This window comes from Mytilus californianus, unplaced genomic scaffold (genome assembly GCF_021869535.1).
Source record: "Mytilus californianus isolate M0D057914Y unplaced genomic scaffold, xbMytCali1.0.p SCAF_2, whole genome shotgun sequence".
In the NCBI taxonomy this organism is placed as follows: domain Eukaryota; kingdom Metazoa; phylum Mollusca; class Bivalvia; order Mytilida; family Mytilidae; genus Mytilus; species Mytilus californianus.
Window position 1 is genome coordinate 113,499,455 of NW_026262668.1, and position 61,622 is coordinate 113,561,076.

The following is a 61,622-nucleotide window of genomic DNA, read 5'->3' on the forward strand; positions in this document are numbered from 1 at the left end:
AAAGGCGATTCCACGGGGGTAACCCCCACCCCTCTTCTTTTTGAAAACTTGTAAACGGTCAAGATCCCCAACCCGAAACCATATATATTATCATATTAATTGGAAAATGACTAAATATCTGATATTGTTAGCCTTTCCTCAAAAGAAATATGTTTGATTATAACCAATCTGGACTATAAAATCACAAAACCTGTAGGTAACTGCCTTTACAGCGCATTCACGCTTTGTTTCGAAATACATTTTACTTGTGGTCAATATTCACATGCTTGTGCAATAACTAACCTAAAACTCAGAGGTTAATTCAAAATTTTAATTACAAAAGAGGTAGCTATGCACATGGTCAAATAAATTATATTAAAGACACATTATAACTGCCGAATTTGTTATTACTTGCGAATTTCATTTTCAAGTTTTGCATTTAGTCAGCTGACAATATACTTTATGGTCTCAATTATGTACAGACTGGAGTGAGTTTAAGCAATAACTTGTACATTTTTATAAAGAATCTCATAAACATGAATTCAAATTTAAACGTGATAAATTTTTGCACAGACGTTACAATCGAATACTTTCGAATAAGTTTTATTTTGTAGATTCCAGCCATACTTCATTGTGCCTGTGAATGGCATATGGGCTGTCGTAACCAGCAGTGAAGTAATAATTATCTAAATATAAGTTGGGGTTTCCTATATCTTGTGCCAGTTCTTCAACTTTCTCTACGTTGTCTGTGTCAGAAGGTCTACCTGTGAAAGACCTGGAAGTAAAAAAATGATACCGTCACCGTGGATGCATTTTAAACATGCAACTCCCAGGATCTTAAATCTAGATCTATTTTTAAGAGTTTTAACAATACAAAAAACGTTGAATCTGCATCTGGTATTTGCCTTGAAATCTCTAATAAGCTGTCAAATAGGTTTTGTCAGACTCACTCTGTTAAAAATATAACAAAATGATGTTTTTTTACAAAAGTTATCGAAATTCGGGAATACAATTACAGGAGAAATCCATTTGCGCCACTCGTTTTCAAAATATAGTATCATTTGCGCCAATTTATTGATGTAGCTCTTCAACATGAAATAACTTGTAGCTGTTCTTTAAAAACTTGTACGAAATACTTGTCTCTCAAACTTTTGTAGAAACTGCTATACACTGCTCATCTGAATAATCTGTATAGCACTGCAGTCTGGTTGTGCATCACCATCTTATTTCTCCACTTTTCTTTATCAAAGCATGGCGAAACTTCTATAATTACAACTAGCTTCCATCGATTTGATTCTAATTTCCTTATAGTAACAAGCAAAGACTTTTCTCGACTGATGTTATTATTTTCCTGTAGTTAACTCATTTCATAATAAACGTTCACTGTTTTGTTTATAAAATACTTTTAGTTGGTGTACCTCGACACATCTATGCAACTGTATACTCTCGCTTCGTTTATTTTTAAGCTTCAATAGTTATTCCATAAATTAAGGTTTTTAAGCCAACTAAAATTATTTTTGATAAATATGTGTACAAGTAAATCGGCGCAAATGAATTCCAAATATTGGTGCAATTGATACCTTTGAAAAATAATATTTTGCTCAAATGGTTCATTTGAAAAATAACAATTGGCACAAAAGGACTGCTACCACAATTACAGACTTAGTCCTTGTATCACAAGTTTCTTGATATATCAAGACACTCCAATTTTGAAAAATATTTAGATTGTCCTTTACAACCTATAATAACTGATAAACGATATGGCATTCGAATTACAAATCACGTACACGTACACGCATTCTAAAAGCATAAAATTAGTGATAACACATACTAATGGTTTGCAAGTTCTAGTGTACAAGCAGGGAATACATAGTATGTTCTGCTAATATAAGAAAGGATGCCAATTTTTTGTTGTTGGACAAATTGAATTTGTAAAACACAAGGTATTGTAATCTGCCGAGTATGTCATATATTCACGGATGAGGGGTGGGGTTCTCTTCCTACATAAACTAAGGGATACACAGATGTGCCACTGGTGTTGGTCACTTTGATAGGACTGTCAAATATATCAATGGGATGCAATTTCGCAGATGTAATATAACAATGGGTAGATCTTGATATATCAATGGGTCATAAATGTTAACCTTCTTCTATACGATGTCATCAAAAAGTGTGTACTAATAATGTGAATGATCCGATGTGGTTAACACCTAAATAAAATGTCGCAGATTGAATGTCTGATAACAGAAAATATATATATATTTTTACAATATACATTTACAATCTTACAGATGGAAATTATAGGTTTCCATTACATATATATCTTACTTGACATAAAAATTCCTTTCTGGTAAGGTGACTAGATAGGCCTTTGGGTCGGTGGGTGTTGGTGTGTTTGTCTGCATGTTGTGTGGTATCATAAAATGGGTAATAAACGTGGCTTCACATGTTGGACCTTGTCCGTGAATAACTGTCCGGAGGACTGGAGCTGTCATGGGAATCTTCATTGCTGATAAAAATAAAAGGTTAAAAAGAACGTTAGTGTTAAACATTGTTGTGTTGCAAAATGACAAAAAGAATAAGGAAATAAAGCTACACTTGTTACACACTATACTGAACTACCAAGTGAAGTTTCAGTTGAATTGAGACCAGTCATGTAAAGGTGAAATATTTGCATGGCCTGCCTGTCTGAAGACTTTCCCTAAGGTTTCGCCTTAACCATGGGAGTACTATATTGTCAACATAACAGAAAAAATGCAGTATTGACCATATATATTGGAAAATTCACTAAAGCACGCGAAAAGGAACAATTCATACTGCCAGCATCGAGCAACTTAATAACTAAAAAAATGAAAATATTTTTCTTAACTTGAGCTTTTTTTTAAGTCCATTAAATCAAATGTATTTTATGAATAAATTGACAAGTCTATTTTCTTGGCAATTCTTATTTGTCACCTTAATTTCAATTATGAATATTTTTGTGCAATTTATGTAAAAGAATAATATTGTTTCCTGTGTTGTTCGGTAGATTCAAAATGTTTTACTTTAACAATATATTTAAATTTTCAATTTGTCTTTCCGACTCACTCACACATTCAATGTTTTTACTATAACAACTTACAAGTTTAAATTTTCAATTGCAAAAGACAACATTTGATATATACTAACTACTTAATTACCTGCACTATTGTTTCCAGAAATGTAATAAAACAACCTCATGAACATTTCTCTGCTAATATCGTCTGTATATTGCATTGTAGTTACATTTGTTGCAACCCATTTCAATGCTTCGTATTTACGTAAGTCATAATCCTGAAGGAAAAAGAATAAAAAATGAATATGAAGTGAGATAAATAGACCTTAAAAATGCAACACTAGATTCTTTTCATTTCTCATTTTCAAATATGCATTTCTGGTAAAATAAATGTCATACATTACTTCATTGTTTTGAAAAAAATTGCAGTTCGAAAGTTGAATTGATTACGTCATGTCTATTTTCAAATCAAGTAGTGTGCACTGAAACCCTAGGCAACAACATTTCGTGTGTATTTTTGTCTAGTCGTCATCTAATAAACCATCGAGATGACCTCCGTTTAAATAGATAGCGACCATGTGCAAATGGATATACTAGGTCTGTTTGATTTCATATTGTAGGTTTAAAAGTATGTTTATCATAATTTCTATCTGTATAAGAATGACTTTGGGGATCGAATCAGTCAACCAAATGGTCCATCCTTGTTTCACTTTTAATGTTGACATTCTTTTCCTTTTAATAGCTAAACACATGCGTAACTAACCCATCTCCAGATAAGGGGCTAATATTGAAGGTCACATGAATACGGATTCAATGAGGTCGAATTATTCACTTGCAAGTGAATAATTTGTCAGCAATGGTTCTTAACTTATTTTGCCAAAATTGAACAAAACTAACTGCTAAAAGCGATTTATTATTTCACTTTCATTAATGATTTGAACCAAAAAAAAATCATATTTTTTTTTGTATTTCGTAAATTCGTGCGACGTCAACAATCTAGCATGTTCAATTACCTCAGGCAAGTCGGGTATTGATTTTTTTCTAAACAGAAAGGCGTATGGTAAGCTGTCTGTTTGTCTATTTTAATTTTTAGCCTTGACGTTGTCAGTTTATTTGTCTTAGAGTTTGAATGTCCCTTTGGTATCCTTCGCCTCTCTTTTGAAAATTTTCTATTATAGGTCCGTATTTCATTGGCGAGAGTCGTGGCAACCCAAAAGTATTATACCTGTATAAACCCGTTTCATGACGTCACGAGTAACAACTCTTTCACACCTGCGAAATAATACTACAAGTGCCTGTGAAAATTTTAAATCTGGACAATATTTTAATGTATTTTATTGGAACTATAATAGATAAAAGAAATTTTTATTTTGTTGATTTACGTTAGCTCTCCATTCACCCGCAATCTTCACAGAAAGCCCTCCAGAATTGATTGAAGGCCAATATCACGAAAAGGGGGCAAACTAGTTAAAAGTAGAACATGTAAAAAGTCTGATGCATCAACCATTTATATAGCTTCATATGGGAGCCCCTCTAAATCCGTCTCTGAGACCGACTTCACTTATTAGATTCCTACAAAATTATCTTTCGATAGGATTATGGATGCTACTTCATGTAACAATACATCGATCAAACAAAGAAAGTTCAATTGGAGTTTATATTTCAACATTATTTATTTGGTGTATTTACTGTGTTCTGATTGGTTAAAAGTATTACCTTTATTTTCAATGTTGTCAATTTTTATGGCGACACGCCCACTCTGACGTTATGTATTCATACACCAACATGTGTGTACGTTGTTATTGTTAATATAAATAATATAAAAAGCTCTTTGAGCCTTATTCTGATAGAAATTTATTTATAATGAATGACAATAATTTATTTTGAATTTATTGAAGCATAAAATTAATTTTTGACTCTTCACATTTTACATAATCCGCTTCGCGGATTATTCAATGTGAAGAGTCAAAAATTAATTTTATGGTTCAATAAATTCAAAATAAATAATAGTCATTCATTAAATGTTTGTGTGCAAAATGTTGAAAAAGGAAGACTATAACAACAACAACAAAAAATAGATAATCAAGAAAAAAAAGGAAATCAGCAAAATACGTTAACCGATACTTCACCAAAAATCCCCAATCTATATATTATATAATATTTTGCTACCGAATTTTATTTGTAATAATCTTTTCCGCTTCAATTATCTAGAAAAGTTTGAAATTGCCGAAATACACAATATTTCGAAAGTGTTTAGTTATAATTATTAGAAAATTACCTTAAAAGATTGAACCGTGGTAAAAGTTGGACAGTCTAAACCATGACAGAATGTTGGTGTTTGTTGAGAAGGGACTGTCGCCGTGAATACAGAGACCAGTAGAGATGAAAGAATACAATGGAATAACATATTGTATCTGTTGATAACTGAAATATAATCGTGTTAAACAAATAAAAATTCTTACATAAATTTACAAAATTCTCAAGGCCGTTAGTTTTTTCGTTTGAATTGTTTTACATTTGGCATCTCGGTGCCTTTTAGAGCTGACCATGTGGTATTGGTTTTGCTCATTGTTGAAGGCTGCTGTACGATGACCTATAGCTGTTATCTTCTATGTCATTAAGTCTCTGGTGGAGAGTTGTCTAAGGCTGGCAATCATACCACATCCTCTTATTTTTTTTATAGAAGAAGAAGATGTTGATGTTTTATTTCCATTAAATGGGCTCACAAAGAGCATAATACAATATTAAGACATTATTTAGACAACAACAAATATTCGACAGAAAAAAGTGACAAATACTTTTATTATTTGTCATTGGCTTTGTACTAGCTTTTAGAAACTGCAAGTACTCTCAGGTCTGTTGTGGTTTTGCTAGTTGTTTTTTTACTTTCTATCGATCTGATAAGTTAATTAACCTCGCCATGTTATTTATGTGTTTGTCCTAAGTCAGGAGCCTTTAATTGAATGGTTGTTGTGTATTACTGTTTATTATATTTGTTTTTCTTTTATTGTTTTTCTTTTTTCACTATGTGCTGTCCCAAGTTAGGGGTAGGGGTTTGGGCGCCCGCTAACATGTTTAACCCCGCCGCATTCTGTAAGTGCCTGTCCCAAGTCAGGCGCCTGTGGTTCAGTGGTTGTCGTTTATTACTGTATATTTTTTTGTATTTTTGTATAGTAAACTACTGAAAGTTATTAACGCTTTCATTTAGAATATTTGCACAGATGTGCACCTCATTCTTTGTGTCGTGGCATCCGGAAAATGTGTTTCTGAATTAAAAAGGGTGTACGTTTTCTTGTCTGTACCATTCTCCTTAAAGAGTATCAGTTTTCTGTAAGCATTTCAGTCTCCTACAGTGTTTAAACCTACACCCTTTAAACTTTTTAGAATGTTTGCATACCCTTTTTGTGTATAATGAAGACATACGCCCAACTTTGCGTTCACATTTGGCATTTTTTCGGCATATTCTCCAGTGTTAGAAAAAAATCTATTGTTTAACAACCCTCTCATAAGGAGATGGAGGGTACTCTTTTTGTGAAAACAGTTGCCAACTTACAATAGTTAAACATTTTATACATTTTTTATATGTTAAAACTGTGGACCCTCTGTGTGTTCACATTGGAAGAAGTTTTTTTTTATGTATTTAGAATACTAGTATACCGGTATCTCTTTCGAAACTGTTGTTTTCCTATACGTTTACTTAATTTGTAGAGATCAGTAGATGTCGCCTTACATATATATTCAAACGGAAGCTCCCTAAAACATCAAATACGAGTGTCATTACTATCTATTTCAACCAACAAGTTTTGCATAAGGCCACTTGAGTCCTTGGCCCACGTTTTTATCATTAAGTCGCGGCCCGGATTGGAGGTTATTCTCTATACCTTTTAATATTAAATAAAAATCTTACCTTGTGTTCGTTAATTTCTCCACAAATGAATTGTTGACGCTTTCTGTCGGTTATATAGGGTTGGAACATTATGCAACAAGTTTACTACTATGCACTTAACAGAACACATTGATACCCACGTGTATCTATTCTCACAACACAAATATTTGGAGATAAAGGAAAGTATAATCTCAAAAACGGTCAGTTATGGTTAATGACATGCAGTGCGGGTGGATTTAGAAGCTGGAGAGGTCGCTTCCCGTTAAAGTAGACCGAGCAAATACCGTTAATCCAACGTGAAAACTTGTAAAAAATCAATGAATACTTCACCTTTTACGGATATAACGTGAGAATTGGCCCCATGCATCTTTTTTTTTTTTCAAAACTCTCTTTGGTTAGCTACATATAGTGGGTGTACTTAAAATATCAGTTTGACCATACCATAAAGATCATACGTTGCAGATTGGTAGGATCACTGTTAAGCATCTGTACAAAACGCATTAGAAAAAAATGTTTATCCTTTCTTTGGAATTGATTGGTGAATAGACAACCAAATGCCGCATCATCAGTGTGTAAACTGGCGAATTGTTAACAATGGCAAAGTAACCCTTGAGAAAAATGGAATAGTTATTTTATTTCGGCAGCAATACTGGCCAATACGGATTAAAAGGTTTTTTTCGAAATCGTAATCGCACATTTGAAAACGAATGTATATCTGTAAAACAATATTATTAATATTGGAAATTTACATGCAAATGCAAGTCTTTTCATTATATATAGAGATAATTGCATTTGAAACTTAGTATACGGATTATTCAAAATGTTATTCCTGGTTGCATATTGATAAAAAGCCTCTTTCTTACACCGTTTTCAATGTTCCACATAGTTCTTGATACAATATTTCGAAATTACACATTTATCAAGAATTTTTCTCATCAAGTTTTTCAAGTTTTCACCACAACTTTCAATCTTTGAAAACGTATGTTAAAAATGTTTTTTCAAGTTTAAAAGGCAAAGGATAATATAAAAAAAGCTATCAAATTAACTAAGTATTTCTAAATCCCCCCCCCCAAAAAAAAAACAAAAAACAAAAAACAAGAGAGAGGTCATACCTTTTTCTTTTTTTTTTTAACTTTTTGGCTGAAAGTTTTCGTGTGCACTAACAACCTGTAGCGTCCTCGCGTGTGAACATGTGTGCAAAGAATTTATTACAGTGATTAATGTATAATGCATATTTCAAACCTTAAGTTAGAATATGCATTATCTGACTTTTATACCGTCAAAAATTTTATTTTCTGCAAAGATTGGCAGAGAATTGTTGATATTTTTTTTCTTATGGGCATATAGATATAACAACATTCAACGGCTCAATTATAAGGTGAAATAAAACTCATGCACTAATCTAGATATAAACGTTAGTAATCACAGTCCAGTTAGATAAACATTTTACTCTAATTCTCGGAGCTGTAATTGCATGCAGCAAGAAACAAAACAATTAATTGCTTTGGTACATGTATACGAAAAATAAAAGTCACTTCGTAAGTAATTTATTATACTAACTTTATAAAAAGGGGTACTAAGTTTATTCTCTGGTTTCCTGACATTCTTACCGCGGCAAAGCAAATTATTTTTTTCAACCATTCAAAAATAAATGATTCAATAATTGTTTTCTCTGTCAGTTTGCCTGGCAATACAATTTTTCTTTAAAAAAATGAGAAACATAATAGAATGTTATCTAAATTATATATAGCTCACACGGTTTCCCTTCATTTTAAGCGATAAATTAACGGAATTTTACATTATTTGTGTCGACAGTTAAACTGCATTAAAGACGTTTTCTCGAACTAGTATTCAATCTTATAATTGGGGGAAAGAATTACTTATGCTTTAAACCTTTATAGAATATGTGAGATAGCAAATTGAACAAATGCAGTTTGCATTATAATCCGGGTAAACAATGACCTTATATTCATTGAAACTTGATCAAACTTGGTATCGTCAGGGTTTATTTCTTTAAACTGAAGAATTACCTATCGTTCTGATAGGAAACTCGGATAACTCCATATATGTATATAATTTGCTTTAATAATCAGAGACACAAATCAGTGATTTTGGTAATCATATATGAATTAACCGGGCTCAAATTTGTATATCTGATTATCGAAAAGTGTGATGATAAACTATTAAAAAAAACATGCGCCTATAACCATAGGTGCTTGAGGACAGGATCCTGTTTTGAGCCCCCCATAGTCCCTCCCCCTTATTATCCTAAATCTTAGATTTTTCAATATATATCACTTATTTGTACCATATATATACTAATATACTATATTTTTACTCTTTATATGCATGTTTACTATCAACGTGAATCTCGACGGCTAAAGAGCGAAGTATAACTTTCGGGAGCTCATCAGATAGCATAACTCTGCATATTATTTTCGTCATAATGAGGATAAATATTTTTTTTATTTTGCAAGAAGGTTTTTTGTGTGTGTGTGTGCGTCTTACTTTTTTGTTTGTGGTTTGTAAGGGTTGTATTTCCGTGTGAAAAAAACCCACCAAAGTTTGATATTTTTCAGATCGTTAAATACCATTTTCCGGATAAATGACCAGATACGTGCCCGATATTTTTTTATTTGAGGTTTCACTTCCGGGTTAGCCATGTGTATGCTGCAATCACAGAAATTTTGAGATATGTCTCACCAATTTTAATTATTTAGCGACAATCTGTAATATTTCAACACATTGTATCAAAAAGTACTTTCACAATATTGCATCATTTTGACTTTGAATATTATATTATCAATTGTTGACACACAAATCATCGATTTCGGTATAATGGAAAGCGAAAGTTCGCCGGCTGTTGGAGATGGGCCAGAACAGGGTGTACCAAAAGTAAAGTCTGAAAAAGAACTGTTGAAAGAAAAACAAAAACAAGAAAAACTTGAGAAATTTAAGGCAAAACAGGAAAAACTCAAACAGAAGCAAGATCAACCTAAGAAGGAAGGGGACTCCCAGGTAGAATATTGAGACAGTTTTATATTGTTGAAATCGACTTATAGCTTTTTTATATCCTGTAATGGGTAAATACACCACATTCACTTGATTGCCCCCGGTTGTTTACTACTGAATGTTAACATGATTGAGACTGATTATATATATATATACACCGTAATATAAAATTCTATTATAGATTTCTCAATGAGACATGTACATGTATGATGCAGTCCGGTAAATCCACCCACATAAGGCTTTGATCTTATGTATTTCTGCTTAATTATATACAAATTGTATCAAATTTAATATAAATCGATTCACTGACAAATCAATTTTGAGTAGTTTATCTCATTTCCAAAAAAATAACTGAAATAAATTTTAAAAACATCAAAACAAGTGGGTCATTGTGTTTTTATCGGAAATGTGTTTGTCCGGTAAATCCGCCCATCTGCAGTAAATATGTATGGAGGGCCAGTTTATCACATATTTATGAAAGGAAAAGATGATCTATTAATCATGTTAATAGACCACTTATAGAGATATTAGAGGGATTCCAGACAATCGAAAAAATAATAAATTTCAAGTCAGAAACGAGTTTTGTAAGCAATAATATGATCAGTGATTTTGCTAGCGCTCGTCACTTTCGTCATTTACAAAACTGTTTTCAAAATGACGAAAGTATTTCAAATCAGTTTCGTCACTTGAATTTGGAAAGTGTAAAAATATTTTCGCATTGAAAAACAATTCTACCTGTCTTTATGTTTCTGACAAGTTTATGACCCTCCGCTAATTAACATTTACAACAAGTGTTATAAAGTTGTGATTACAGTTAATCCGCTTATCGCCATCGGATGGGTCACTAATCTGTTAATTATTACCAAACTTCATAATTGACCATCATAATTATTCTCCCCAGTTAAATCAGTCAGTCGGTATTTAAATTTCAATATTTCCAAAGGCCTTCGACCACAATTTGCAGTTCGTTTGTCGTAGTTTCGTCATTTGAACAAAATATTGTTTTCCCCCTGACAGTTCGCTTTTTAATTTCAATGTTTCTAAAATGATCACAATTTGCAGTTCGTTTGTCGTAGTTTCGGCAAATGATCCTATTTTCGTCATCTTTGATGTAAAACTTTCAATTTCGATTAAAAAGATAGAACTTTATTCAGAACGTTCAGAAATGTTTTCACGAGTCAAACAGGTGCTTCCTTTCCGATGTACTGCGCATGCGTGAAAGTATTCCTATGAATTTAAAGACACTAAAACGTAAAATACGAAATAAATTTAGTATCAAAATAAATGAAAGAGACAAATATAGCTCTTAATAAGCAAATTAAAATAAAAAAATGATAATTTCCTGCCTTTTTTAAACACGAACCAATCCGTAGATGAATCCGGATTCATTTTGAATTTATAATTAATCTACTTGTCACTTCCCGTTTTATTTCATTTGAAAATCGAAAGTAAACGTGATCAATTCTCGATTACAATTTACAGTTATTAGAATCGTTCCAATAAGGATTTGTACAAATCCTTTGTTCCAACTGACAAATTGAAGCCATTTTTTGTTGGGCACATGAAACTTATTGAAGTGAAAGTTAGTCCGAGATTACTCTGACGTCCAACGGCTATATCGCCAGACAAGCTGGGGCCGTAGTGAAAGTTTGAACTAGATTTCCAGATTTTATATCCTAATCTTCATTTTTGAAGTGCCACATCAGTCAAACCATTGCAGTTACTGCCTAGTAAATTTATGCCTTAGTCCTTCAAAGTTTGACAAAGATGTATAGCTAGTTATATACACACATCCTTGGTCCCTTTGCTGTTACCCAAAATAATGTTGATTTTCATCTCGCGCAAAAGTGACTAAAGCCCTCAAAATCCTAGCTTAAACCCTGAATATGATCATCTGTAGCTTTAGGAAATGTATTATATATATATCACTAGATATTTTCGTATTTAAGGATTTTTCTATAACATTTGACATGCAGTGATGGTAAGTACAGTTCCTATGTATGAAATAGCAGACGAAATATTCACGGAAGTAAATGGGAGTGGGCGGGTTTACCATATCTGTCTGAACTCATCATACATGTATTCTCACATAGTGAGTCCAAAGATGCATCAAGCATGTACATCTCAGTTTGTCGACAATTTCGAGTCCCTGGCCCCAAAGTCATCCTCCAGCAACTTTTAATTACAATGTAATTAGCAATATTGCTGTCCATCAGATTGTCTTTTTGTGAATTTTCTGTCGACAGGCGAGACATACATTGTATCTTTATGTCAACAGTTTATTTTATTTACATAATTCTTTAATTGTTTAATATCTTCTTTCATTATTTATTTTACAGAAAAAGAAAGAAAAGAAGGAAAAGACTGTTGTGAAGTATGAAGGAAACACAAAACCAGGTCAAAAAAAAGGTAAAATCATATTAACAGACCCAAAGCCAAGTTAGACAAAAAAGTTCAAGCTATATTCATGAACATCATAATTTGACAAGTTGATTATTGCCAGTGAACAATTTTCAGGATGAATGACAAGAGATAAATGAATTTAATAATTTAGATTTTCAGTTCAAGTTTAATTTGCTTTTAAAATCATATGCAAATTAGAAATCTGCGACATTGTTAATTTGTTTCTGTAAAATGGAGTACAAAACAATTATGAAAGCTTAACACCTAATATGCTACAAAGCTATTTCATCAGTTCGCTGAATGAATGCAGTTATGTTTGACTTTTTAGCCCCTTTCCTGTTTGTGACAATTTTATCAGTGTAGTAACTAGATGTTTGACCCATAATATAGGCTAGAATCTGAGTCTCCTGGAGCTAATATAAGATTTAATATTTTAAGGAGATATAATTTTCCTTTGTAGATATATCAGGGGTGATGCCAGATGCCTACAGTCCTCAGTATGTAGAGGCTGTTTGGTACGATTGGTGGGTGGAACAGGGTTTCTTCAAACCAGAGTATGGTGTAAGATCAATTATGTCTAATATATACCTGTTGTAAATGCTCATGTTAACAATGTACATGTAATTAATATTAGGAAGTATGGAATATCTATCAATGAGTCAGCGACCCAACAAGTTCGACATTGCTCATTGTGATTGTGATAAATTAGCATTCCAGAGAACAACACAAGACCAAAAATCTTAAAAAAACCAAACAGAGACAGACATGCAATGTTGTCATGCTATCAATAAAATGCAGAAAAATTAAGAAGGAAAAATCTAGGTTTTGGCAGAGTACTATCTCTTGATAATGAAGAAGTTTTGCCATAGTTGTCAATTTCTTATAAAGAACATGGTGTTGAAATTTCCTGCAATTCCATCAATGTTTGAAAAAGATTATTGATTTTATAAAACAACTTTACCTACATGACCTAGTTTGTAATGTTACTTAAAAAGTTAAGTTATTTATCAGTTAAATATGGAAAAGTGAAAATAAAATTTTCAAATGTTTTCTTCAGATGCTATTCATTGATAATGAAGAAACTTCTTTCAAATTTTCATAAAGTTCCATTAAGGTTTGACAAAATTATTGATTTCTAGAATACTTTAACCCCAGACTGTATCTAAATGTTAACTGTCAATCTACCAACATGATCAGTCTAATATGGAATAATTTAATTTTGGATGTAACACGTCTTCTAATTGGCTGAAAGTTTTTTGTCTATCAGCTCATAGACATAATTTAGTCATATGACCGTGACGTCATCAATGTTTTATTTATGATTTACTCCTTAAAAATGGAATTTAGAATTAAATTATAAAGACTGACTTTAATATTTTTTCTGTCTATTCGAAATAACCTAAAAAATGTGGTGCACACTTTTAAATAACCCGCTTTGCAGGTTATTCTGTGTGCACCACATTTTTTATGTAATTTCTTCATAGACAGAAAAAATATTACAGTCATTCCTTAAATAATTAAAAAAAATTGATTAAGCTCATAAATGTTATGTGTTGTACAGTGATCAGAAATAGTTCATTAAAACAACTCATCTAGTACATGTCATGTGTTATTGTAATGGTTAAAACAACTCATCTAGTACATGTCATGTGTTATTGTAATGGTTAAAACAACTCATCTAGTACATGTCATGTGTTATTGTAATGGTTAAAACAACTCATCTAGTACATGTCATGTGTTATTGTAATGGTTAAAACAACTCATCTAGTACATGTCATGTGTTATTGTAATGGTTAAAACAACTCATCTAGTACATGTCATGTGTTATTGTAATGGTTAAAACAACTCATCTAGTACATGTCATGTGTTATTGTAATGGTTAAAACAACTCATCTAGTACATGTCATGTGTTATTGTAATGGTTAAAACAACTCATCTAGTACATGTCATGTGTTATTGTAATGGTTAAAACAACTCATCTAGTACATGTATTATTGTAATGGTTAAAACAACTCATCTAGTACATGTGTTATTGTAATGGTTAAAACAACTCATCTAGTACATGTATTATTGTAATGGTTAAAACAACTCATCTAGTACATGTGTTATTGTAATGGTTAAAACAACTCATCTAGTACATGTATTATTGTAATGGTTAAAACAACTCATCTAGTACATGTATTATTGTAATGGTTTGGCAGCCAATTGTTTACATTCTTAAGTTGAATAAAAAGTCGTAGGTTTCAAATGCAGGTCATACAGGGCAATACTTCTGATACAGGAGAATATAAACTCATGCATGGGTGTCGTACTGATTTTAAGGATTCTGATATTTATGTCTGTCTTCACAGAAGTTTCTCGATCTGATCTTGCGGGTGACCAGGTATGCCCTAAATGACAATTTTTTACCAATTTTAGCAGTGTCTGCATTTATCATGAAAACTGTAATTGATAAAAAGAAACTGTTAACAGCAAAAATGATCAGAAGACAATATCTACAAGAAATTAAAGTTATAGAAATCATCAACTCATTTCTTATTTGTACTATTTTCCTTTAATGAGGTACTTTAAAAAATGAATAAATTCTCCAAGTGCATCAGGATCAAACCTTATGAAATCTTAGTATATGTGTGAGGGATTGCTGTCATTCTTTTTAATGATTTTAATATTGCATATTTTGACAAGGTGAGCCATTCAGGCTCCTGGAAGCCTCTAGTTTAAGATTGATGTGTTCTGTTTAATGCAGGGAAGAGATTTTACCAACGTAGCATATGAAGATAAATTTGTGATGGTAATACCTCCACCTAATGTTACTGGATCATTACATTTAGGTCATGCTCTTACAAATGCTGTTGAAGATGCTATTACTAGATGGTAAGTTTGACATTTGTTCAAGTTTTGCACATCTTTTTGACAAGAGTATTTGTTAAAAGATAAAGTTTAAATTTTAGATTGCAATTAAGATGACTTTTCTGAGAACTTTGACATGTAAGAAACCAATGGTATAAAAAATCTTGTCTATATTTAGTTAGATATGAATTCAGTTTCTCTATAAACTGGCACATCCAATGAAACCCCTGGTGTTACAGTAGTCCTTTGCTTGAAAGACACACATATTGACTGCCAATCAATGATTGAATTTCAAATATTCAATGCATGATACCCAATTAATATTGATACTTGATATTAGTGATGTTATTGGTAAAAAAATCTTTTTTTTTAACTGAAACAATTACCGGTAGACATTTTAACATATGTTTTCATCAAATTATCATAACATTATTGCAGTTAAAAACTTTCAGATAATGATAAGTTATTGAACCACCTCCTTTGCAATTTCATCTCTGCCTTTCAGGGATTATGGTCCTTGATTGATTGATTGATTGGTAAATTGTTCTCAGACAAAATGGAAGTCAAGATTTGACAATTTTCACTCTTGCCAACAGGAGTTATGGCTCTTGATTGCTTTTACAATGACATGAATAAAAGTGAGAAAAACCTGTTTGTGATAAAAACCGCTGATAGTAAAATGTTGGTATGCTGCTACTGTCTGTCTATTTAAATTTTTTTCCCCCAATATTCTGGTAGTTGACAGTATCACTGACTTATTACTATGCACAATTTTGTAATATGAATAAAAGAAATGAGGGGGGGGAGTGAACGAATTCGAACCATTTTATTTCTTTCTCCAATTCTTACGCCATTTATGATTTAAAATCGCCACTATTATATGTTTTTTGGCAAAATGTAAAAATGGCGACCGCCAACAGATACCCTGCAGACCAACAGTAGACAGGTGTCTATAAAACATATAAAAGGTCTAAATTTCATCTCTTGTTTATAAAAGCAACTATCAAAGACCAAATAACCAAAAAAACTTGAAACTTTGGTGACTGGTTTATATCAATTAAAATAAGCTCCGTTTAGTTTTTTTTTTATAAATTTTTGATATGACATTGAGGAGTAATGGAACTTTATTCGTTGAAAAAGCGACGGGCGTATCAAGCATTCATGGTGCAGCTCTTTATTGAACTTGTTACTGGTATCACTGATTTTGAATGTTTTATGTCAGGTACTATACATATTTTGTGCATTATCATGATTATGCTGCCAAAAAAAAAATAATCAGGAAATCAAAAAATAAGATATGGTATGATTGCCAATTAAAAAAACTCAATATTTAGATAAATATTGTAGGCACAGAATGCATGGTAAGATTGTTTTGTGGAACCCTGGCTGTGATCATGCTGGTATAGCAACACAAGTTGTTGTGGAGAAAAAACTAATGAGGGAGAAGAAAATAAGTCGACATGAACTTGGAAGAGAAAAATTTGTTGAACAAGTGTGGAATTGGAAAAATGAGTAAGATATTTAATACAGTATTTTCCTTAATTTATTGTCAGGAGGGACTTGATCTAAAAAGCTGTAGGTATAAATTTAAGTATTGTAAGATTGGCAAGTTGCAGTCAATCTGCTCTGGTATGATGGTATGGACGCCATTATAGGGATTGTCTGTTTAATGTCAGGTGCTTGCTAAAGTTCAGTAGTTTATCATCTTCATTATTACGACATCTCTATAGTTAAAAAACTGCTTGAGAATTGAAAACTTTTGAATTACAGTTATCTAATATTTAAAGTACTAAAATGTAATAGTGTACAAAGAAAATAATTAAGAAACAAAATTGTATTTACTTAAGATTTTCCATGTTTGAATGTATAAATTTTCTTTTCCAAACTTTTCCAAGTACATGTATACCTGATTGATAGTTGTTTACTGTTAACATCAATTGACAAAGTGAAAGTAGCATTTTATGTTTATTCAAGACAAAGCTATACATGAAGAGGCAGACATTTTATTATTTAATAGTTTGTTATGAATCTTTGAACAGGAAAGGAGACAGAATATATCACCAGTTAAAGAAATTAGGAGGCTCTTATGATTGGGACAGAGCTTGTTTTACCATGGATCCTGTAAGTTTTATTTTATAAGAACCAATTATCAAGGATAAAAATAAATGTGGATATCCTTTGAAGAGACAGCAACCCAACAATGCAGTTAAGCGAGAATAGACCTTAAGCGATCACCATATATAATGGTCCCTAACATATAAATATTTACATGTCAGCATCTAAATATCTGAGATTAGCCAAGCTGTGAAACAATTTGATATAGTCAACCATATTATCATTCCTTAATTTGACAAAAAACACTAAGATGTATACAAAGACATAGATAGCCAAATTAGAAGACTTATAAATAATGAATGTAATGCCTTGTTATGCTCTGTACAGACTTGGTTATAGAAAAAAATAATAATCAACCACCACTCTTTTCATTTACAAAGTCATGTCCATCTATTTTATTATTCCAATCAATGGCTGTTTTGATAAATGAAGATACATGATAATTTAGAATGTGCTACAGCTGCTTTTGAAACCATAACTTTCTTTATCCTGAAGAAAAAAGTAACTGCTAAACAATTTAGCAATTGACTTGAGATTGATTTTGCTATTCTTTTTATGTTCTATGATCATATAGCTCATCACATATCAAGTATTTCTACATCTTACGGTTTCAAATTTGGGGTATGGGCATCCGTATCAAGTTTATAAAGTTTTATTTTTCGTTCATTGGATTAAAATTAGTTGAGAATAAATATTTAAAGCAGTAAAAATGTTCAGTACATATTTGTATAGTGTAGCAATTTCCAAGTAAATATAGTTTCTGTGATAACCACAGTAAAGGTTGATACAGATGCTCTTTCTGATAAGAATTATGTCCTGCCAGTGATAAATGTTTAATAGTCCATTGCATTTGTGTCAAAGTTAAAATATATATACCTGCTAAGGATGTAAATTCTCTATAGTGATCAAGCTTTGCTAGTAACTTAATGATATGTAATTTTTAAACAGAAATTGTGCCAAGCTGTGAAGGAGGCTTTCATTAGATTACACGAAAAGAAGTTGATCTACAGATCTGTTAGACTTGTGAACTGGTCCTGTACACTTAAATCTGCCATATCGGATATAGAGGTAACACAGTTAATTGTTTACTGGTATACACTATAAAAATAAAAATATGTGGTATGATTGCCAATGAGACAACTTTCCACCAGAGATCAAAAGATGTATAAGTTAATAACTATATGTCACTGTTCAGCCTAAAACAATAGAGCAAAACCCATACTAATAATATTAAAGCTATAAAGGGCCTTGATATGACAAATGTGAAACAATTCAAACAAGGAAATCATGCAGATTTCTCGTTTTCTGCCTCTGTTCTGTCCTTAATCATTGCGAAAAGTAAAATAAAAATAGACATGTTATTAAATTTTAGAAATGATTCTTCATGATCTGTGAGATAGCATAATTTTTTGTTAAGTCTGTACAAGGAAGGGCCATTCTGCTCATATTAGTTACATTGTGATATAAAGAGTAGAAAATCCTTTGTGATTCAAACCTCAATTATAGACTACACCTATTTATGGAACCACATGCACACTCCTGTAATTGAGGATGATGTTATCGGTATTAGAGGAAAACTTCAGTAGTAATTAAGCTATATGTACCATAATATAACAAAATAACCAAAGTGTAAGACATCATTATAATAGGATGTCAGACTCATAAAAAAGTTTTCTTTAAAAATGCTAATCTGAATTCAGAAGGTCATAATAAATCTGTCTTGTGTATATACCACCCTTACACCTTATTAAAGGCTATTGATACTACAGATGAAATATGTAAAACTGATCAAAATCTGATGTACATGATTGTAAAATCCAATGAATTGCAATAAGCTAGGCAGATAAATATCTGTACATGATAGCAAAAACAATTGTTTTGAATGGGAATTATCTGCAGTAATGATATAACTGTATAAGGTGAATATTTTTATATGTTTGTTATGGTGAATATAAGGATTCCTGTTGTTCAAATTATGGATTACAGGGCCTAATCTAGGATTTTGAAGAGGGAGAAGTGACTTCTCCTTCCATGAGAGAGAAGGGAGAAGTGGTCAACTTCTTGGAGAAGTGAGATTCCATTACCGTTTCGGTTGCATCGTGTTTTCAAGCTTATCACTAAGGAAATTGTTTTATATTCAATAAAAGATGTACTTGCAGTTTTTTCATATGGTATTGTACACAATGTTTATATAGAAAGTTCTTAATAAAAAGGTTTAGACAATACATAGTTGTTATTTATTTATTGATACCATAATGTGTTCTAAATAAAATTTGTTGATTGGGACATGAGGGAGTAGCCTAGTAATATTATCAAGATTATGATGCATTGAATTCATGTGCATCTGCCTCAATTTATTTTTAAAACTCCAGAAAAATATGATGAATTTCACATGACTGGGAATTTAATTTATAACACCACTTGTCATTGTTTTGTAAAACATTATTGAATTTCCAGGACATTTATGTTAGTTGTAGTAAATTGAGATTATCGTTAAAGATTGTAAGTCTATAAATGAATATATCTTTCAATCTCAAGTTAATTGTCCGATAAAGAGCTAATTTCTATCATTTTTTAAAAATATCATCCATATCAACGGAGTGGTCATGAGAAAAAATCCACTGCTGATCACAATCTGGTCGAGTGTCGTACGTTTGCAATCACATTATCTATCAGCTGTCTTTCTACCTTTTATATTTCAATTTTTATTCAATGAATATAATAAATCTACCGTTAATTCCCACCCTTTACCTACCGAATAGCAAAATTGATCGACTCGTGTAGGTAATAAAAATAAAACAAATCAGCTGAGTGATTACGCAACATCCTCAGATGAAAATCATCGTAAAACGATAACTTAAACAGACGGTCAGTTTTCCGTTTCAACAGTTTTGAAAGTTATATCCGAGGATGTTCAAAGTCGCCGTTGTATTTATTTAATTTGATCGTTTACAGTATAATCCTGGGTCGTTTCGAAAATCTCGATTTTCCTTGTCAGCCGCCATTTTTTTTAACTGTGAGACTTGTCAATCACAAGTTGTCTCCCTTTTACCGATTTTGATAGCGATTTGACTTCGCTATGAAGTCAGTCGGCCGGCGAGATTTAGCGATTTTCAAAATTCTTTGGCGACTTAAATCGTCATTTCGCCGGCAAGATTATGGCCTGGGATTAGACAAATCATTAGTCCTTTATTTTTTCAGGTGGATAAGAAAGAATTAACTGGTCGAACATTTTTACCAGTTCCAGGGTATAAAGACAAAGTTGAGTTTGGTGTACTGGTGTCTTTTGCCTACCCTGTTGAAGATTCAGGTAATATGGAATCAGATATAGTCAGTCTGTAAAAGATAGCTTTTGATATAAATACCAAAGAAAACTCTGGCATCAGTAATGCGCCTCTCAAAAAAATATTCATAATCAAATATTTGCTAATCTAGATAAAAGTGCATTATTTTTTCTAAATAGCCATTGCCTGTTTGTTTTAAACACTTTTAAGGACCATAGCAAGCAATAAGTGCTCTCAGTTCAAGATTTTTTCTCACTTTATGCTGTTATAGTTTGTTAGGCCGATTCAGGGATAGAACTAAATTTTAAAAAGGGTCAATTTGAGTTCATCTACAGTTTTGTTAGGAAAAGTGCATAAAAGATTATGGAGAAATCCTTCCAGCCCTCCAGTCTAAACACTGATAATATGAGGGAAATAATTAAATAAGAATTATACAGTTAATAAAAGGGAAGAGAGAAGTAGTTTATCATACTGGTCAGCTTGAAATTTCATAGTGTTTATACTTGAAAAAACTGTAAACTATTGTACACTAAAAGTGGGGCTGGGTTTGAAATTGTACAATACCAGTCTTGTTTTTATTAAACAAAAGGGCTGCTAAAAAGTCACTAAAGTATTATACAGATCTCATTTATACAACCTCTGAAAGTCTTTGAAATGTTACTGAATGTACAAACAAATGTAACTATATATGTGAATGAAAGTATTGATTAATTTACAGGTATTGCATCACAAGTATTCAAGAATTTCATAGTTTACCAAATGGCCGCAGTGGAGGGGCATTAAGTGTTGCCCTTGTCCGTCTGTACATCCCCAACTTAGTTTCCGTTCTCTAACTTAAGTTTTAGTTTTTGCCTTAACCAAATGTTATGAAACTTGTACACAATGCTTATTACCACAAAAACACAGATCAAGTTGGAATTTGGGTGGCGTCACTTTTACCATTCTAGAGTTATGCCCCTTTATAAATGAAAAAATTGCTGAATTTTTCGTTTCCGTTCTGTAACTTTAGTTTGCCTCCACCAAATGTTATGAAACTTATCTTTTTGCCATAAAACACAGATTGAGTTCGAATTTGGATGGTGTCATTTTTACAGTTCTCTAGTCACTTTCTTTTGTCCCTTTATAACTTTATATGCAAGAGGGGGCATCATCTGTGTCTAATGGACACATTCTCCATTTTTTTAATGAAATTATTTAATATTGAACACTCAGTAATGTTTAAAAACATTGAAATATTACAGGAATTGTTTTCTCAACTGGATAATTTATCTGCCTTATGACACTTTTTAAAAATATGACATTGCTAGTTATGTAAAAAATAAGGCATCTGCTTATTTTAATGAAATACTTATAAATTGGACTAGCAACTTTTTTTAGCCTAAGCAAAACATTTGTTCAAAATTAGATTTCTGTGACCTTCTGCCAAAAAAAATAAAATAGGAGAAAGTGCATGTTCAACATGAAATTCTAAAAAGCATTACAAATAGTCTTCACTGTACAATGTTAAATCATGTGGTATGCTGAATCTCTGAGTAAGTGAAAACCATAACACTGTCTATAAATCTATAAATTTATTTTAATAGTTTTGAATTGCTGATATAAAATACCAATGAATATGCAGAATTGCCCTGAATCATCACTGATACAAAATCTGTTTTATATGTGTGTTATGTTTTATGTTAACCTTACACGTTGTAACTATATACTCAGATCAAGAACTTGTTGTGGCCACTACACGTATAGAGACCATGTTAGGTGATACTGCTGTAGCTGTCCATCCAGAAGACAAGAGATATTCACACCTGCATGGAAAATTTGTCAAACATCCATTTGTTGATCGTCGTATGCCAATAATTTGTGATGACTTTGTTGATATAGAGTTTGGTACAGGTACGTTGTACAGTGAGGTGGAGAAAAATTAAATGTGTGGTTTATATGATTTGTTTGTTTCAATTTTTTTAACAATTTGTATTTATGGATTTATCATATACAATATTTTATGTAAGAACAGTCTGGTATATTCTATTTTCTGGTCTTTAGTTCACCAAAATTCATTGTCAATTTTATTAATTGTTGGGCATAAGATTTTGGCGTTTACAAAAACTACAGCATACATATTTTATCAAGTTAAAAAGTGTATAACTCATCAGGAATTAAAAATGAAACCAGTATGAAGTTCAATTATGTATATATGACATATTTTTATTGATTTCTTAAGTTAATGAATTCAAGACAGCAGTGGATTTTTCTAATGGAAGTTATCTTAGAAAACATCAAGATCTTGTTACATTTCCTAATACTGAGGATAATTTCAAACCCAATTAAATTATGACTTAGAGTATATTGATCACATCTATTACAACAAATCTAATTTGACTCTTGATTCATATACCGGGTAGGACAGTTTAAATGAAAACTGAAGTCAGTGATAAACAGTAAACTTTTGTAATGCTTGTCATTATTTCCTGTAAATTTTTCTCTCAATAATATCACATTGTTCTCAAGTTCTTGATGAATAGTTACATTATCTTTCGATTTTCTTGTGTTAAAAAAATAAATTTATTGTCTGACTGAATTTATTAAAAAGTTATTTCTTCAATTTTAGGTGCTGTGAAGATTACACCTGCTCACGATCAGAATGATTACGAGTGTGGAAAACGACACAATTTACCATTCATTACAATGATTGATGATGAAGGGAATATATCTGCTGATTGTGGAGAATTTAGTGTATGTACACATGGCTTTTAGCTTTTCAAATTCTTATATGAAATACAGGTCAGCTTTGATTTTCTCTGTTTGTAAAATTATGTTTCTCTTGTGGAACATTATATTATATGTATTATAACTTTGTAATTTTGCCTCCTTTAATTAAGGGGAATTAGTTTCAAACTTGGGAGCTGAATCATTTTCATTTTTTCAGCAAAATTTATGAAATACAGTACCTATTTTGTGTAATGTATCCTCCTAAAGTGTTGAAACCAGAAAGATTGCACAATTGTTATGCAATAGTTGTGCACCTTTGATTTCGCTATTGCTTTAGGTTTTTTCCTTTTTTTTCTCAGATTTTGTGACTTGGTCATTCTTAGCAAAATTTAAAAAAAAAATGGTACCTGTAGTTGTAAAAGATCCCTATGTGTAGTTTTATGTCATGTTTTATTTTTCTGATTTTAAGTCCTGTTATAAGATATGATTATTAAGATGACCATAAACATAAAAGTCAGATGATGAACATTGGTTATCTTGTTAACAATTTTGACTCTTGATACTGTATATACTTACTTTAATGAAGATATAAAAAAGAAGATGTGGTATGATTGCCAATGAGACAACTCTCAACAAGTGACCAAATGACACAGAAATTAACAACTATTGGTCACCGTACGGCCTTCAACAATGAGCAAAGCCCATACCGCAAAGTCAGCTATAAAAGGCCCCGAAATGACAATGTAAAACAATTCAAACGAGAAAACTAACGGCCTAATTTATGTACAAAAAATGAACGAAAAACAAATATGTAACACATAAACAAACGACAACCACTGAATTACAGGCTCCTGACTTGGGACAGGCATATACATACAGAATGTGGCGGGTTTAAACATGTTGGTTTAGTAAGAGTTTCAAGTCGTAAATGGTGCTGCAATACTGATATGATTTATAACATACTATTCTTAACTTCTCTGTTTATAAATAAATAAATTATGTCCCACGTCTCAGGGCTAATCAGCCTTTATAGATGAATTTGGCAATTTACTGTCCCTTTTGGTTATATAGCTCTTCACATATTCAGGTATGTAAGATCATTTTTAAAACAAGAAAAGAGTTTTGGATGTACGAAATTTAAAAACTCTTATTATACCCCATGCAACGAGTTGTGGAGGGTATAATGTTTTTGACAAGTCCGTCTGTCCTTCCGTCTGTCCGTCCGTCAGTCCTGTTTCTTGTCATGGCAACTCCTCTCAAACCACACAACAGAATTTCATGAAACCTTTTCAGATAATAAGGACATACTACGTAGATGTGCATATCGACAGGAAATTACGATTCAATTTTTTTCCAGGAGTTATGCCCCTTTGAACTTATTTGCCCAATATACTACTGCAACCTTTTGTCATCGCAACTCCTCTCAAACCACACAACAGAATTTCATGAAACCTTTTCAGATAATAAGGACATACTACGTAGATGTGCATATCGACAGAAATTACGATTCAGTTTTTTTCCCAGGAGTTACGCCCCTTTGAACTTATTTGCTTCAATATACTACTACAACGGTTTGTCATTGCAACTCCTCCGAAACCACTAAACAGAATTTCATGAAACCTTTTTAGATAATAAGGACATACTATGTCGATGTGCATATCGACAGGAAATTATGATTCAATTTTTTTCTAGGAGTTACGCCCCTTTGAACTTATTTGCTTCAATATACTTCTGCAAGAGTTTGTCATTGCAACTCCTCTTAAACCACACAACAGAATTTCATGAAACTTTGTAGATAATAAGGACATACTATGTAGATGTGCATATCGACAGGAAATTATGATTCAATTATTTTTTTCTTATACAATTTTTTTTTCTTACAGTTATTTTATTTCTCCAGTGACAATATGGGGACGTGGGGTATGTGAGCGCGCTCACTAAGGTTCTTTAATTTACATTTGCACAGATATGGTACTTAAATTGTCTCAAATGATAAAACAAAAAGGTGTCAAGAGAATTAGGTTCAATTTGCTGTGAATTAGAAAGGCTGGCTTTAATTATTTTGTCTTGGGTAGTGTTTTGCTGTTCAAGGAGCATTTGTTTTACTTCTAATTTTTTTGTAGCTATTTTTTTCATTACAGCATAAATCACCTCATGTCATTCTTATGTTACTGTAAATTCAGAAATTATTGATATGTTTTTATTAATGCGAATAATGCGACGGGATGAGTATCGCAATAACAAGAACTTGCATTCTGATAACTGAAATATAGACCTGTTTGCACTTTTTTCGAAATTGCAATAATAAAACGCGCATTTTTGTCCATTCTTGAAAAATCGCAATAATAAATGCACGCAATAATTTCTGAATTTACAGTAGTTATTGGAGATTACAAACCAAAGTTAAGAGTTATACATTTCTTTGCTAACAAAAAGCTATAAGATTTACACAATTTGTTGTCTTCAGGGAATGAAAAGATTTGAAGCTAGGAAAGCTGTGTTGAAAGCTCTAAAAGACAAGGGTTTTTACAAAGAAACAAAAGATAACCCTATGGTTGTTCCAATCTGCAGGTCAGTGTCATTTTTTATCAAGTAGACTCCACCTAATCGGATATCAGCTAAACGAATACATAGGCTATTGTAATATTATTTCAAAACACCAAACCCTTCCCTAAACGTTTAATGTTAATTTTATCATATAATCCAATATCGGATAAAAGAATATATCAGCAAATAAGATAAGAATATTCAGGAAATTTTGTTCAAAACCATGCACAATCGGATATTTTCAATATTTTTCTGACAGGAAACGGACCTGGAAGTTACGCAATTACAATCTTGCAGACAAGAAAATTTTGTTTTTAATTAATAAAAGGAACTATTTCTTAATAAAGTGTTGTCTTTATTCATTGTCTTCCTTTGTACAAAAAATGTAATGCGAATTAGATGCCCTTAACATGCAATTTGAATTTATTTATAAAATATACGGTACAAGAGAAATACGTTGGGAAAATTTTGATAAAACTCTTAAGTGCTCACAGAATCAGAAATATAATTTAGACTGAATGTACCTCCTTCTGAATAATTTATTGCAATATACATATCCTGTTTGCCAAGAGAAATCTGACTTTTGTCAGATATAATTTTGTAACATTGTAGGTTTGACCACATGTCATGGACGCCATTTTCTTTTGTTTACAAAATGTGAGGAAGCCTCTAGAACCATGACCAAAACATCAATAGTCTTCAGAAAACTTTAACTTGATGCAATAATATTTTTTATTAAGTATGATTATCTTCTTTGATATTCAAAGAAATTTGATTATTCAAAGAAATAAAATATATAACAAATTCGATTTCAGTTTAGAGACAGAACATGCTATAATCTATTTATAGCCCGATTGGCTTACCTGTGATTTTACCACATACAAATGTAAATACGGATATTACTTCGTATATAAAACAGATAAAGACACATACTATGGATGGTAGATATTTATTCACATAAATATTTCTGGACATTTGATTTATTTAGTCCCCTACCGACGAAGTCGAAGGGGACTTTAGGTTTGCACTCTGTCCGTCTGTCCATCCGTCAGTCCGGCAAATCAGTTTTCCAGACTTTTTTTCTTCATGCTTGAAGATATTGATTTGATATTTGGTGTATTGTTTTATCATGACAAGTTACAGGTCATGTTTGATTTTCAAAATTTTAGCTTTTCTCCTTGTTCAGTTAAAGCCCTTTCCCTAGAATTAAATTTTTGATGAAATACTTATTAATTACTAGATTTCTGTTCAAAAGGGAATTAACTCATTTTTATAAGACCGCAAAAAAAATTTTGGGATCGTATAATGGTATGATGTCGTCGTCTGAGTTGTCGTCCGAAGACATATTGGTTTCCAGACAATAACTTTAGTTTAAGTGAATGGATCTCTATGAAATATTTTAAGAAGGTTCAATACCATAAAAGGAAGGTTGGGATTGATTTTGGGGATGATGGTCCCAACCGTTTAGGAATTAGGGGCTCAAAAGGGGCCCAAAACAAGCATTTTTCTAGTTTCAGGATAATAACTTGTGTATAAGTATTTCGATTGCTTTGAAATTGTACGACAATGTTTAATACCACAAGTAGAAGGTTGGGATTTATTTTAGGGGTTATGGGGCCTACAGTTTAGGAATTAAGGGCCAAAACGGGGCCAAAAACAAGTATTTTTCTAGTTTCAAGACAATAACTTGTGTGTGAGTGTATGGATCTCTCTGACATTGTACCACAAGGTTCCATATCACAAAGGGTAAGCTAGGATTGAGTTTGGGGTTAATTGCCCAAATATGTAGGAAAAAAGGGCCAAAAACAAGCATTTTTCTAGTTTCCAGACAATAACTTGTGTTTATGTGTATGGATCTCTCTGAAATTGTACTACAAGGTTCCATACTACAAAGGAAAGGCTGGGATCAAGTTTTGAGATTATTGCTCCAAGGGGGGTTTCAAAAAATTTGGGGGATGTTTTTTCCAATTTTTTTAGAGGATTCATATTTTTTTTCAAAATTTTTCAAATTTTGAATTTTTGAAAAGTTTCAAGAAGAAATCTTCAATTGCACAGTATTGCGCAATAGATTTGTAAGATTTTTGACCACATTTATTTTGTGTCAGGAATCTATATTATGTCAAAAATTTGATCACAATCCAAATTCAGACAGTATCAAGCTTGAATATTGTGTCCAAATTTGTACCAACTGTTCAGGGTTCAACCTCTGCGGTCGTATCAGGCTGCGATCAGTGAAGCATTTTATTTAACTTTCTGAATTAAATTTTTGATGAAATACTTATTAATTACTAGATTTCTGTTCAAAGGGAACTAACTCATTTTTTTTTAAAGTTTTTAAAAGACATTGTAGATAAATGACATTTTGGATTTTTTTCCTTTTCTTTAGTAAATTGTTTGAAGAATTTAGTGGTAGGTTTGCTCCATTACAATGAATTTTTAACCGGTAGGGGACTATGTATTGCCATGCAATACTCACAGAATGCTTGTTTTAATAAATATAGGATTTAAAAACTGAAAAACAAAAATATGAGCATTACATAACAAACATCGTAGTGATGAATCTGATAAAAATAACTCGAACCCTTTTATATATATAGCAGTGGTCATGGCTAATTACATCTCAGGATTAGGTCAACTCATTATTGCAGAATATTCAATGAATATACATTGATTGTCTAATTGAAAATATCGGATAATGAGATATATATTTTTTGCTGACATTTTGGGTATCCGATTTGCCAGAGTCTTCTGTACTGAATAGCAAGATTAACACTGGATTCACTGTGTCCGCCATATTCTGCAGATAGTCTTTTGATTGTCCCCTTTTTGGAGTGAACCGCCATGGTGGAAGCGTGTTCGCCTGAAGTGTGGGAGGTTGTGGGTTTGAACCCCGGCTGGGTCAGACCAAAAACTTTAAAATTGTTATTTGCTGCTTCTCCGCAATTAAAGAGTAAGAGCAAAGACTGGTTGGCTCGGAGTCAAAATAATGTGTCTGGGAAAGTTGACATGTCTTCTTGCGGACTGTTACCTTGTTAGAACGTTAAAAAACCGGCTCAGCATGTCGTTCAAGTACAAAGTAGAATTAATATTCATATAACATAACTATGTTCTCGTCCTGAATATGCATATTAAATTTGCCACTGGACATTAAGCAGCCATCCATCCATCAATCCTTATTGGAGTGTGTTGGATGAACTCTCTTTTAGATTGATATAACCATCAATAATGCAGAAAAAACCCACAAAATAAAACAAAAAAAATATTGGATTAGATTATTGAAATGGTCTTTATTCTAAGAATATTGAGTAAATGGCTGATCTTCAAATTTGCAATCTGAAAATTTCATAGTCCTTTAGTAGATTAACATTTACATTTGTCATTCCAGAGCTATACCATTAAAATAAATAAAAAAAATTAAAAACCATTATTATAATTATTCTTTACTTTTGTAATTCTGACAAAACTTTTTTTTTATTTACAGTCGATCTAAAGATGTGATAGAACCTTTATTGAAGCCTCAGTGGTATGTCAGTATGCAGAGTATGTCAGAGGCAGCTGTTAAGGTTAGTTAGTCAGAGGCAGCTGTTAAGGTTAGTTATGTCAGAGGCAGCTATTACGGTTAGTTCTCTGACAGCTGTTAAGGTTAGTTATGTCAGAGGCAGCTGTTAAGGTTGTTATGTCAGAGGCAGCTGTTAAGGTTGTTATGTCAGAGGCAGCTGTTAAGGTTAGTTATTGGCATCAATCTTTAATGCCTATCAATTTTAGATAGAAGCATGAATGAATTTGTTGTTATACCCTCTTGGAGTGGTTGGTATACTGCAGTGATATTGTCAATTCATTCCTCTATATGTTTTTAATATTAATTATATATTAATAAGCTTTTAATATTAATTATATATTAATAAGCTTTTAATATTAATTATATATTACTCAGCTTTTGAATTAAGGAATATTTGATATTTGGTCCAGCACTTTATAATGTAGAGTTGTACTGTACCATAAAGGACAGGATGCAAGAAGGGCCTTATTTTGCCTAACTATTAACTGAAATTTTAACTTTTGATTTAAATCTGTTTTAAAGTTGAGGTTATACAAAATTATAAACAGGTAGTTTTTTAATCGTTGCATCACAATGAATGTAGTTTTGACACTTTTTGGGAAAAATACATTGATTTTGGTCAATATTTAAAAAAAATGTTGATGGCAAATATATTATCAAGATTTATAAAAGTTGACACTGAGGAAAGTACTTTATGGTAAAAATCTATATAAGTCAATCCTTTTTTACAGAAAAAATGTTGTTCACAACCCTTTAAAGGAACAAAACGTTTTTTCCTAAATAGTAATATTGACCTTCAGATTCACTTCATATAAACCACATTTTCAGGATGACTTATGAAATTTAATGAGAAAAAGACAATATTAAAAATACTTATCATGTTGAAAAATACTGTAAGATTTAATAGAAGCCCAAGTACCATTAAATGATCAGAAAAGTTCTGCATAATAATGAGTGTATAAATATTGCAGGTTGTTAGAGATGGGGAGCTAAAGATTATTCCAGAAATGCATATACAGACTTGGAACAAATGGCTAGAAAATTCACGGTATGTATCTTCATCATTAAGCTATATATATGTTACTTGTCAATGAGGATGGAGAAACATTAATAGATAAGATAAATAGTGTGGTAGTTTGTATACATAATCTATTGTTTTATTCAAAGACTTCCAAGTTAAGTTATGGCAAAATATGTGTGCCTATTATACTTTTTGAGTGACATCAAAAAGTCTTTGGGTTGTACAATTGGACACATGGTAACATGGAACTGCTTTGTGGTATTTATTAGTCGTCGAAGGGGACTTTAGGTTTGCACTCCGTCCGTCTGTCCTACTGTCCGTCTGTCCATCCGTCAGTCCGGCAAATCAGCTTTCCACACTTTTTTTCTTCGTTCTTGAAGATATTGATTTGATATTTGGTATATAGTTTTATCATGACAAGTTATAGATCAAGTTCGAATTTTGTTCCGGTCTGATGATTTAGTCCAGAGTTATGGACCATATCTGATGTTAGAGTACTATGTTAAACCATATTTCTGTACAAAGGGAGATAACTCATTTTTAAAAGACATTCTTTGTTAAATTATTTGAAGAATTTTTTGACAGGTTTGTTTGTTATTTAGTATAAACTAACTTTCTGAATGCTATATATAAAAAAAAATTATGAAGAGAAATCCTTTAATTAAATAATAATCTATTTTTATTAATGTATATATTTCAATACATTACATTGTGTAGATAAAAGTTGTTGACATTTTATAGATAAGTTACAAATCTATATTAGTTTGTGACAAATGAAAGAAAAAAATATTTGGAACTATTAATTATATCTCATTATTATTTGAAAATAGATACACACTGTATTACATCATATCTAATTTTAGAGAACTATTAATCATATCTAATGTTTTTTTCATCATGCTTATAAGATATTGATTGGTAATTGGTATATACATGTAGTTTTATCATGACAAGTTACAGATCAAGTTCAAATTTTTGTTTCGGTCTAATAATTTTGTGCAGAGTTATGGTCCTTAGACTTGAAAAATTCACTCATATAATCAGTTTTCCACACTGTTTTTAGTCATGCTTGAAGATATTGTCATGGTATTTACTTTTGACACCATGACAAGTTACAGAACAAGTTCGCATTTTGTTCCAGTATAATGAATTTTTACCCGGTAGTGGACTTTGTATTGCCATGCATTACTCTCAGAATATTTGTTTTATAAGAACTAGTGTTTTTACCTTTCTACAGAAATGAAGATGTCATACTTAAAAGGGGAATTAATTGCAATTAGTTGAATTGTTTGTTTTTATCTTGGTAGATAAGGGTTCTAAATTAAAATTGATAGAATTTTTCAATAATTTGTCAAATTGTAGTTTATATCATATAAAAATATGAAGATGTGGTATAATTGCCAATGAGTCAACTTTCCAGAAGAGACCAAATGACACAGAAATTAACAACTTTAGGTCACCGTACGGCCTTCAACAATGAGCAAAACTCCTACCACATAGTCAGCTATAAAAGGCCCTGAATGCTTTTTTATGCCCCCGCCGTAGCAGAGGGGGCATTAAGTTTTACCCTTGTCCGTCTGTACGTACGAACGTACGTCCCAAAATTGGTTTCCGTTTTCTAACTTTAGTTTGTCTCAACCAAATGTTATGAAACTTATACACAATGCTTATTACCACAAAACACAGATTAAGTTTGAATTTTGTTGGCGTCACTTTAACCATTCTAGAGTTATGTCCCTTAAGAAATGGAAAAATTGCTAAGTTTTTATTTTCTTCTAAATATCAAGTTATTTTTAAAATTGGAGTTATCTTCCTTTGTCCATGATTATAGTCGAATCAACTACAATCAATGCTTTATACAATGCAATGTTTAATTTGACTTCCACTGATAAAACACCGATCAAGTTGAATTTGGGTAGTGTCACTTTAACCATTATTGAGTTATGCCACTTTATAAATCGAAAGATTGCAAAATTTTTAGTTTACATTCTGTAACTTAAGTTTGACCCAACCAAACATTATGAAACCTATACACAATATTCATTACCACAAAACTAAGATCAAGTACAAATGTTTTGTTTCCGTTTTCTAACTTTAGTTTGCCTCAACCAAATGTTATGAAACTTATACACAATGCTTATTACTACATAATACAGATTAAGTACGAAATTTGGGGGCGACACTTTTACCATTCTTGAGTATGTCCCTTTATAAACATAAAAATTGCTGAATTTTTCGTTTCCGTTCTCTAGCTTTAGTTTGTCTCAACCAAATGTTATAAAACTTATACACAACCGTTCTAGAGTTATGCGTGTTTACAAATAGAAAAGTTGCTGAATTTTTAGTTTCTGTTCTCTACTTAAGTTAACCTCAACCAAATGTTATGAGACTTACACACAGTGCTTATTACCACAAAACTCAGATCAAGTTCAAATTTGGGTAGCGTCACTTTTACCGTTCTTCAGTTATGTCCCTTTATAACTATATGATATGCAAGTGGGGGCATCATCTGTGGACACTATCCACATTTATTTACAATCTAAGATGGTGGAAGACACTTGATTTACATTCACTGATATGTAGCAACTTTTAATGAACTGTGTTAATTGATTTCAGTAATACAGACATTTTTATGTATTTTTCAGTGATTGGTGTATTTCACGACAGTTATGGTGGGGACATCGTATCCCAGCATACTTTGTTACTATAAATGATCCCAGTATACCTGCAGGTTCTGTAAGTATAGAGCATACTTTGTTACATTAAATGATCACAGTGAACCTCCAGTTTCAGTAAGTGGAGAATATTAGTCAAATTTGGCATCAATTATTGTTAAAAGCTGTAAGCAGTGAAAATTGCAATTGTCTCTGTTGGCTTCCATGCATTGGTCATTAAGGTGTAATACCACCAAATCATAGTACGTCACATCCGGTTGCATACGAAAATAGGTCGAAAAAAAATATTCCCTTGAATTTGACAGTTGCAGGTAATTGATCCTACATTTCATTGCAGTAAAACATTTCTGAGTCATAAACATATATCTTGGGTATTTCAAAGCACCATTATTTCTTTATTTGGGGTTTCTATAGAATATTTTGGAAACTTGAGGTTACATGGTTACTAAAGCTTGTACACAGGTTAAAAAAGGGGGGAAATTTGATTGGTTAACTTCCAGTGACGGTTATTTTCTTATATGCAATGAAATGTTATGTGAAATTTTTTCTATAGTACTGGACAGGATAAATCTTTACTCATGCCAAGTATTTCTTTATTTGAAACAAAGATAAATTCTGCACAATTTTTTGAAAAGTGCAAATTTAACAAAGACTAATAGGGGAAAATCAATGGTGGTATTACACCTAATATGGGAAGCTGTACATGCACCTTTGACCTTGTGAGTACTCTCATGTGTTAAAATTTCTTGCTATTTAAGTGAAATATTACAAATAATGAAATATTCTGAGTGGATTGAGTCTCCAAAATACATTTTATGAGAAAATTTCCTTGAAATAGGACTTTACCATGAATATTAGTTGACAGAACAAGCCATACTTAGAGTTTTGGGGAGCTTTTTCTCCTTATTTCTTATATTCTGCTGTACTAGAAAATTTTTCCTAAGAAATACTTTAATAAATATATAGTTTTAAGTAAATGAAATTATTTTTAAAGCAGTAACAACAAATTATTCACCAAAAAAGAAGTTTTTTATGTCCCTCTCTGGAACGCGGCGTAAATTTAATTTTTACGTAAGGACTTATTGAAACCTCCTTGGAGACAGTAAACTTTTATACGGATAGTTCATTCAGCTTGAATACTTCAATTAATCATTTATAATAACATTTCTATCATAAATGAGTGAAAGTTACCCCAAAATTTTTATTTATTGGCCTAAAAAGTAGAAATTTTGAGGAAATGAGAGGTATAAATGGACCAAAAGAGACCTTATAAAGAAGACAAAGAGGTCCATTAGTAGTATTTATCATCCTAAAGTCATCTTTTGTATCATATTCAACTGTTTGTAGGCAGATGAGATAAATATTTGATCATTTATTGGTCCACACTATATTCTATCATGATGCGGCTTGGTTTGGATTTTTCGAAGAAATTTTGCTCGAATCGCTGTAGATGTCGTCTTACATTATACTAGATTTTTCTCAAACTATTGAACTGATTATGACAAAACTTGACAGGAATGCTTGAAATAACCAGTATTACAAAGGAAAAAAGTCACATTCAGTTTATTTAACAAAAAAGTCTTCTTTAGGTGTAATACCACCAAATCATAGTACGTCACATCCGGTTGCATACGAAAATAGGTCGAAAAAAAATATTCCCTTGAATTTGACAGTTGCAGGTAATTGATCCTACATTTCATTGCAGTAAAACATTTCTGAGTCATAAACATATATCTTGGGTATTTCAAAGCACCATTATTTCTTTATTTGGGGTTTCTATAGAATATTTTGGAAACTTGAGGTTACATGGTTACTAAAGCTTGTACACAGGTTAAAAAAGGGGGGAAATTTGATTGGTTAACTTCCAGTGACGGTTATTTTCTTATATGCAATGAAATGTTATGTGAAATTTTTTCTATAGTACTGGACAGGATAAATCTTTACTCATGCCAAGTATTTCTTTATTTGAAACAAAGATAAATTCTGCACAATTTTTTGAAAAGTGCAAATTTAACAAAGACTAATAGGGGAAAATCAATGGTGGTATTACACCTTAACAGCTGTATTAGAAAAAACACACATTGGCTGTTGGAAAAAAAATATGTTAAAATAATGTATTACAAATTGCAGGATACTGATGAGAATTACTGGATTGTTGCCAGATCAGAAGAGGAAGCTAAACAGAAAGCTGCAGATAAATTTGGTGTTGCTGTAGAAAAGATATCATTGCAACAAGGTAAGTAGTTCTGGTCAGATAAACAGAGAAAAGATATCATTGCAACAAGGTAAGTAGTTCTGGTCAGATAAACAGAGAAAAGATATCATTGCAACAAGGTAAGTAGTTCTGGTCAGATAAACAGAGAAAAGATATCATTGCAGCAGGTAAGTAGTTCTGGTCAGATAAACAGAGAAAAGATATCATTACAACATGGTAAGTAGTTCTGGTCAGACAAACAGAGAAAAGATATCATTGCAACAAGGTAAGTAGTTCTGGTCAGATAAACAGAGAAAAGATATCATTGCAACAAGGTAAGTAGTTCTGGTCAGATAAACAGAGAAAAGATATCATTGCAACAAGGTAAGTAGTTCTGGTCAGATAAACAGAGAAAAGATATCATTGCAACAAGGTAAGTAGTTCTGGTCAGACAAACAGAGAAAAGATATCGTTGCAACATGGTAAGTAGTTCTGGTTAGGTAAGCAGATCCTGCTCCACATGTGGCACCCTTGTGTTGCTTATGTTTAGTACAAACCCGGTGATAAGTCTAAATCGGTAGGTCTCATTTGGGGAAAAGGGGACAGGATTGTAGTTACGACAATTTGTAAGTGATGTTCAGATTTAACATTATATAAATAACACATAGCTGAGAGGGTGATAGAGCAGATTGTTACCCTGAGAAAACATTGTCAACTGAGGCGAAGCCAATGTTGACAATGTCTTTTCGAGGGGTAACAATCTGCTCTATCACCCTCTCAGATATGTGTTATTTAATTTATTATACTGAATGTTCTGTTATTACTGTTGATTAAATTTCAAATTCAAAGTAATGAACTATGACATCTTGTACATAACAACCATCCGTATTTAATAAAGTGCACACTTGATCAAGCGTCTCCGTGAAGGGTAATAGAGTATTTGCCATAGGATAGAGTCGTATTTAATAAAGCGCACACTTGATCAAGCGTCACCGTGAAGGGTAATAGAGTATTTGCCATAGGATAGAGTCGTATTTAATAAAGCACACACTTGATCAAACGTCTCCATGAAGGGTAATAGAGTAAATTAACACCCTCGTATTAGCCAATCAAAATATGGCATTTTAACGTGAAGTATAATAAATATTGAATGATCTTCTTTAATATACAAAGATAATTTTTCGATGTTTTGATTCAGAGTATGAGGGAACAAAATACAAGTACAGAAAATACTAATTTAATAGTAACTTACAAAGCATTAAATACTGTCAAGGAAAATAAATGGGTATTTAATTATTGACATAATTCTTCATGGAAAACAGACATATACTATGGTTTACTATCTGTCAGAACAGTTTTATGGTTAAAACAAAAGAAATTTAAGAAACTACATGTATCTATTAAAAAAATTACTGATAAAAAAAGTTTTAATTATGGCTTCTAGATTTATGTTTATCTTGTGTCTTGTTAGACCAGGTATTTGCCCCCGACAAATGCAATGTATATTATTTTTTAATTCATAACTAATTCACTCTACATCTTTTTTGTAGATGAGGATGTGTTGGATACATGGTTTTCATCAGGAATATTTCCTTTCTCGATATTTGGATGGCCAGATCAGGTAATTGTTAGCTCAATTGACCCTTTTTATGTGCTGTTGCCATCATTTTGCTTTGAAAGTTCTTCTTTGAAACCACTAGACTATTTCAAACCATATTTAGCCACAATTTTAGTTTAAGTTTTAAAACAAAATTGTGAATGGTGGTAAAATGGAAAAAAGTAGTTAAACATACAAAAATAACCTGTAGAAATTAAGCTTATTTTTAGGTCAGATTAAATCAGATATCAATATGAATGGAAAGATCTTAAAGAGGCAATTTTGTCAGTTTTGATTTTTAAGTACCCTTAATATAAAACATATTATCCATTTATTTGTATAAATGTACAAAGTAATGACAAGGAATTGAAATTTATTGTGATGCACTGATTTTTCAACAAACCTTGATATTAAATTGGAATCCATGATTATTTTTGTAAAACCTAATTAAGTGTTTATTATCTGCCTTATTTCTGTTTATTTATATGTTGTAGACAAAAGAACTAGAAGCCTTTTATCCGGGAACGTTACTAGAAACTGGACATGATATTTTATTTTTCTGGGTTGCCAGGATGGTGACAATGGGACTTGTTTTGATGGGAAAACTGCCATTTAAAGAGGTAATTATTATAAATAATGATTTATATGTTTAAAGTGCAAACTATGAAAAATTAAAATATAAGTTTTATCATGAAATCTTTGCTTGATTTTAATGATGAAATCAATACAATACAATATCTTTATTCTCATAACCATTGCAGATACATAGGTACAGATAGAGTGCAAAATATGTACAGGAATAGGCATCTATTTACAAACATTACATACAAAACAGTGGTTCAAAATAAATGTACATTTTAACAAGAAGGACCCACATGTTTGTTTACACACTTTATAAACTTGCATAATCAAATTTCAATTTAAAAAATAAAAACACACTATCACATTTGAATAATTGTGGCAAAGTTCATGGTTTTTCTACGTATAATGATAAAAGAAAACAATATTTGGATAAGAAATTAGATAGGAATTGTCATAACTTATTAGCTATTGAAACAAAAAATAATATAGAATTGATTGATAATTGTTTGTTTAATATTCCAGTGTCAAATATTTCATGCATGTTCAGGTACTTTCAGGAAGACAAAGTATGAACAGACATACAAACAAATACAACACAAAACCACATTAAAAGTTATTTCCTGACTGCCAATTATTGTACATTTTTAGAACAAAATAAATTTTAAGAGTTCAATACATTGATCATAGCATTTCTTTTAAAACAGCTAATAATTTTCTGGAATAATAAAATTATACAATCATGGCCTTAATCAAATATTGATATCCAAATTTATTATATTGAGAAAAGGATGGAGTGAAAATAACCTTTTCAAGATTTGAAAATAATTTGAATATTAACCTTAAATGAAGGCCAGTATTGTATTATTATACTGTCCCATGTAACCAAACCTTGTGGTTGCTGCCATTTTCACCAGATGACAACTAGTTATTTCTTTTGACATGCCAAAGCGCTCCAAATTTAAAAGGGTTATTGTTATAATGTGGACATTCCCAAACAGAAATATCGTCTATGCACAGTTGCCTGTGGGAGAAGGTGGTTATTTTTACTACCAGCATATTTCAAAACAGTTATTTTACCTGCACACAGTTTCCCACAGAAAAAGGGTTTATTTTGTAATAATTATATGCGTAGTTGCTATAGTAAAATATACTACATTGTACTAATAATAATTTTAAAAGAAATAATAAGAAAAAGAATAAATTTTTTATTTACAGTGAGTAAACACAATTAGTAATAATAACTTATCTAATATATGTTTTGTATTTTTGTATAGGTATATTTACATGCTATGGTTAGAGACGCTCATGGTAGGAAGATGAGTAAATCCCTAGGAAATGTGATAGATCCCTTAGATGTTATATATGGTATAACATTACAGGTGAGAAGATATAGATATAAAAGCAGTACTGAAGGGCAAGTCAGGGAATATACTAGGAAATAACCCAGAAAGCAAAATAAAGTGCTTTAAATGATATTCATCATTTAATCACTCAGCTTTCCACAAAAGGTCTGACAATACATTTACAAATACACCAAGATTAACACTGCCAAATTCTATCATTTCATGTATTTCATTAATTGAAATGACCAATGTTTGAAATGCCCATGTCATCTGGTACCTAATATAGCTAAATAATTCCTTTTGTGTGTTTTTTTTTCTATACACCTGCAAAATTTCATTGAATATATTAAGTCAGTGACATGAAGGGGGAAGTACATCAAGAAATGTACAATTTTAAGTGAGAAGTAAATTGTATTTTACAGGACCTGCATAGTAGACTTGAAGATGGTAATTTGGAAGAGAAAGAAGTTAAAAAAGCACAGGAGGGACAGGTAAAAAGCAAATGAATAAAAGGGGTTTGTGGAATGTGTGAAAAAAGGTATCAAACAATACAATAAAACAAAACAAAAACATCCAGTGTTCAAATAATTCAGCATACATTTTCAACCTTATATAGGAAATCTAAAGAACGCACAAAGTTAACTTTTATTTCATTATAAATTATTAAAGTTATCAAATTGTTAATCAAACTCTTATCTTCAGTCATAACTAAAGGAGTTCATGCAGATTTTTCCTTCAGTAATTTAAAATCATTTACAGTGGTAAGTAATTTTAGGTCATACCCAAAATACAGTAAATTTTAATTGTTCCTAAAAAATTTCAGATCTAATTTCTGCTACTACAATTTGATCAAATCATGTAAAGCTTATAATGATATTAAGATTTCAATGATATGTTATCGCTGTATAATTTTAGAAAGCAGATTACCCCAATGGTATCCCTGAATGTGGAACTGATGCACTAAGATTTGCCCTTGTTGCATATACTTCTCAAGGTAGTATTTAAATTTTTATGTGTAAAATAACAGCATCAACTTTTAGGTACATTGCATTTTGTGTCAGTTTCTGGTTTACTATGCTAATCTTCTATCCATTTAAAAAGGGCTAATAGCCAAACATTCATTTCAAATTTGTCCCCTTCACAACACTTGGGACAAAGAAATACTGGGTGTCCGTCTGTACGTCCATCCATTCCGTCTTTCAACTGCTCTCACATGTACAATTCTTGCCAGATTTTTATCAAAGTTATATCAAAGGTTTATATCAGCAATGAATCAGATAAGTTCAAAAACCAGTGCTAACCAAGTAATTTTATAAGAATTATTGTACAGATAAAATATGTGCAATGCAGGGGACATTGGACATCTGTTCTTTTATAAAGTTTTATGCTAATCATTCTATGTTTATGCTTCCTCTGCATGTATGGTCAGCATTTCAGTCTGAGTATCATATAACATGCTTTAAATAATGATTTTTTTTTATTGCCATTAATGTACTTTTAGAATATGCTAAATTGCCTTAATTAAAAATTATTTTTTGATAAAAGATGTTTATGCATAAAGATTTGTGTAAATCTACATATTTCATTTGCATATATATTGCCATATAGAGTGTTTTCAGTAATAAAGGTGAAGTCATTTTGATTATCAATAATATTATAAGGTCTCTAGATAGCAGTAATTTCTAAATTGTGAAAGAACATGCCTGGTGATTTTGATGCATTTTATAGACCACTTTAACCCTATGAACTTTTTCTTTGATAGTAGTTCTAGCTAAGTGCATAAGACATTTGTTATAAGATAATAACAGTTTATTTTGTATTTCAGGAAGGGACATTAACTTAGATGTTTTAAGAGTCCAAGGCTATAGATTTTTCTGCAATAAATTATGGAATGCTACAAAATTTGCTATGATCGCCCTTGGGGATAATTTTAAACCAGAACCAGAACATAAGGTAAGACACAAATGTCCAACAGACTTTTATTAACAAACAGTATGGGTAGTGGAGTATTCTATTGCTTCTTGTAGACAAGCATAATGGTTTTTTTTTGGTTTTTCTATGTTCTATGAATGTTTTTTCTCAGTACAAAGCTTTTCAAAGATTTTTCTTATAAAGTTTTTGTTTTATAACTAGACACAAGGCTTTTTTTAAGCCTTTCTTTTTTTCCTTTAAGAAAGAAAACCCAAGTTTTACTTAGAAAGGAGTGTTGAAAATTAGGTCATTTCTGTGAACTAAGAACAATGAAGAAACAAAGGCCATGATATATTTTTGTGTGTGATAGAAAATTCTCTTTTATACTTGCTTACACTAATAAGAATATGAATACATATAAAAATGAATACTTTATTAAACCAATCATCAGTCCATAAAGGGTATGTTACATATATAATATTATTATTAAATAATGGTTATAAATAGTAAAGAAACAGTAATGATAATGCTAATGATAATATAAGGTTAACTATTGCAGTTGTTTTCTTATTGTAAAATATTTGTAACAAATCAAAGCTGCGGTGTTGCATATTTCTTCATGTTCACACGAGAGAAACCAATTAAATCTGAATCTAGATTTTGAAATTAAAAATTACTTTATAAAGCAGGATCTTTTCAAATGAAACTTTTAATTGAAGAGATTTTTTGAAATTCTTTTAATAGTTGAGTGGAAAAGAAAAAGAGATGGACTTATGGATACTGAGTAGGATGACCTATGCCATAGAACAGGCCAACATAGGATTTGTTAACTATGACTTCCAGACAACTACTACTGCCTGTTATAACTTCTGGTTGTATGAACTTTGTGATTGGTACTTGGTTAGTAGAATTCACACACCATTACTTATATCCTCCAAGAACTGTATCCAATGGTCTGATATGGGATAGATAATTTGACTGGTGTATTAGATGATTTTCTCCAGATACGGCCCAAATTCAACATGTGGAATATTCTGTCATAATGTCTTCATTATACTTATTTCTACACAAAATATCAATTCTCCATAACAAATGGACAAAAAAATGCCACAAAAATCTTTATCATAAGGTATAACCATCCTTAATCCACAACTTTAATTACTTTACATGCCAAATAGCCTTATTTATACATGTAATTGATCTAATATTGTATTTCAGGAACACATCAAGCCACTTATTTATGGTGATAATGAAGAAGAGAAGACTGTTTCAAGAAATGTCTTGTATACATGTTTAGATGTTGGTCTTCGGTTGTTACATCCTATCATGCCTTTTGTGACAGAAGAGCTGTATCAACGATTACCAAGGAGATCAGATAAACATGCACCCAGTATATGCATAGCTCCTTATCCACATGTTGATACAGTATGTATTTTGTCTGTGTGTCTATTGGGATATTGTATATCAATGATATTTGTTGAAAAGAAATCAAATGGAATAACATTAACTTTATCAAATTTTCTGCACCAGATGGGCATTTCAACCATAAATGTATCTTTAATGACGCTGGAGGCCAAAATATTTGATAATCCAAAAACTTATTAAAAAAATGAAGAGCTTATAAACCAAAAAAGGACAAAAAGTCTAAACAAAGTTGGGCAAGGAAACAGAACTTGTATGTAACATGAAAAACAATGTCAAGATATTTTAAGCTTTATGTAGTTATATTTAGGATTTCCTCAACTGATAAACTTAAATTGAAGAATTATATTGGTATTTATGATCTTTGAATTGTTTACTATTGTTGTAAACTTGAAATTGTTTTATCCTCGTTTATTGACACTGACAGTTTATAACAGAAATCAAATATAATTTAAGGCGAAGTGACTGTAATTAACTACTCCAGAATTTTTTTTAATATCACATATGAATTCTGCTTGTCAAAATACACCAGAAAAACAAAGTAAAAAGTAGGGATAACCATTTTAGTTTTTTTGAAATACGAGCTGTTGAAATTAACAGCATGAAACGTCATAAGTGCAAAGAATATATTGGAAAAATCATGAAGTTTGGCAGGTATTTTTCTATTTTGTTAGTCCACAGATTATCTTTTATATTGATATACGATGTATATACATATATAATGTTCCCATTTTTTTCTTTCTTTGAGTAAGGGGGATAACTCTTGTTAGTAACCACAAACTTTTTCAGCCCAAATTTCGCTAGAGGTGTACAATTATGTAAACTTTGTCTTAAGCATTGTGATTTAATACAGTGATACACAGAAATGATAGCTACAAATATAATTTAGATTATTGCTATTTAATACAGTGATCTTTTATAGTCCAAATAGAAAGTTAGTAGTTTATAATAATATTTGTATTTCTCCCCACCAGCCAGATTGGGAAAGGAAACTTCGGTATCCAGAAATAGAAACCTCATTAGTTACAGTTGAATTCATTTCACCAAATACTTTATCAATATAAAAATAAAAGGTGATATGATTGTCAATAAGACAACTATTCATACAGACCAAAGGACAAAGATGGGAACAATTACGGGTCATCATATATAGCCTTCAACAATGAGCAAGTGTAAATATACATTTTGTAGTTCAATAATAATTTTAAAAAGTAGATTGTGTTTAAGCAATTACCTCCCAAAAAATGTGAAATTGGTGCAATTTTATTTTTTTAGTAATATGAAAACTTGATTTTACAGTACCAACACAGATCTAAAGATTTAGAATCAGATGTTGATTTAGTGCAGACTGTTGTTAAAAGTATAAGATCAACTCGAGCAGATTATAATTTAGTAAATAAAAATAAAACTGATGGTAAGTGATTCACAGATGAATCGGCTTATGTTGTACACAATGTAGTAATAAAAGAAAAAAGTCTTCCAGAATAACATATACAAAAAATACAAAAAAAAGAGATTTTAACAAAGTCACATGTATATCTGTTCCAATACTTGAAAAGAAAGCTTCCAACAACTTATTGATGCATCTATTGATTTTGCTACAAAAGAGAGTAATATTTAAACTGATCAAAGAAGAATTTCTATGGCACATATTACAAAAAATCTTTCAAGGTAAAATTAATTGTAACTTTAAAAAATTGTTAGAAACTTACAATGGATTAATAGCCATGAAATAGCCAATACATGTTATGGTTGTGTTAAAAAGCCAACAATCAACCATCAGTGATTTTTGGTCACATTGTATTTTTTAATAAATGATAAAATAAAGTGTAATATATTTTGTTTTCTGTTACAGTGTACTTAAAGTGTGATACAACAGAAACAGCCTCTATATTAAAGAGATACACAGATCTGATAGAAACCTTGACATTTTGTGCTAGTCTCAACATTCTGGTCGGGGACTCACCACCTGAGGGATGTGCTGTACAGACTGTGTCAGCTAAATGTGAATGTCACATCATGTTAAAGGTGATTATCACATAGTCAAGTTTAAATTTCTAAACATTGAATTACGGATACATTGAAGACATTGGGGGAGAATTCCTCAGACAAAAGTATGCTGCATGTACAACTTAGATTTTGATTCATAATCAAATCTTTTTCTATAAGAAGTGTCAAGGGAGACAACAAGTGCACTCTTTATTGGTGTGTTTATCTTTTAATGCCTCAATAATTTTACAATCACATTTTCATGGACTTTAAACTTGGATAATAAAGCTTATGAAAGGAATGAAAGACTGTGAATGTAACATGAGATTTGGTGAAAAGGAACTATTTTACAGTCTTAACCATTAACATAACATTTAAGAAGAGGGCATTATTATGATATACTGTGGATTCATTTATTTTCGTGGGTACCAATTTTCTTGGATTACAGAAAACTTGCATGTTCGTGGATATTTATATTCGTGGTTCTGCTGAAGTCTGCATACAAGCCTATAGAAATTTTCTATTCGTTGCACATTAAATTTCTTGGTTCTCCAGTACCCACGAAACCAATGAAAATTGGTATCCAACGAATAATAATGAATCCACAGTAGACTGTTCAATGGACAGTGGTATTGACATATACATAACACTTATGAAGAGGGCATTATAATGATTTATTATACTTCATGTCAAAATGCCAGATTTTGATTGTTTAATACGAGGGAGACAATTTACTTTATTATACTTCATGTCAAAATGCGGGATTCTGATTGGTTAATACGAGGTAGACAATTTACTCTATCACATGGCAAATACTCTATCACCCTTCATGGAGACGCTTGATCATTTGTGCGCTTTACTAAACAGGGATGACTTATGTACAAGACGTGAAATTTAACAGACAGTAAATAACAGCGAACATTCGGTATAATAAAGTAAATAACACATAGCTAAAAGGGTGATAGAGCAGATTGTTACCCCTTGAAAAGGCATTGTCAACCTTGGCTTCGCCGCGGTTAACAATGTTTTCTCTGGGGAACAATCTGCTCTATCACCCTCTCAGCTATGTGTTATTTATATACTATCCCATGGAAAAATACTCTATTACCCTTCACAGAGACGCTTGCTCAAATGTGCGCTTTAATATATACAGATGATTGTTATGTACAAGACGACATAGTTTATTACTTTGAATTTGAAATTTAGTAGACAGTTATAACAGAACATCAGTATAATGAATTAAATAACACATATCTGAGAGGGTGATAGAGCAGATTGTTACCCCTTGAAAAGACATTGTCAACCTTGGCTTCGCCTCAGTTGACAATGTTTTCTCGGTGTAACAATCTGCTCTGTCACCCTCTCAGATATGTGTTATTTATATAATAGACTGTTCAATGGACAGTAGTATTGCCAGAAACATAACCCTTATGAAGAGGGCATTATTATGATATAGACTGTTCAATGGACAGTAGTATTGACACAAAAATATATTAAGGCCACAAACGAGGACATTATCAAAGTTAAAGTTAATACTACTGCACCATGGGCAATATGTTTATCGAGATGATGATCTCTTCATAAATTACTATTATATGATACACAAAAAGTATAACTAGAATCCCCAACAGTATTGGACAGCACAACAGAGTTAACTTCCAACACCTGACACCTCTGAAAAAACAGACATACAAACAGAAAAAAACAGACAAACAATAAACAATACATGGTCCAGGTAGCCTGACTTTGTAAAGGTGCAAAATTTATGGTGGGTTTAAAGCAGTTCATATCCGACATGAAATAATATGAAATACAAATGTTTGATTAGGATGTGCCAGTATGATATATATCTTACTTATGTTTATTGATGCAATCTTATGATGACTGATTTTCATTATAATAAAATCATTTTTATAGGGTATAATTGATATCTCAAAAGAAATCAGTAAACTGAATGGAAAGAAAGACACTTTGTCTGGTCAGTTACAAAAATTAAAGGACACAACAGCCAAAGAAGATTACACCACTAAAGTACCAGAGGATGTTAGACAAAAGAATTCACAGAAGGTAAAAATTTTGTTTTAGAGAAAATTCAATTGGGGTTTTTCATTAATACACGTTTGCTATCCAAGAGGACACTTTAACAATGATCTATGTGCCAATTTGAAATATTTAAACTATGTGTGCAATGTTTCATTTGAACAGCGCTTAATCAGTTGTGGTAAAGCATCAGGACTTTTCACTTTAATAATCAATTACTATTAAGCTTTAGTAATCTAAGCTTGACAGGGATATAAGTATTGAAGGTTATCTTTTTTGTCTTTATCACCTTCTCGGTGAATATGGCTTTTGAGGGCAAGGCTTTAATGTAAAATTGTTAAGTTTGTTTACCATTTTTTTATTGGGGTTCTCCTCTGTCAACACTAGGCCAAAAGATTACAGACCTTGTTGACGAAATTATTTGTATACTTACTTCAAAATTAACTCTTTTCTGTGTTGTATAAAGATTGCATAAATAGCAGCTAAAGTGGCATATAAAATTAATCTAAGCCTATGGGAAATAACATCTTCTTTGACAATTTTAACTTTGAAGTATACCAAATGCAGTTTCATTAATATGAAAGCAGTCTTTAGACTTATAAAGTTTATAATTATTGTGGTGTTTTGAAATCAGGTATCTTGTATTCTATGGGATTGGCATTTGAAATACACAGTAAATGGTGTTTTTTGTTTGTTTTCTGTTTTGTTTGAAACTCAGTAAAGATTCACTTTAAGCATTGTAAAAGATCAAGTCAACCTACATTAGATACTTCTAATAGGCCAGTCCTCTTCAAATATGCAAGTGTCATAATTAAGGCCAGACCTTTTTGTTGTTTTTATTTTTCCTATATTCTTATTTTCAGATGAGTGAAACAGAAATAGAAATAGAAAAATTAACACAGGCCATAGCTACTTTAGGAAGAATGTAGAGATATGTGTAAAGACTAGCAGATTCAATTTAAGAGACACAGTGAAAACATTCAATAAATTTCTTCATGAGAGTATTAAGCAATCATGTTTAACTTTGTTAATTTATGTGAAGTTAATTGATAAACAGAGATTTTGTTGTGACAGACAGAAATCTCAGTCATTACGTTGTATTACAAGGAAGTTTTTTAGTAACATAGACTCACTTATACTCTGCACTATTTATTTGTATCTACTTAAGCACTGGAGTGCCTTCTTATGTCTAATAACAGCAACTTTGTCTATAATACACCTTTTTGGGGCTATTCTGAGTTTAAAACTATATTTTGCTGGTTCAATGATGTTCCTTACTCATTTATTCTATGAACCTGATTATTTTGGTAAATTGGTTGTTTTCTTATCACTGCATTTAAATTTTAAACAGTGCCCTTATTTTAGTAGCAAACATCCACAAATTACTAATTACTTGAAAATACATGGTTCTATTAGGTCTGATAATTGTTATGATTTGACTTTCACAGAATCTTTCTGGAGGGGGCTAGGAGGTGGTTCATCCCGATTTTCCTGAGAAAATAAATGCCAAATCCTGAATTGCAGTGAAAATAATGTGGCCGTACCGACATCTCGATATTATTAAATCCAGAAGATTTAACTGGCTGTCCCAGAATTCCTCAGAATTAAACAGCTCAATCCTTAATTCCAGAAAAAGGTCCTTCTGCCCCTCTTTCTCACATGATGAGCATTGCATATTTAATTTCTTCAAATTTTAAACCTATTCAATAGTATTGTTAACCAGGTATTTTTTGTAGCACTAATTTTATTAATTTCATGGACAAAGGCTTATCAAGTACATACATTCTAAAGGAAATACAAATTTGTATTGTTTTTAAGGAAGAAATTCAGAAATGGTATTGCAGTATGGGAGCATCACTGTTATGGACATTCTGATCAGTGCATACATCCTGTAAGAGGACAAAGAAACTTGGGAATGTTAGTAGATTTTAAATTGGTCTATTGAGTGTCCTAAAATCTGAACTTTTTAGTTAACCCACATAATAAATTCATTAATACTATTTATTGTCAAAACATTAATAAAGGTCAAAGAAGTGTAGTTGTTTATTGATGATTTATGCCCTTTTATAAATTCAATTTATATCCATCTGCTTTTTGATGTGGCTAGTATATAGTGAGAAGGATGTCTGTCCACCTGTTTTTCCCATTCCGCTTTTGCTTTTGAATCCCTTGATAGAATTTTAAAGCTGTACTATTACTGTGGAGAATTGGAAAAGGGGAAAAGAGGCATAAATTAGAGGGGAAATTAGACTACATATTATGTAATATATTTCCACTGGAACAAATATTTCAGTAATTGCTCCTAAAAGTGTATAGAATATTTGTTCCAACAGGAACAGATATTATGGCAATGTTTATAACAAATTTTCCAGGGGAACTTCTGTTAGGTGGAACAAATATACGTTGACAAATAAACAATAGCTGTCTGCAACACCACCAAATCGGACGCGGTCAAAAAAGAACATACTGGAAAGTCTTACATATTTAAAACAAAAAAAATGGGGAATGTGTCCATGGGACACTGATCATGCCCCTGCTTGCATATCATATAACTGAAGAATGGTAAAAGTGACACTACCCAAATTTGTACTTGATCTGAGTTTTGTGGTGACAAGTATTGTGTATAAGTTTCATAAAATTTGGTTGAGTTAAGTTAGGAACAGAAACGAAAAATTCAGCAATTTTTCCATTTGTAAACGGGCATAACTCTAGAACGGTTAAAGTGACACCACCAAAACTCAAACTTGATTTGTGTTTTGTGGTAATAAGCATTGTATATAAGTTTCAAAACATTTGGTTTGAGGCAAACTAAAGTTAGAGAACGGAAACCAACTTTGGGACATACAGACGTACGTACGGACAGACAGGCGGACGGACAGTAGTATTCTTGCAAAAGTAATGCACTGAACACAAATCTGATAATACTTTATTGTCATAGGGATCAAAGGTCAAAGTCCAGGTCAAGGAACAACAATTACAGGCTCCGGACTTTGGAAAGGCACATACAGAATGTGGGATGGTTTATCCATGTGCATTTCTATTAAATAATCTGTCTGCAGAGACATTGCTGAACTAATTTTGAAAAAAGAAGTATCTGCAATTAAAAAATTCTCAATACCACCAGTTGATAGTTTTATTTTAGGTTGCTCAAGGAATTGTATTTCTCAGATAAACAATTTATTGGGTTAGAGGTTTGCATTAAAGAGATAATTTAAAAAAATGATGTTCTATAAACATATGAATCACATTTGGAATAGCAAACTTAATAACCTTTTAATTGAGGTCTGGAGCTGGCATGTCAGTAACTGCTAGTAGTCCTTTGTTAATTTATGTATCATGGTCATTTTGCTTAGTTTCTTTTGTTACCTATTCTGACATTGGACTCGGACTTCTTTTAAACTGATGTTTACTGTGCGTATTGCTGTGTGTTTGTTTATTCTACATTGGCTAGAGGTATAGGGGGAGGGTTGAGATCTCACAAAACATATGTAACCCGCTGTATTTTTGCACCTGTCCCAAGTCAGGAGCCTCTGGCCTTTGTTAGTCTTGTATGTTTTTTAATTTTAGTTTATTTATATGTTTTGGAGTTTAGTGTGAAGTCCATTTTCATTGAACTAGTACACATTTTTGTTTAGGGGCCAGCTGAAGTCTGCCTCTGGGTGCGGGATTTTCTCGCTGTGTTGAAGACCCATTGGTGGCCTTCGGCTGTTTTCTGCTCTTTGGTCGGGTTGTTGTCTCTTTGACACATTCCCCATTTCCATTCTCAATTTTATTAAGTCTTTCACAAATTTATTATTTAACAAACTTTAACAGTTTATACATGTACTGAAAAAGTAAAGTAGGTTCAGTTTTTCTTATCAATATAATGTTGCTAAATTTTAAATTTATTCTTAACTAATTGCATGAAATTTTTCACTTTTAACCGCATGCATCATTTGAAAATCAAAGTGTGGATGCACAGATAAGGCAGTTTCTATCAAAAGAAATTGCTGATGTCTAAAAAAAACACAAATGAACCTAAATAACGACCATGTCCATGCCACAATGATGGACTGCAGTGTCTCATATGTAACTTCATCGTAGTGAAGATAAACAAGTAAAAAGCTGGTAATACCAACTGATACTCCCTCAACTGCGCATCAATTAGAAAAAAATATTTTTATTTCAAGGTCTTAAAATACTTCTATGTTTCCAGGGACGAATAAACATGTACCCCTTACTATTATTTATTATTTTCACATATATATAAATGTGTAACAATTCATAGTAGGATACAATCACGAAACCAAACTAAAAAAAATATCTATTCTAGTAAGAGTGACTTTGACCTGTGGACCCCAATATCTATAGGTTTGTTCCCCATTCCTATAGCTTTCTTCTGTATAAGTTTCATTCCAATCATGGAAAGGAATCTTGTGGTGCCAATCAAAAACAAGTATTTCCCAAAATTTTCTATTTTTAGTTGGTGACCTTTACCATTAACCTATTGATCCATAACATTAATAGGCTTCCTCCCCATCCCTTTATCTTCCTTCAGAATAAGTTTGATTCTTATCTAGCAAGGGATACAATAGTTTTACCCCTATGCTTTTTTTAACAACAGCTGCCTTGTTGATGGATACATTCAATAATTTTTGGTAACATGAGGCTAAGAAGTTTCACTGAAGATTTTTTTAAAAGTTTACTGAATCTGATGACAACGAATGTCCAGTGATGGCAATAGGTCTCATGCCCAGTGGGCAAGGTGAGCTAAAAATGAGAATGTTAAGAGCCATATCCAGTGAACAAGTTTTCATGATGAATGTGGGTTTGATCGGTCTATTTTCCATTGAATAGAAAAAATTAATAGCACTTACTGTTATAGAAAAATAAAGGATATGGGGTATCCATCCATGACACAAAATCAGTACATGCACAACAAAAAAAAAAAAAAAAAAAAAAAAAAAAAAACATAAAAAAAGCAAAGAAACAGCGCTTTTATTGCTGTTCTTCATCTCAAGTCACATTGAGGCCTTCAACACAGAGAAAAAAACTCTCACGTCACTGCAAGTTTAAGATGGCCCCTAGCCCTGGCTTGAGCTGAATTTTTTGCAAAAATAAATTTAATAGACTTTGTAAGATGCAACACCACCAAATCGGACGCGGTCAAAAAAGAACATACTGGAAAGTCGTACATATTTAAAATAAATGTGGATAGTGGACACATGTGGACACAGATGATGCCCCTGCTTTCATATCATAAAGTTACATAACTGAAGAACAGTAAAAGTGACGCTACCCAAATTTGAACTCGATCTGAGTTTTGTGGTAATAAGCATTGTGTTTAAGTCTCATAACATTTGGTTGAGGCTAACTTAAATAGAGAACAGAAACTAAAAATTCAGCAATTTTTCTATTTGAAAACACGCATAACTCTAGAACAGTTGTGTATAAGTTTTATAACATTTGGTCGAGACAAACTAAAGTTAGAGAACGGAAACGAAAAATTCAGCAATTTTTATGTTTATAAAGGGACATAACTCAAGAATGGTAAAAGTGTCGCCACCAAATTTCGCACTTAATCTGTATTATGTAGTAATAAGCATTGTGTATAAGTTTCATAACATTTGGTTGAGGCAAACTAAAGTTAGAAAACGGAAACAAAAAATTTGTACTTGATCTTAGTTTTGTGGTAATGAATATTGTGAATAGGTTTCATGTTTGGTTGGGGCAAACTTAAGTTACAGAATGGAAACTAAAAATTTTGCAATCTTTCGATTTATAAAGGGGCATAATTCAATAATGGTTAAAGTGACACTACCCAAATTCAACTTGATCTGTGTTTTATCAGTGGAAGTCAAAATTAAACATTGCATTGTATAAAGCATTGATTGTAGTTGATTCAACTATAATCATGGACAAAGGAAGATAACTCCAATTTTAAAAAATAACTTGATATTTAGAAGAAAATAAAAATTTTGCAATTTTTCCATTTATAAAGGGGCATAACTCTAGAACGGTTATAGTGACACCACCAAAATTCAAACTTGATCTGTGTTTTGAGGTAATAAGCATTGTGTATAAGTTTCATAACATTTGGTTGAGGCAAACTTAAGTTAGAGAATGGAAACTAAAACTTTTGCAATTTTTCCATTTATAAAGGGGCATAACTCTAGAACATTTAAAGTGATGCCACCAAAATTCAAACTTGATTTGTGTTTTATGGTAATAAGCATTGTGTATATGTTTCATAACATTTGGTTGAGGCAAACTTAAGTTAGAAAACGGAAACTAAAAATTTTGCAATTTTTCCATTTATAAAGGGGCATAACTCTGGAGCGGTTAAAGTGACGCCACTTAAATTCAAACATGATCTGTGTTTTGTGGTAATGAGCATTGTGTATAAGTTTCATAACATTTGGGTGAGGCAAACTCAAGTTAGAGAACAGAAAACAATTTTGGGACGTACGTTCATACAGACGGACAAGGGTAAAACTTAATGCCCCCACCGCTACAAATATAAAAAACAAGAGGCTCTCAAGAGCCTGAATCGCTCACCTGTATTTCAGAGGAGAAGATTTTTAAATGTTAGCAAACTTGATGAACAAATTGTGTTAAATTGTCTTTAAAGGGCAATAACTCCTTAAGGGGTCAATTGACAATTTTGGTCATATTAACTTTTTTGTAGATCTTACTTTGCTGAACATTATTGCTGCTTACAGTTTATATATATCTATAATAATATTCAAAATAATAACAAAAAACTGTAAAATTTTGTTAAAACTACCAATTCGGTGACAGCAACCCAACAATGGGTTGTTCGATTCGTCTGATAATTTCAGGGCCGATAGATCTTGACCAATTAAACAATTTCACCCCATGTCACATTTGCTCTAAAAGATTCAGTTTTTGAGATATAAGCCAAAAACTGCATTTGACCCTTATGTTCTATTTTTAGCCATGGCGGCCATGTTTGTCAATGGATACAAACTTCGGATACAATTTATAAACAAGATACCCTAAGGAACATTTAGTTAAAGTTTGAAGCTAATTGGCCCAGTAGTTTCAGAGGAGAAGATTTTTAAATGTTAGCAAACTTGATGAACAAATTGTGTAAAATTGTCTTTAAAGGGCAATAACTCCGTAAGGGGTCAATTGACAATTATGGTCATATTAACTTTTTTGTAGATCTTACTTTGCTGAACATTATTGCTGCTTACAGTTTATATATATCTATAATAATATTCAAAGTAATAAAAAAAAACTGCAAAATTTTATTAAAACAACCAATTCGGTGGCAGCAACCCAACAATGGGTTGTTCCATTCGTCTGAAAATTTCAGAGCTGATAGATCTTGACCAATTGAACAATTTTACCACATGTCAGATTGCTCTAAAAGCTTTAGTTTTTGAGATTTAAGCCAATAAAATGCTTCGCTGGGCGCAGCTTGATACGACCGCAGAGGTCGAACCCTGAACAGTTGGGGCAAGTATGGACACAACATTCAAGCTTGATACAGCTCTGAATTTGGATTGTGATTAAATATTTAACACAGCATAGGTTTCTGACACAGAAAGAATGTGGTCTAAGAACTTCAATTTTTTTAATTTACCTATTATGGTCCAATGTCCAAAATCAAAATACATGGTTAGATTCAGCATATCAAAGAACCCCATATATTCAATTTTTGTTGAAATCAAACAAAGTTTAATTTTGGACCCCAACTTGGACAAACTTGAAAACTGGTCCCATAATCAAAAATCTAAACACATGTTTAGATTCAGCATATCAAAGTACCCCAAGAATTCAATTTTTGTTAAAATCAAACTAAGTTTAATTTTGGACCCTTTGGACCTTAATGTAGACCAATTTAAAAAACGGGACCAAAAAATTAAAAATCTAAAAACACGGTTAGATTTGGCATATCAAAGAACCCCAATAATTCAATTTTTGATGAAATCAAACAAAGTTTAATTTTGGACCCTTTTGACCTCAATATGAACCAATTTGATAGCGGGCCCACAAAATAAAAAATCTAAATACATGGTAAGATTCAGCATATCAAAGAACCCCATATATTCAATTTTTGTTGAAATCAAACAAAGTTTAATTTTGGACCCCAATTTGGACCAACTTGAAAACTGGGCCAAAAATCTAAAATCTAAATACATGTTTAGATTCAGCATATCAAAGAACCCCATTTATTCAATTTTTGTTGAAATCAAACAAAGTTTAATTTTGGACCCTTTGGACCTTAATGTAGACCAATTTAAAAAACGGGACCCAAAATTAAAAATCTAAATACACGGTTAGATTTGGCATATCAAAGAACCCCAATAATTAAATTTTTGATGAAATCAAACAAAGTTTAATTTGGACCCTTTTGACCTCAATATAAACCAATTTGATAGCGGGCCCACAAATAAAAAATCTAAATACATGGTAAGATTCAGCATATCAAAGAACCCCATATATTCAATTTTTGTTGAAATCAAACAAAGTTTAATTTTGGACCCCAATTTGGACCAACTTGAAAACTGGGCCAAAAATCTAAAATCTAAATACATGTTTAGATTCAGCATATCAAAGAACCCCATATATTCAATTTTTGTTGAAATCAAACAAAGTTTAATTTTGGACCCCAACTTGGACCAACTTGAAAACTGGGCCCATAATCAAAAATCTAAACACATGTTTAGATTCAGCATATCAAAGAACCCCAAGAATTCAATTTTTGTTAAAATCAAACTAAGTTTAATTTTGGACCCTTTGGACCTTAATGTAGACCAATTTAAAAACGGGACACAAAATTAAAAATCTAAATACACGGTTAGATTTGGCATATCAAAGAACCCCAATAATTCAATTTTTGATGAAATCAAACAAAGTTTAATTTTGGACCCTTTTGACCTCAATATGAACCAATTTGATAGCGGGTCCACAAATAAAAAATCTAAATACATGGTTAGATTCAGCATATCAAAGAACCCCAAGAATTCAATTTTTGATGAAATCAAACAAAGTTTAATTTTGGACCCTTTTGACCTCAATGTGGACAAAGTTGATAACGGGGCCCAAAAATCAAAAATCTAAATACATGGTTAGATTCAGCATATCAAAGAACCCCATATATTCAATTTTTGTTGAAATCAAACAAAGTTTAATTTTGGACCCCGATTTGGACCAACTTGAAAACTGGGCCCATAATCAAAAATCTAAATACATGTTTAGATTCAGCATATCAAAGAACCCTAAAAATTCAATTTTTGTTAAAATCAAACTAAGTTTAATTTTGGACCCTTTTGACCTTAATGTAGACCAATTTGAAAACGGAACCAAAAATTAAGAATCTAAATACACGGTTAGATTCGGCATATCAAAGAACCCCAATAATTCAATTTTTGATGTAATCAAACAAAGTTAAATTTTGGACCCTTTGGACCTCAATGTGGACCAATTTAAAAACGGGGCCCAGAATCCAAAAACTTAATACACGGTTAGATTCAGCATATTAAAGAACCCCAAGAATTCAAGAATAAAACCCCATTGAAATTGATCAAGAAATAAGCAATTTATACGAAGTATCTTCTTTTGCACAATACTGTGCAATTGAATATTTCTTGCTATTGTGCAATACTGTACAATTGACAATTTCTTGCTATTGCGCAATATTGTGCTATTGGATATTTCTTGCTATTGCGCAATACTGTGCAATTGAAGATTTCTTGCTATTGCGCAATACTGTGCAATTGAAGATTTCTTGCAATTGTGCAATACTGTGTAATTGAAAATTTCTTGCTATTGCACAATACGTATTATATAATAATTTACACATCCTGTTTGGTGTGTATCTCCTACCATATCATTATTATTTGCTTTTAAATATTAATCAGAAATAACCAACTTAAAATGGAAAATTTTAAAAGAAAAAAAAAAGGAAAAAAAGAAAAAAAAAGAAAAAAAAAATCCCCCCCCAAATTTTTTGAACCCCCTTATGATTCATCACCCCCAAACTCAATCCCAGCCTTCCCTTTGTGGTATGGTACCTTGCAGAACAATTTCAGAGAGATCCATACACTTGAACACAAGTTATTGTCTGGAAACTAGAAAAATGCTTATTTTTGGCCCCTTTTTGGCCCCCAATTCCTAAACGTTTCGGGCAATTACCCCCAAACTCAATTCCAGCTTTTCCTTTGTGATATGGAACCTTGTAGTACAATTTCAGAAATATCCAAACACTTACACACAAGTTATTGTCATGAAACTAGAAAAATGCTTGTTTTTTGCCCCTTTTTTGGCCCCTAATTCCTAAAATTTTGAGGCAATTACCCCCAAAATCAATTACAGCCTTCCCTTTGTGATATGGAACCTTGTGGTACAATGTCAGAGAGATCCATACACTTACACACTAGTTATTGTCTGGAAGTTACAAAAATGCTTATTTTTGGCCCCTTTTTGGCCCCTAATTCCTTAACTGTTGGTACCATAACCCCCAAAATCAATCCAAACCTTCCTTTCGTGGTATTGAACCTTATGGTAAAATTTCATGGAGATCCATTCACTTAAACTAAAGTTAGAGTACGAAAACCAATGTGTCTTCGGACGACGCCGGACGACGCCAGACGACGACGACGACGACGACGACGACGACGACGACGACGACGACGACGACGACGCCAACGTCATACCAATATACGACCAAAAAATTTTCAATTTTTGCGGTCGTATAAAAACTGCATTTGACCCCTATGTTCTATTTTTAGCCATGGCAGCCATGTTTGTCGATGGATACAAACTTCGGATACAATTTATAAACTAGATACCCTAAGGAACATTTAGTTAAAGTTTGAAGGTAATTGGCCCAGTAGTTTCAGAGGAGAAGATTTTTAAATGCTAGCAAACTTGATGAACAAATTGTGTAAAATTGTCTTTAAAGGGCAATAACTCCGTAAGGGGTCAATTGACAATTATGGTCATATTAACTTTTTTGTAGATCTTACTTTGCTGAACATTATTGCTGCTTACAGTTTATATATATCTATAATAATATTCAAAATAATAAAAAAAAAACTGCAAAATTTTATTAAAACTACCAATTCGGTGGCAGCAACCCAACAATGGGTTGTTCGATTCGTCTGAAAATTTTAGAGCTGATAGATCTTGACCAATTGAACAATTTTACCACATGTCAGATTTGCTCTTAAAGCTTTAGTTTTTGAGATATAAGCCAAAAACTGCATTTGACCCCTATGTTCTATTTTTAGCCATGGCGGCCATGTTTGTCGATGGATCAAAACTTCGGATACAATTTATAAACTAGATACCCTAAGGAACATTTAGTTAAAGTTTAAAGGTATTTGGCCCAGTAGTTTCAGAGGAGAAGATTTTTGAAATAGTTTACGACGACAGACGACGACAGACGACGAAGACGACAACAGACGACGACGGACGCCAAGTGATGGCATAAGCTCACATGGGGCCCTTTGGGCCCCGGTGAGCTAAAAAATGGGGAATGTGTCCATGGGACACAGATGATGCCCCCGCTTGCATATCATATAAAGTTATAAAGGGACGTAACTGAAGAACGGTAAAAGTGACACTACCCATATTTGTACTTGATCTGAGTTTTGTGGTAATAAGTATTGTGTATAAGTTTCATAAAATTTGGTTGAATTAAGTTAGAGAACAGAAACGAAAAATTCAGCAATTTTTCCATTTGTAAACGGGCATAACTCTAGAACGGTTAAAGTGACACCACCAAAACTCAAACTTGATTTGTGTTTTGTGGTAATAAGCATTGTATATAAGTTTCATAACATTTGGTTGAGGCAATCTAAAGTTAGAGAAGGGAAACCAACTTCGGGACGTACAGACGTAGGTACGGACAGACAGGCGGATGGACGGACGTACAAGGGTAAAACTTAATCCCCCATTGCTTCGGCGGGGGCATAAATAGCTCCTGCACATAGGTGTAAATATCAAACTATGTAGAATATTTTAGTGATTAAGGTATCAAATGAAAACATAATTAATCTACTATTACACACATATAAGCAATAGATGTATATATACACAAATATAACAACAACAACAAAAAAAAACACCTATAGTACACACTGTGGCTTAACTTATAAATTTCACACTTTCAAAAATATAATGACTTGTAAGAGTATTTGAATGCAGATATAGTTTTTGATTTTTTAATTTCACTGGATAGTGAATTCCACACTTTTGGACCACTAAAAGAAAAAATTGATTTGTATAATTCTGTTTATGATTTAGGGACAATAAAATTATCTGATGATGAAAGTCGAGTATTGTACGATTGTTTACTATTTGTAGGCACAATAAGATTTGATAAATATTTTGGTGCCAGTTCATGTTTTGATTTATACATTAATAATGACTTGTGGTAAAGTATTCTCTTGGTAACGGGAATAATTCCAGAATCCTTAAATAGTTCAATGTATGGTTTATGAATATCGTGTTCATTTAAAATAATTCTAGCTGCCCTTTTTTGCAATTTTAGTTAGTGTATGGATCTCTCTGACATTGTACCACAAGGTTCCATATCACAAAGGGAATGCTGGGATTGATTTTGGGGGTAATTGCCTCAAAATTTAAGAAATTAGGGGCAAAAAAAGGGGCTAAAAACAAGCACTTTTCTAGTTTCATGATAATAACTTGTGTGTAAGTGTATGGATCTTTCTGAAATTGTACTACAAGGTTCCATATCACAAAGGGAAAGCTGGAGTTGAGTTTGGGGGTAATTGCCCAAAACGTTTAGGAATAAGCATTTTTCAAGTTTCCAGACAATAACTTGTGTTCAAGTTTATGGATCTCTCTGAAATTGTACTGCAAGGTAACATACCACAAAGAAAAGGCTGGGATTGATTTTGGGGGTAATAGCCTCAAAATTTTAGAAATTAGGGGCCAAAAAGGGGCAAAAAAACAAGCATTTTTCTAGTTTCAGGACAATAACTTGTGTGTAAGTGTATGTATCTTTATGAAATTGTACTACAAGGTTCCATATCACAAAGGGAAAGCTGGGTTTGAGTTTGGGGGTAATTGCCCTAAACGTTTAGGAATTTGGGGCCAAAAAGAGGCATAAAAACAAGCATTTTTCTAGTTTCCAGACAATAACTTGTGTTCAAGTGTATGGATCTCTCTGAAATTGTACTGCAAGGTACCATACCACAAAGGGAAGGCTGGGATTGAGTTTGGGGGTGATGAATCATAAGGGGTTCAAAAAGTTTGGGGGAGGGATTTTTTTTTTATTTAAAATTTTCCATTTTAAATTGGTTATTTCCGATTTATATATAAAAGCAAATAATAATATGGTTTGAAAAGGTAAATTAAAAAATTTTTGAGTTCTTAGACCACATTCATTCTGTGTCAGAAACCTATGCTGTGTCAAATATTTAATCACAATCCAAATTCAGTGCTGTATCAAGCTTGAATGTTGTGTCCATACTTGCCCCAACTGTTCAGGGTTCGACCTCTGCGGTCGTATCAAGAGCTGCGCCCAGCGGAGCATTTTATTAAAAATTTTTGCTTTGAATTTTCTATGAGGTATTTAACCTTGTTTCTCCAGAATTTATAATTATACGTATCTTTTTTCTTATGATAATAATCACTTTGTTTCATACCCTCCTTAATTTCATCATTTATCCACTCATTTTGATAAACATGTTTAACTCGCTTTTTAATGAGTGGAGCATGATGATTCAACACTTCAGTAAAAATATTTATAAAACTGAGTAGCGCTTCATCAGGATCATCAATTTCTAGCAATCTGTCAAGGGGATACCGAGATAATTGGTGAATAAAATCAGTCTCGTTGAAATATTTTGTAGATCTATAAGTTATATAATCATGAATTTGCTTTTTCTTTTTTAACCCACATACTGGATAGTGATCACTGATTGAATATTTTGGAACTGCAATATAATTAATATTTTCTGGCACATTACAATAAACATGGTCAATTAAAGTGGTTGAAGTTTTTGTTACTCTTGTAGGTTCTGAAACCATCTGACTCATGTTGAAAATATTTTTGAGTGGTGACCACCTAGGATGTTTTTTACTTGACATTAAATCAGTATTAAAATCTCCCATAATAATAGTTTCCTTATCTTCAGTGTCAACTTTTAACAACATGGTTTCAAACTTAGTAACCCAGTCAGCATGACTGTTAGGTGGTCTATGTACATAATCTAGTAAAATAGGCTTTTGATGAACATTAATAAGTTCTATCCACATTGACTCAATTTCTTGCATTTCCAAATCATCCTGTCTAAGCGTATTTATTTGTTTTGAAGTATAAATTAAAAGCTCACCCCCAGATTTATCAATTCTGTCTTTTCTATGTAAATTGTACCACATTTTGAAAAAAATGTTTACTCAAACATAAAATATGTGTGTTTGATTTGGATTCCAAAATTAAGTATTGTATTTCAGCAAATTTTGGTAAAATATGGTTTATATTTAAGTGACATATGTTAAGGGATTTATGTGGGAATATAAAAGGATTTATCTGGGTATACTTGGAGCATAACCAGTACGGTCTGATGTATAAATAACGGTATATTTATCCTGCACCCATAATATGTTTGGAGGTGAAAAATTTAACGTGAATAGGAATGAGGGCCAAGAATAGGTGGTGTGCGTCTTATTAAAATTTTAGTACACAAACTGGTCTAAAATTGAGAGAATAATGTGGCACACATAAGAGAAGTTATCTCAAGAATAAATACACCATAACTTAAAAAATACAGAAGAGCATACATATCAAGCACAGGGAAACCTTTATATACTGTTAAGTCAGAAATGATTGCGTGCATTTATTATTGCGATTTTTCACAAATGGAAAAAAATGTGAGATTAATTATTGCAATTTCAGAAAATTGTATACATATATATATATATATCAGATATCAAAATGCGAGTTCTTATAATTGCACTACATAACCAGTTGCATTATTTGCATTACTAAAAACCTCGCAATAATTTCTGAATTTACAGTATTTGATTTCAAAATAATCCAGAATTCCACAATTATACTGAGGAAATTTACCCAAGCTTTAAATAAAGCAATTATTGTCCTTTTCTAGATTTGGATATATTTTAGTTTCACATAGGAATCACTACAAAAATCAACAACAAAAGAGAGATTTTTTTTTTCCTATTGTTAATTTTCCTTTTTTCGACAGGGTTCCTTTTTCCCTTCTTACTGTGCGTGTATTTCCCTACTCATTTGGCATGACCATGTCTAGTGACATTTTATGTTTCAATAATATATATAATCTAGGAAATGCTGCCTATGAATAATGCTATCATAATATAAAATGCAAGTTTCTGTTTTGGACCCATCTCATTAAATTATAAAAACAATAAAAAAAATCTGATTTACAGTTTTGTCTCTATCTGTACTAAAATTGATTCCGTTTTATATTGCACATAATTAAAACCTAACCAATTATGTATTGCTATAG

The 61,622-nt window shown here is 31.8% G+C and overlaps 2 protein-coding genes across 2 annotated transcripts; one reads left to right on the plus strand and one right to left on the minus strand.

Moving 5' to 3' along the window:
- Positions 1–296: 296 nt before the first annotated feature.
- On the minus strand, positions 297–5,433 carry LOC127730770 (heme-binding protein 2-like). Its single transcript, XM_052239316.1, has 4 exons — positions 5,292–5,433; positions 3,159–3,291; positions 2,308–2,488; positions 297–754 (listed from the first exon to the last, which is right to left on the minus strand). Exons 1-4 carry the CDS (start codon positions 5,418–5,420, stop codon positions 583–585), a joined length of 615 nt encoding a protein of 204 aa, XP_052095276.1. The 5' UTR covers positions 5,421–5,433; the 3' UTR covers positions 297–582.
- Positions 5,434–9,550: 4,117 nt separating this feature from the next.
- On the plus strand, positions 9,551–48,182 carry LOC127730767 (valine--tRNA ligase-like). The gene is made up of 27 exons (XM_052239313.1): positions 9,551–9,917; positions 12,251–12,320; positions 12,775–12,875; positions 15,061–15,188; positions 16,512–16,676; positions 17,204–17,285; positions 18,228–18,347; positions 20,481–20,589; positions 22,274–22,453; positions 23,169–23,293; positions 25,737–25,840; positions 29,298–29,379; positions 30,347–30,423; positions 33,042–33,132; positions 35,202–35,307; positions 36,816–36,886; positions 37,357–37,482; positions 38,719–38,823; positions 39,210–39,278; positions 39,703–39,781; positions 40,613–40,740; positions 41,443–41,598; positions 41,917–42,123; positions 43,420–43,534; positions 43,976–44,148; positions 46,027–46,176; positions 47,013–48,182. Exons 1-27 carry the CDS (start codon positions 9,738–9,740, stop codon positions 47,076–47,078), a joined length of 3,165 nt encoding a protein of 1,054 aa, XP_052095273.1. The 5' UTR covers positions 9,551–9,737; the 3' UTR covers positions 47,079–48,182.
- Positions 48,183–61,622: the final 13,440 nt, after the last annotated feature.

Bases quoted from the DNA above. Each gene is read 5' to 3' on its own strand.
- LOC127730770 (XM_052239316.1), bottom strand. From the start codon at position 5,420: ATGTTATTCCATTGTATTCTTTCATCTCTACTGGTCTCTGTATTCACG. The intron at 2,489-3,158 runs GTAATTAAGTAG...TATTTTTATCAG, and splicing joins TTCTGGAAACAATAGTGCAG to CAATGAAGATTCCCATGACA. The intron at 755-2,307 runs GTAAGATATATA...TTTTACTTCCAG, and splicing joins GAAAGGAATTTTTATGTCAA to GTCTTTCACAGGTAGACCTT.
- LOC127730767 (XM_052239313.1), top strand. From the start codon at position 9,738: ATGGAAAGCGAAAGTTCGCCGGCTGTTGGAGATGGGCCAGAACAGGGT. The intron at 33,133-35,201 runs GTAAGTATAGAG...TACAAATTGCAG, and splicing joins CCAGTATACCTGCAGGTTCT to GATACTGATGAGAATTACTG. The intron at 38,824-39,209 runs GTGAGAAGATAT...TGTATTTTACAG, and splicing joins TATATGGTATAACATTACAG to GACCTGCATAGTAGACTTGA.